Source organism: Adiantum capillus-veneris, chromosome 26 (genome assembly GCF_014529385.1).
Source record: "Adiantum capillus-veneris isolate H3 chromosome 26, ASM1452938v2, whole genome shotgun sequence".
NCBI lineage: Eukaryota > Viridiplantae > Streptophyta > Polypodiopsida > Polypodiales > Pteridaceae > Adiantum > Adiantum capillus-veneris.
The window spans coordinates 113,449,560-113,521,648 of NC_140956.1; the positions used below are offsets into that span (position 1 = coordinate 113,449,560).

A 72,089-nucleotide genomic window follows, 5' to 3' on the forward strand; every position below is an offset into this window, starting at 1 on the left:
AGTCATATACTTGGTATGCGCATTGAGAGAGACAGATCAAGGAAGTTGATTTGGTTATCTCAAACAGAGTATATTGACAAGGTTTTGCAACGTTTCAATATGGAGAAGGGAAAGGCATTGAGTGTTCCATTGCCACCATATGTGAAACTTAGCAAACAAGATTGTCCTGTGTCTGAGGAAGAACAGGCTGAAATGGATAAGATTCCATATGCGTCTGCAGTGGGTAGTTTGATGTATGCAATGATTGCTACTCTCCCAGACATTGCATTTGCAGTGGGAGTAGTAAGTCGATACATGTCAAACCCAAGCAAGAAACATTGGGAGGCAGTGAAAGGAATATTGAGATACCTGAAAGCTACAAAGAGTATGCGTATATGCTATGGGAGTCAGGAGCTAAGTGTAAAGGGTTTTACAGACTCAGATTATGCAGGTGACTTAGACAACCGAAGGTCTACGTCAGGGTATGTCTTTACATTGGCTGGTGGAGCAGTATCATGGCGTTCTAGATTACAAGATTGTGTTTCTCAGTCTACTACAGAGGCTGAATATGTTGCAGCATCAGAGGCATGCAAAGAATCAATTTGGCTTAATCGACTAGTAACAGATTTGGGAATCAAAGAAGAGATGCATGTGTTATATTGTGATAGTCAAAGTGCTATACAATTGGCTTGCAATCCAGTTTATCACTCAAAGACAAAGCATGTGGATGTGAAGTATCATTTCATCACGGAAATGCTCGAGGATAAGCAACTTCAGCTTGTCAAAGTTCACACCACAGAAAATCCTGCTGATCTACTTACAAAAGGACTTCCCTCAGAGAGCTTTGCGCATTTTCGCAAGCAAATAGGTGTAGGGTAGTACATCACTTCTCTACATCTCTTGTATATTAGCTTGTATAGTAGCTTCTCTCACACTTAAAGTACCACATTGGACTTTAAGTGGGAGGTTGTTGGGGTATAAAGCCCAATGTGGTCACCCAGGTAAGTGGGCGGGCCGCCAGGTATGTACACATATTCTTTTGTAAAAACCTAATAAGAACTCACTATGCTCTACACATTACAGTAGAGCGAGTTCACCATATCGTCGTGCTCTCCTTCTCGCACTCTCTCTCGCGTCACACTTCCGCTCGTACTCCTTCATGATATACTATGACAGCACAACTTTTATGCAAATCCAACAAGTGTGGTTTCCTTAAGATTGAAATCAATTACTTGAGGTCGGTAACTTCTTAACATAATATGGATATGTGATTCTATAAGAAGTCCTTGATTTGCTTGATCTTTTCATTGGTCAAACCCATCAAATTGGTGAACAACGTTGATAGCCGAACATTAACAAAGGGACTAAACCTCGTAGAAACATACTTAGCACTATTATAAGCAAACTCCAAGATTGAGAGGTAATCTTTCCAATCTAATTGTTTCTTACTTAAGATGATCAGCCATACTTAATTTAATACTCAACTTTTGGAATACTACTCGCTAAACATGGCTATTAAACTTACAATCACGATCACTTACTATATTGGTGGGTAAACCATAAAACTTGTAAAGGTTCTCCACAAGTAGGTTTGCTCATTCTTGAGTTTTTACATAGTGTTTATAGGAATAAACATACACAACTTAGTAAGATGGTCAACCACAACCCAAATGGAATTGTGTCCATGTATAGTGGTTGGTAGTTCTACAATAAAATCTATAGAGATACTTTCTCACTTACCATCTAAGATCTCTAAGGGTGAAACAATCCTCCTGCTTTTAATCTTTCTACCTTATTATCTTGCACTTTTGGTAGTAATTACATCATTTTGTACGTCTTTATGCATATGTGGTTAGTAGAATTGACGACGTATAAGTGATTAGGTATTTCTTAGATTAGGATGACCAGCACTAGGACTATCATGACACTCATAAAGGATTTGACCCCTGAAGTCATTGTCCGTCAATACACACACTCACCCTTTGTGGAGTATGTAACCCTTATCAATGGAAAAATGTTTTCATATATTAAGTTCATCGCTAGTTAAAGTGGAGCTTTGTGTAGAGTCATCCTAAACACTAACATAAGTGTTGGCGAGATCTCGTTTCATAACATGACTCTACACCATGGAGTAAGATTGATAATGTTCGCACTTGTCGACACTTTGATTTTTTGTAAATACAAGAGCATTTATCTCAAGCATGTCAACTACAACATCGTACTGACGTTTGTACTACCTTAACTTACAATTAATACTCTTGAAGTATTTCAGTCCAGCTGGCCTTACCCCCCTTCAAATATCTCTATTGTGCAAACCACTAATGCTCTCATGATCAAAAAACAATTTCAAACTGAGCAACACACAAATAATGTTGCCATTGTTTCAAAGCATGAATAATGGCATAAAGATCTGACTCATAAGTGAAGTAATTCTACTAGGCAGAATCAAACTTCTTACTTCAAAAAGCAACATGTCGGCCTTCTTGTAGGAGCACTACACCTTTAGCATTGTTGCTAGAACTCGTCATACAAATGGTCTGAAAGGATCAACACTACCTAAAATTGGTGTCATAGTTAAAGCTACTTTAAGCTTATCAAAACCATATTGTTGTTCGTCGTTCCATTTGAAGATCTCTCTAATTCTAGCTCATTTAAATGTTACAAGCACATGACAAGCATAAAAAGTATGTTAATGAAAAATGACCATTGATTACTTTTGAAAAAGATGATCAAGTTTTTTTGCGTGTACCGGAACATTTCAAAACTCACAAGACACGTTCAATTTCAAAATTATCTCCTCCTTACAATGGTCCATTTAGAGTCATCAAATGCACTAGCAAAGCTACCTATAAGTTGGATTTACTAGCCTCTTCAAGTGTGCATCAACAATATTCCATGTTATTTGTTTGAGGAAACATCTAACCATGGATGACAATGTCAACCTGCAAATGTTTTGGTCGATTTTATTGAACCACCAATTTGCCTCATAAACCCAAACATATTCTGGGTTCTAATGTTCTATGTACCCTTAAGGCATCATGTACGCCATCAAGTATTGGTAAAGTGGAAAGACAAGCCTAAGATAAGTTCCACCTGGGAAAACATTAGAGTGATTAAAAAACGATCTCCCACTTTTGTTTCTGAAGACAAAAATTGTTCTCCAAGGAGAGTAATGTGAGGGCAAGGGACAAGCAAGCATCCCATGCCTCCTTACCTTTTCATCTTATGAACATCCTATTATGGTGCCTCCTATATTGACGAAAAGCCAATGCATGACTCTTCTTGCTCCTTCACTTCAAAGCTTTCAAATGCGCGAGAGTTTGATTCTCACAATTCTAATGCTTCCTCGAGGTTGCATTCCTAGTAGCCTTTTCCCATCAATGAAACTAGTCAACACAACCATCCAAGTATGCCAATGAATCTCGCGCCTTTCTACAACAATGGACAGATGATTGCATACATGCAATACTTGCGCAACCTATTGAATAGCTACCTACAATTAGCTTTGTCTCACTTCTATGCAACACCCGCAATACCAATTTGATTGACCATCACTAACAATGCCTTTTAACAATCTAAAAATAGGTGCAGCATCAACAAAAGGGGCAAGAGAATGGTAAAGCTCTTCCCCATGTATCATGACAAAACACATCCCCATATGTGGTACTCAACCTTGCTGCTCATAGCTCCTTGACCTAGACCCGGCTTTCGTACAATGGAAAAATATGCCCTCTCTCTCTCTCTCTCTCTCTCTCTCTCTCTCTCTCACACACACACACACACACACACACACACACACACACACACACACACACACACAAAAGAGAATAAAAATTCCTCCTTTTTTGTCACTAAGCCAACCATCTGCAAAGGAGAGAATACAAAAAACTAGTAGAGTATATCCAAGCATTCTGTAATGTGACCATGCTAAGTGAGGGTAGTGATGCGATGATCAATATAGCTCGAGTGGCTGAGATACGAGGATGCCACATATCACCATGCCAATGGGCATGTGATAATTGGAAATGTGTATTTTGTGGACAAAGCTGTAATAATTTAGTCTCTGAAGGTGGTTGACTCACAATTCTAGCATTGAAAGGATGAAGAAAGCTCTAAGTGATGCCAAAGTACAAGGGCTAGCTTCTGCCTGCATCACATTGTTCAAGCATTGTAGGATTAACTTGCGTCTCTTCATTCAGACCATGAGGTCTTTTGTGTAGAACAGCATAACCTTCAGCATACATAAGGAGAATGCAAGGTGACAGCTCACTTTCTACCATCCCAAATCAACAAAAATGCCGAGGACTACGAACACAAAGCAAGGATAGACTCAGCATAGTCAAAGCATTGAACCATGAATACATAAAACATGTGCTACCTATGTGCAAGTAATCCCTTCAGTAGAAAGGATTTGTGCAATCGAACAAGGCTTGCCCACAGCTAAGACGCGTACCAAGGACAACAAAGACAACTCGATTGGCAAGGAATCAAGTGACTGCACATTTGAAAATGTGGAGCAAAAGACACAGTCCAACACAACTAATGGGCCTGTTGCTTTCCAATTTTCATAATTTTTCGAAATAAAGTCTCATTTCTGATTCTCACCATGGTGGATTCGTTGTCAACATGAAAAAAAATTGAAAATTGGTGGGGGCTCCTCTGTACTCTGGAAAAGGAGGAGGATTGGAGCATTCAAATCCACCATAAAAAGTGCTCCTGACATTCGCTTTGCATACATCGTCCCACAGAACCAATAGCTGGTGTGTGCTACAGCCAATCCAGAAACATTGGGAGCAAGGAAAATCCATCTGACTTCAGCCCATACATCATCACTGTTCAAAATGGAGCCCCTCCTTCTTCAGGGAAGGCAAAAACAAAACAATCTCTCCTGTTATAGCAACAAGACATGATGATCTTCTGACGTTCGTACTTGTCACCCAGAGAGCTGCTGCACATATACAGCACAGAGTTTGTGTTCGAATGCTATGTCATAAAAGCACCGCACACATAACCCGGAACCTGAGCCTTAACCAAAGCACATTCCAGAGTCTGTATCAAATCCATCAAAATTCATGTACTGAAAGATGTCATCCTCATTATCCAAAAAACTGTCACAATACCCAGTTCCCAGATCACTTGTATCCATGTTATGATCAGGTACATTCAAGCCGGAATTTGGTTGGTCCCATAAGGAAGAGACAGAGACTTGAGAATCCAAGTTTGAATTGCTTGAAAGTACAGCTAACTGATTTGTATCAGCATCCACACTGCTTGCAATCAATGGTGCTTTAAAGCAATCATAGTGTGCAGGAGCTAAGCCACCTTCCACATTTCTTAAATGGTAGCTATCTGAATGTCTCCATGGAAATATTGCTTCTTTTTCAAATCGAGTTAAAGATGGCTCCACAACGAGACATGACTCTGCATTATCAACAAACCCATCTACCATAGACTGGTTGTGAGAAGTCATAACAGTTTCACGATGCAACTCACCCTCATCAATTTCATCACATAGCTGCCTGCTGGACCTGGTAAATGCTTCATCTGCAAACCGAGATTGTTCCATATAACCAGACATTAACTCTTCTCTTGACCTACTAGACTTACATGCCCCTGCAATCTGCTCTGTACCCTTACTACTCCAATCCAAAGTTTGTGATGGCACTACCGCCGAACAGTATGCCTCCTGAACCACAATATTGTCAACTGGCATCATAGGCCCAGGTGCATCTCCGATCAGCTCTTGTTCTTTGCTACTGCAGCCCATCTCTTGTGCTGACAATTCAGCTGAACAAGGTGCCCCTTGGCACAGATTTACCGTGGCACACGACTGCTTGCCATTGGCTGAAGTGGATCTTCTCTCATTTAGGCAACTATCCACCACTTCTGACCCTGACACCTCTGGCATCGTAGGCCCATCTGCATCTTCGATTGGCCCTTGTTCTTTGGTACTGCACCTTCTCTCTTGAGCTGACACTTCAGCTGAACAATGTGCCTCCTGGACCAAATTCATCTCAGTGCATGACTGCTTGCCGTTGGCTAAAGTTGATCCGGTTGCATTTTGGCAACTATCAGCTCCTTCAAACGATAAAACCTGTTCCTCCAAATTTGCTGAATGCTGATTATTCAAAACCAGATGATTGACTGCACTGTGACCACTTACTGGATTCTTCACACTTGCAATGGCCACAGTTTCAGCTGTATCTATTTCCTTATCATGTGAGTTGTTTACATCAAAACGTTTTTCTGCCGCTACAATGCTTGGATGTGTTGGATTCATATGATGTAAACCTTGTAAAAAGCCATTGCTCACCATATAGCTGCAGCATTGCAAGAGATGGCTATTTTCCTTCTCAAGATCACGACTAAAGAGCTGAAACAACTGCCTTTTCTGTCGCTGCGCAACCAAGGCACTCCGACCCCTTCTCTGCTCTTGCCGTTTCCGCCTGAAGACAAACGCAAAGCAAGGGGCTCTGATCTTCTCTTCTTGATTTTGCTCAGTTATTTCATCACTTTTTGAAGTAGATTGGAAATTTTCTTCTTGGACGCCCTTCTCAACATCAGAGACTTGCCCTTGATATGGAGATTCAACTGGACCAGAATCCTCTATCTCCATTGGCATCTCGAAATCATTTCCACAATGATCTGGGTCATTACCAAGATTACTTGTGTGGCCTTTGCTGTCTGACTTGGCTACTTGACTTTCACCTAAGCGCTGTTCTTGGACGTCTGGTTTTTTGTCAATTTTTTGATTTTCACATCTGTAATAACTAGTAGAAAGAGCACCTTGAAAATGCTGCGAAGACAAATGATGTGATCATTTTGAGGGAACAAAATGGAAAGGTAACAAGTTAATGGTATACTCCTTGATACCCGTAAATAATTCCTTGGCTTCTTACAAATGAACTCCCCCATTTCTTCTTGCATTCTCCTCTCTTCAGCCTTGAAAATCCCGTCAGAACATAAGCATGTTAACTGCAAGTTAACACACAACCGTATGCGGCAAGGTAAGACATCTCAGACCCTGCCATACCTTCCGCTGCATGTTTGCTGGAGTTGGATACTTGGTTTTCCGTTGCTCTAGCCACCGAGTTACACCAGCCGTATTTTTCGTAAATTGCCGAGCTGGGCTCCTGACAAACAGTTGAACTGGCTTTCTTAGGAAAAAAGATACAAGAAGGCAGAAGCGCCTTCCGTACTTGGTAGCTTAAAAGATAAGACACAAGAAGCTTACATGTTGTCGGCATAACTCAATTTGCACTCCGTAGCAGTTTCTCCTTTGACAAAAGGGCAAGGTTTTATAAGAACCAGAAGAATTATAACTAAATGAATCCAGGATAGCCCAGATTCACCTTTAAAGCAAAGAATTTACCCTAACTAACAGAACTTGAACTCTCAGTACCAACAAATTGAACATTGCAGATGCCATTGCCAGCAACTGCCTCAACCCTCATCAGCTTTTCAATGAAACCTTACCCAGTAAAAGTGCTACACTCAAACATTAGTGGCTGAGGACATGCCTTAACACTACCACTTCTACTCAGAAAAGGTGGAGAAAACTTTAAAAAGAACTGTATTGCATTCAAAAGAGCACGACTATCCCCTCCTCAGAAGGACCCACCCCTAACATTGTCCCATTGGAGATCACTCCTAGTAGTGTTGAAGCAAAGAGACTTCTTGTAAAGAGCAACTCCCTTCGTTAGAAGTATTTCAAAACCCCCTCTGATGCCTCAAGTGGTACCTCCTCCTTCGACACCAGAAAGTACGAGAGCTTCCAACCGACAACCTTCTGAGCCGTCTGTTCCGATCGGGGGAGTCTTCAGGAATATGGTGCAACCATTTGACCCTGATCCAATGCAACCGCCGTTGCCCCCACCTCCACCACCACCACCGCCACTATGCTACAATGGTTGGAGCCCATATGGATACCCTTATTATCCGTACTTGGGATACGCGCCTAACCAAGCCAAAGATTTCAAGGATGGTGGCACGACAGTCAAATTTTTCACTTTTTCCGGGGTGAAAAATCGGAAGAAAGCATTGCAGTTCCTAAAGCAATTCGACAACATCTATGCTTTGGGGAACTATACAGAAGAATCCAAGATTTCTCGAGCAACGAGATTTTTTAAAGATAATGCTATGCAATGGTGGAGTTCAATTGCGACACAAACGCATGCTCCAAGAAGCTAGCAAGCTTTCAGGACAGTTTTTGCACGTAGTTACATGACTTCTATATTCGAAGTCCAAATTAGGGCAACTTGAAAATGCTTGCCACAGAGACCATGGAGGACTATAACCAAAGGTTTCTCGACGTCTATCTTTCGATGTCCTTCTTTAAGTTCATTCCCTTGAAGGACCAGTGTGAGCGCTACACCATTGGATTACCATGACCACTGCAGGAATATTGTTTGTCCAAGCAAGTCTCTACCATGCAAGAGCTTATGGACCATGCCGCGGTCGACTACAAACTGATGAAGGGAAAGCTAGAGTTTACCACAGAAGAACCTCCGGCCACTAACCACAACTCTCGCCAACAAAGAACAAATTCTCGAGATTCTCGTGAAAGTCAACCGCAAAGGCCTCGTTTGACGCCTCAACAACGAGACACCTTACTACAAGGAGGCCGATGTTTTGGATGCTTTCAAACGGGAAATAACTATTTTGGATGTCCCCAACGCACTGACAGACCAGCGAGCTGACCCCCACGCCGACGGTCGTAAAAACCAAGGACCATCTCCAGCCAAACAAGCTAAACCGGCCATTGGATTAGTACATGACATCTATGGCATACGCCTTGAAAGTACAAATGAATTGTGTCGAGTATGGCAAAGTCAACGGTTTGAAAGTCCAAGAGCTACAGAGAACTTCATCCATCCAAAATTCTTGAAGCAAATGGACTTTGATTATGATGCAGAGGGTGGAGAAATTGAAGCAAAGCTAGCCACAAGGCAAACTCAAAAAGTGGTACCGCTCATTGGTGCTCTCCCAATGACTATTTAAGATTATCATGGAAAAGTCGATTTCCACATTATGAAGTTGGGCAATTGCGACGTTCTCTTGGGCATGTCCTGGCATGACAAGAATGATGCGACTCTCCAGGTTCGGAACCGAACCATCACCGTGATGCAAAAGGGCAAGCCAATCGTCCTCAAAGTTCGGTTGTCCGACAAAACCCTGAATAAACTCTCTATTTGTTTTTATAGCTAGATCCTTTTGACCTTAGTTTGAGAAAGTATTGTTTGAAAATTTGTTCTGAATTTGTTTGAAATGAATGGTATCTGTTTTAAACCCGTCTTGGTGCCGATTTGAATTGTTTGGCTCTGGTTTTAATACTGGTTTCAATGATTGGTGATTTTACTCCCGGGTGGAGTAGTAAGAAATGATGTTTGAGAATGCTTGTTCATACTCATGGCCCGAACCCTTGTGGCTCTTTGCGGGGGGAATATTGAATGATTGAAAAGTGTAGTTTTTACTCATGGCCTGGACCTGGATAGTTATTTACGGGGTAAGTATTAAGAAATCTGAGCAGCCGTTACTCTCAGCAACTCCAAACGACGCAAGCTACGGTCTGGGGGGGACGTTCGGTTGTAAAAGGCCTCTATATCTCATGGCCCTAACCTTTTTAGGTTATTTGCGGGAGGAGTGATGAGAGAGTCGTTGAACAATTCATGGCCCGGACCGGGATGGTTATTTGTGGGGGGAATGTTCATCCGCGACTTTATGTTTATATGTCTTGTAACATGCATATGGGAGCATTTATGTTGCATTGTGATGTGCCAACCACTGAATATTCCTAATTGGATGAGATTGCTTGGGTATGTAATTTTAGTGCATCAAGACACCCGTGGAAGATCAATGCGGTGTCGTGCCGTGGCACATACATAGTGTGAAATAAAAACATTCACCTCACTCTTGACACTTCTCAATGTATGCAAATAAAAGCAATCAAGTACATATTGTGATATATGTTGAAGTTTCTACTGCGGTCATTATCATGTACATACCTATCCGGGGTGGCCTTGGATGTGGCACATTTGCATGCTTTTCCACTCGATAAGATGCTTAATTTGGTTTTACAATGTATATATTCCAAGTGTTTAATGGTGGCACACTCACCTCGCCTATAAAGACTGATGCGGACAAAAACTGCCAAAAATAGCAGCTAACAGGCGTCGTTGCAGAATTGCATGGAAAGTGACCCAAAATGATATATTGATAGAAAATGGTGCTCATCTATGCTTTTTATGCTTATGCGAGTGATCCCACAAATTTAGGGATTTTTCTGACTCCGTTTGGGATTTTTCGCATCAAAAATGGCATTTTTTGGGTCAAAAATGAGTTGAAAATGACCTAGTTTTGGTCGAGAGTGGCAAAATGGCCCAAAAATTGACACATCATCTGAAAATGCCGTGGAGAAGAGAGAGAACGGGGCTTTTTACAGAAAAAACCAGCAATTTTGCTCTAGTATGTAATTGCTTCCATGGTTGCTCAATCTATGTGTAGGGCAATCCCGCCTCTTCGAAATCTTGTATCTGAGCTAGTGAGGGAGTGAATTAGGGTTTCCCCTTATCAAAATGGTGTGTGGGCTTCACTTTTGAAGCTCTTAAATCTTTGCAAAATCAGAAAATTGTCGTCATGAAGGTGGAAGCTCGAGCATTCCTTGCAACTGTTTGATGTTACGACTATGAATTGGGGGCCAGGCTACATGATACCATGAAAGAGGTTTGGGTTTTGATTAAGATTTGTGCTTGTATGAGCATTAAGGTTTCATGGCTAAAACTTTAGTGTTTTTAAATGGTCTTGTAAAGTGAAATTGAATGTGATTTGGTGATCCTCTCATCATAATCTCGACTACGAAAACAAGCAGACTCCAAGCACAATAGGAAAGAGGGTTTGTGACTTTGCTGTCACGAACGCACTTAGATTTTCTGTCACCCTTAGAAAGAGGGCTGGTGATTCTCCACAAACGCTTTCTCGCAAAGGGTTTGTGACTCTTATCACGAACTCTCACAGCCAGAGGTTTTGCACCTTCGTAGCTAGACCGCACACTTTCCGACATTTCTGGTGAACCCGACGTGAAGCAGCTGGGGTGAGGGTTCAAATACTTGTTTTGAAAAGGTTTAATTACAAATAATTAAAGCTATGGATCAACAAAAGCAACAAGGCATGCGTTTTGATCAAGGCACAATGCAAATGTTTCAAGCATTCGCCATGTTTATGCAACAACAACAGGCTGCAGAAAGAAGGGAGGTGTCATCAACGAAAGCCCTTCAAGCTATTGTGAACAAAATGGACCAATTTGAAGAGAAAGATGTCACAAAGTTTCTTCGTGGTTATGTAAAAGAGATGGAGCTACAACGGGTTCCAGAGGTGGACATGATTCGTAGTTTTGAGCTTGTTGTGGTCCCCGAGATTAGAGACCATGTAAGGGGAATCAAGGAGGAGCATGGAGAAGGTTGGGAGCAATTCAAATTAGCCCTAAAGGAGGATTACTTCATGGAGGATTCTGAAAGGGTTACAAAAAGGACAACCTTGGAATGGGTTGCAAAGCCAAAAGAAGGACTTTCCATCATCGAACTGTTGAGAGAGTTTGAGCTCCAAGAAAAGCTAGAGCTACTCCTTGAAGACAAGAATACAAAACAGGGTCTAAAGGCTGAGTGGAAAGAGGTTGAAGACGCAGTTTCATTGCTTGCTAAGAGGCAGCGTCGTAGGGACAAGATGGTGGTGAATGGTACTACCTCTCCTCCTAGCACGTCAGAGATTCCACCAAAGCCTACTGGTGTGAGTCCAAAACGTGATAATTCAATGCTTGATGAGCTTGTTAAGGGCATGCGAGAAATGAAGTTAAAGCTAACAAGGCTTGAAGAAAAAGGACAACCTGCTGCAGGACAAAAATCCCAAAGCAAAGAAGGATTTGTGCACAGATGCATATGGTGTGATAGCAAGGACCATGGCAGAAGGGATTGTGATAGCTTTACTGATGCCTTAAAAAGAGATCTTGTGTTTTTTAAGAATGGCAAGATCCATCTGCGGGAGACAGGTATGCCATTAGGAACTAACTTTGGAAAAGGAGGTATGCGAAAGTTAGTGGAGGATATGGCGACCAATCATGCTATTTCTACAGTGGAGGCTGCTACCTATGGGGCAAAGATAGAGCTCATTCCAAAGAAAGCATTAAAGTCTACTTCATATGCTTTTGAGGAGGTTGATAGCTTGTGGCCATATGCAGTAGCCTCAGCTGAAAAAAGAAAGGTAACTAAACAGGTGTTACATGAAGCTGGTGATTGCATACGCCATACAACAGGTTGGGATGACCCTGTGGACTCTTTATCAGTGAATGTCTATCTTGCAAAATGCTATAACAATGAAGCAATTGTGGAAGAGAAGCGCAAACGTGAGAATGGAGATGCAGGTCCTTCTACTTCAAAGAGGGTTACAAGAGCTGGTGGAAGAAAGGATCCAGGATCTTCTTATGAGGCTCCACCGCATGTGCCTCCTCCTCCTGAGATTCCTATGGAGGAGGCATCTACAGGAAAGAAGAAAGAGCAAGGAAAAGCTAAAGCAAAAGGCCCTGCATACAACTACAATCTGACATTGAAGCTGCCACAAACTTCAAGCAGGTATTGGAGGAAAGGATTTTGAATAGCAAAGTTGAGTTTACCTTGGGTGAGGTTCTTGGCATTGCTAAACGCGAGTTTCATGAAGAAATTATAGATATCATAAAAAGAAAGAGACAAACTCTCACTAAGTCTATTCCTCCACAGTCTGAGGGTGAAGGGGAGTCACTTAAGGCACATGGAATACATGTCCAAGAGAGTGATTGTGATGAAAGTGTGGTAGGATGCTACCAGTCTTCTCGAAGAGATGCACATGCTAGATTTGCAGATGATGATGATGATGATGAAGCCTCCTATAAAAGCCACTACTCCAAAAGTCATCGGGCAAGAGCTTCAACAGAAACTTTAGTCAAGGTGGGTGATCTTGAGGAGCCATATGTTGCATTGATAGATCATGGCTCTGAGATCAATCTTATGTCCAAGAGCCTTACATGAAGGGTAAGTGGCCGATAGACACAGACCATGGGTGGATGATTAGAGCTGCAAACAACTCATCATGAGAGCTATATAGGGCTTGTCCAAATGTGAAAGTGACGATTGGTAATGTGAAGGATGAGCAAAATTTCTTTGTGCAGGAGATGTCTACCTATCCTCTTATCCTTGGGCAACCATACATCACAGCCGTTCGCATGGAAACAAAGGTCTTGGATGATGGTTCTGCTTATGCTAGGGTAAAGAGCAGAGATGGGAAGCGAGCTGTGCAATTTTTGACTGTGTGTGTGAATCACGAGAGGAACTGCAATAGTCTTCGTGAGTATCCTCTACCAAAAGCGAACAAAGAGTTCAAAGAGTACAGGGAGACAAGGGGTTTTGGCCATGTACCATTGTGAAGCGGGATTGCAATGGTACAAGAAGAAAAAGATTCTCGCCTGACCCAAAGCGAGAAGAAGCTTTTTCTACAGGTTTCCAAGGATTAACAGAGCATGGGTCAGTATGTTTTATCAAAGCTTGATGATATGAAAAGAAGTGTGCGACAATATGTATATAGTGTACAAAAATACATGAAAGAAAATGGTTTCATAGAGGATAGTGAATACATTTCAGGTTTCTTTGAACAAGTTTCTCATGTAGATACTATGCTTGAGCTTGAAGCTATAATGGATTCTAGCATGCAAGATGGAACCCACATTGTGGAAGTATGCTCTATGGAAATGTATGATGTGATTGAGGCTTTTGAAGATCAGAGAGATTTCAATGCTAATGAAGGACCGGAAGTGCGTGTGGAGACCAAGTACAAAACGGTGGCAAAGAAAGTGAGACCAATGGCCTTACCTTTACCATCAGATTGCAGGAAAAAGCTAGAGCAAGCTTCTTTGCAGCCGAGTCTCAGGGATCCAAAAAGAACTAGACACAAGTTCACAATGGAATCCCTAAAAGAGATAAAAGTTGGCTGTGAAGAGTTTTTAACAGAAGAAGAGAAGAAGAGTTTCAAAGAAATGCTTTCAAGACATGGTAAGGCTTTTGCTTTCCAGCCACATGAGATAGGGTGTGTTGATCCTAATGTTGTTGTACCTATGGTGATCTTCACTATCCCTCACGTACCTTGGAATCTACGCCCAATTCCGGTTCCAAAAGCACATTTGTCAGAGTTAATAGAACTACTCAATGAAAAGATTAGCATGGGTATCTTGGAGCCTTCTTGTGCGCCATATTCAAACTCGTGGTTCATTGTGTCTAAGAAGAATGGAGCTTTGCGGTTCATACAAGATATGCAACCTGTAAACAAGGTTACCATCAGGAATGTGGGTACAAGACCTGTAGTGGATGTACAGAGGCGTTTGCAAGAAGGTCAATTTACTCAAAGGGAGATCTCTATTCAAGGTACGATCAATTTCAGCTAGATGTTGAGAGTAGAGATCTGACAACTATGAAAACACCTTTGGGACTGGTAAGGATGTGTACCTTACCTCAAGGAGCAAAAAATTCAGTTGCACATATGATGAATGGGATGAACAAGGTTCTACGTGACTTCATACCTCAAATCACAATGCCATTTCTTGATGATGTGCCCATCAAAGGATGTGAAGACAAAGATAAAGATGAAGCTATGGATTCAAGGAGGTGTCGTAAGTTTGTTGCAGACCATATCAAAGATTGTGAGAAGATTTTGTCAAAGCTGGAAGAAGTTAATCTTACCCTGTCATGGCAAAAATCTGTATTTGGTGTCAATGAAGTATTGATTGTGGGACATATGTGTGTTCCTTATGGTAGAAGGCCTTGTCCAAAAAAGATGGATGCAATCAAAAACATGAAAGAAACATGTACAACTATAACTGAAGTTCGAAGATTTCTTGGTGCTTGTGTCTTCTATCTTATTTGGATACCACATTATGCACATATAGCAGATCCCCTTTATAAGTTATTGAGAAAGAATCAAAAGTTTCGATGGGAAGAAGAGCACACAAAAGCCATAAGAAAGCTAAAGAAGCTACTTCTTTCATCGCCAACCTTGAGAAAGGTAGACTATGCATGTGAGAGACCTGTCATTGTGACAGTGGACAGGAGTCCTGCAGGGATAGGATGGGCAGTAGGGCAAGATGATGAAGGAAAAAGGTATGTGGTGAGATTTAGAGCCTAGATTTTGAGTTCTCACCAACGCGATTATGAACAAGTAAAAAGGGAACTATGGGGGGTGGTTACAACATTGAGGTGTGACAAGGAGTACTTGATAGGGGCATCAGTGGTGGTGGAAACTGATTGTTTGCCTCTTCTTGGAATGATAACAAACTAGTCAACTCTTGATATTGCAATGCTGCAATGGATAGCCTACATAAAGTCCTTGAATCCCGAGTTCAAGCATATTGCAGGGAAAGACAATTCAATGGCAGATATGCTATCTAGGGCAAGGTATAAAGATGAACAGGACATGATTATTGAGGGAGATGATGTTGGCACAAAGTTTTACACTATCGATCATTCAAAGAGTAGTCATGCATGTTTTGTGTCTTCACTTGAGTCCTTTTCAGAGGAACTATATGAGGATGAATGGCTCTTGATAGGTCGCTACTTAAGTACTCTGCAGAAGCAGGATGATTGGACTGAGCAAGAATTTAAGAGGATAAGAAGAAAAGCATATGGATACTTCTTGAGGGATAGCTACCTATGGAAGCATCCTAAACGAAGAGATGGAACACCATTGCGCGTAGTATGCGGTAAGGTTACTCGGCAACAAATCATCAAGGAGTTCCATGAAAGTTTATGAGCAGGACATCGAGGTGTATGGGCAACATTTGCCAAGGTAAAAGAAAGGTATTGGTGGAAAGGGATGTATAAGGATGTGGCTCAGTTTGTGGAGTCTTGTGTGACATGCCAAATGTATTCAAATGTACGGCATCGTGATGGACTACATCCTACTTATCCATTAGCCATGCATTACAAATGGGTTGTGGATTTGGTTACAATGCCTTTGGGACTTTGGCAAATGAGGTATTTGGTGCTTGCAAGAGAAGATTTGTCTAATCAAGTTGAAGGGCGTGCATTGAGGACAAAGAGTACACAAGTTGTATGTAAATTTCTTCTTGAAGATGTGATCTGTCGCTATGGGTGTGTGGGAAAGATAACTGCAGATAGAGGAGAATTGGATGTTGATGAAGCAAGGGAATTCTTCTCTAGAATAGGCATCAAACTAGCTTTAACTTGTGCTTATATACCAGAGGGAAATGGCAAAAGTGAAAGAGGACATCCTCCAATAATCAAAGCTTTAGCTAAGGCTTGTGAAGGTAAGCTTGGAGAGTGGCCAAGGTTACTGCCATTTGCATTGTGGGTTGACCGTACAACACATAGTTCAGTCACTGGCTATATGCCTGTTGAATTGATGTATGGTCAAAAACTTGTGATGCCAATTGAAGATGTAGTTCTTACATGGAATGTATTGCCATGGGAAGATGGAATGAGTAGAGAAGACCTTCTTGCATTGGCATATGACAACTAGAGAGAAGGCCTGAAGACATTGAGCTTGCAAAAGCTCGACTAAAGAATGCAAGGTTGAAAAACAAAGACAAATTTGACGAGATGCATAGGCTCAAACCGAAAGACATTGAAGAAGGTGATTGGGTGTTGGTGTACGATAGTAGCCTTGAAAACCAGCACTCTACAATAAGGAAGCTTGCAAAGAGATGGTTTGGTCCTTATGTTGTCAAACATGTGCATGGAAATGCAACTTACACCTTGCGTGAACTGGATGGGACAAAACTGGAAATTCCCATTGCAGGAAAAAGAATTAAATTATTCAAAAGAAGAGGGGATTCTGATCCATTTGATGCACAACCAAGTGAAGAGGATAATGAAGCCAACTATATGCAAACTGAGGATGAAGGTGAGAATATGGCGTCTGACCATGAGTTTTAATGCTCTACAAATGTTGTTGTGGCACATACCGGAGGATGTGCAGGTTCAGAGGGGGTGGATGTCGTGCCGTGGCACGTACATAGTGTGAAATAAAAACATTCACCTCACTCTTGACACTTCTCAATGTATGCAAATAAAAGCAATCAAGTACATATTGTGATATATGTTGAAGCGTCTATTGCGGTCATTATGATGTACATACCTATCCGGGGTGGCCCTGGATGTGGCACATTTGCATGCTTTTCCACTTGATAAGATGCTTAATTTGGTTTTACAATGTATATATTCCAAGTGTTTCATGGTGGCACACTCATCTCGCCTATAAAGACTGATGCGGACAAAAACTGCCAAAAATTGCTAACAGACTTCGTTGCAGAATTGCATGGAAAGTGACCCAAAATGGTATACTGATGGAAAATGATGCTCATCTATGCTTTTTATGCTTATGTGAGTGATCCCACAAATTTATGGATTTTTCTGACTCCGTTTGGGATTTTTCGCATCAAAAATGGCATTCTTTTGGGGTCAGAAATGAGCTAAAAATGACCTAGTTTTGGTCCAAAGTGGCAAAATGGCCCAAAAATTGACACATCATCTGAAAATGCCGTGGAGAAGAGAGAGAACGGGGCTTTTTACAGAAAAAACCAGCAATTTTGCTAGTGTGTAATTCCTTCCATGGTTGCTCAATCTATGTGTAGGGCAGTCTCGCCTCTTCGAAATCTTGTATATGAGCTAGTGAGGGAGTGAATTAGGGTTTCCCCTTATCAAAATGGTGTGTGGGCTTCACTTTTGAAGCTCTTAAATCTCTGCAAAATCAGAAAATTGTCGTCGTGAAGGTGGAAGCTCGAGCATTCCTTTCAACTGTTTGATGTTACGACTATGTAATTGGGGGCGAGGCTACATGATACCATAAAAGAGGTTTGGGTTTTGATTAAGATTTGTGCTTGTATGAGCATTAAGGTTTCATGGCTGAAACTTTAGTGTTTTTAAATGGTCTTGTAAAGTGAAATTAAATGTGATTTGGTGATCCTCTCATCATAATCTCGACTACGAAAACAAGCAGACTCCAAGCACAATAGGAAAGAGGGTTTGTGACTTTGCTATCACGAACGCTCTTAGATTTTCTGTCACCCTTAGAAAGAGGGTTGGTGATTCTCCACAAACGCTTTCTCGCAAAGGGTTTGTGACTCTCATCACGAACTCTCACAGCTAGAGGTTCTGCACCTTCCCAGCTAGACCGCACACTTTCCGACAGCGGTATGGGTATGATGGCTAATTTTACTACACCAGAATATCGAGTTCCGATATAGACAAAAGGAGAAGACAAGTTCTTAACAAAAGAGCCGACAAAAGAAGCCAACTCCTTAACAAAAAAAGAGCAAATTGATTGTCCCTCGGAATGTCTCTCAGAAATTTTTGAGCTAACTTGAGTTGCTTTGCAGATATGCTGTAATCACGGACAATTACTCTCTTTCAAGAAGGGGGGATGTCAGAAACTGCTGACAAGTCAAGCCACTGAAGAACGTAGCCACTGTGCAGATCACCGGCCAAGGGGCCTAAGCCCTACGAAGTAGAAGCAATAGAAGAAGATGACGGGGCAAACTACAGGGAACTCCGGATTTCGCGATGGCTTGCTGACGTGGCGGAATGAACAAAATCCCACGTTTCATGCTGACTGTTGGCGTGGCGGATTGTAAGAAATCCCGCGTTTCACGCTGACTACTAACGTGGCAGACTGTACAGATTTCCGTGATTTGCGCTGATTGGTGCTGACATGGCACTGTACGGATTTTCGTAATTTGCACTGGCAACTTTTGGACAAGATACCATATGCTTTTGAGTTTAAGGCTTTTCATGTAAACTGCTTTGGGGTATAGGGCCTTTGAATATGAGGCCATGGGCTCATTCTCTGGCATGCTTCCTAGAGAAGGTGCAGAGTCTGGGGTACCGACGTTGTACAGAGTTCAAAGAATATAAAGAAATACCGAAAGGGGCACCAAGGTTTGGAGACAATACTCTCTGGGGTGAAATTCCGCCACTCCGTGTTGCGTGTGCTCTCTCTTTGAGTTCCGTAATTATTGAAGTGCTAAAAGTCTGTTCAATGTGTTCTTTTCTATTGGCAAATGGTGCCCGTCTTGTGACAAAGATACAAGTGGGACGAATTCGCCCTTCATCTTTACATCAAGTACAATGTCTCGACCCTTCTCATTCTTCAAAGTCGCTTTCCTGGCCCTATAATCAACCACAACGCTCTTCTTGTGGAACCAAGGGATTCCTAGGAGGACGTCACACCCTTCCAAAGGCATGATGTAAAAGTCCGTGTCCCTAAATACCCCTGACTACGCAAATGCAGTTTGCCAATGACAAGTTTAATGGCAACATCCCATTCGGGTGCTGCTAGAACAACCTCAGACTGTGCCCCATTTCCTCGGGCGTAATTCCAAGTCGAGCTACCAATTCGGGTGAAATGAAGTTGGCCTTGGCTCCTCCGTCAAAGAAGATTAGGGCTTCTTGGTCTCGCACTTTGCCCCAGTTGAATTTTTCGTATGCATTTCATCCACAGCCTGATGGACAAACTGAAATTTACAATCAATTGGCATTTGATATTCTCAACTCGTATGTGCATGATAAGCAATTTAAGTGGGAGCAATATTTGCCATTAGTTCAAGTTGTCCTCAATGACTCTTTTTCTAGAGCTATTGGTCGCACTCCATATGAGGCTGCATTTGGCCGACCTTTTCAATCATTGTTGACTAGGTCTATTTCCAAGGTTAATGATGCTAATTGTGTTAGTCAGACCTATGCGGAGGTACTCGAGAGTGTTAAGCTTTGACTTAGCAAGGCTCAAGAGTCCTATTCTAGGCATGCTAATAAGCATCGACAGGATGTCTCATTTAAGGAAGGTGATTGGGTGTATTTACAAATCATGAAGCAACGTCTCAAGCAAGTTGGTAAGAGGTGTCATAAACTCTCTTTTCGTATGTATGGTCCGTTTCCAACCGTCAAAAAGGTAAATGATATTTCCATGCAATTACGTTTGCCATCTTCTTGGACAATGCATAGTGTTTTCCATGTTTCTTGGCTTAAATTGTTTCAGGGTGATCCTCCAAGGAGCGTTCCTGACGAGGACCAACCGGAGATTGTTGATGAAGCTGAGGTGATGGAGCCCGAGCAGATCCTTTTGCATCGATTCAAGCACGGCAAGAAGAAGCAAGCACAACAATATTTCCTCAAATTCAAGGATCGAGGGACACATGAAGCGGCGTGGGTAGACAAGGAATTCTTCACCAATTACCCAGATTTGCTAGCCTCATACAAGGAGGCCATGCAGATCGGTACCCATACCTCACCTTAAGCAGGAGGGCATGTCACGTGCACATGGCTCTGTGTGCCACGTGGACATACTTCATCGACTTCCAGAGCTAGTTTTCCCCTTCTTCCTAGATAGGAATGTCTAGAATCCTAGGAGGATTAGTACCGGCAATTTTGTGAGCTTGTTCGCAGGACTTGCATGTCCGGACAAGTCCATTAGATTAGGTTTTCCAGTTTGGAACCCTCTTGCATAAATGGTTTGTATACGCGTTTTGACAGATGTTATTACACTACAGTGGGCATCTGGCATGACGAGCATGTAGTTTTAGGTTAGAGGAATCCGACGTGCCAGACCGCGCGTCAATCGGATTCCCAGATGGGCGGATGTGCGACAATTGCACCCAGATTTGAATCCCATGGACCTATTTTTAATAAATCATTTTTTTAATTTATTTGTTGGAAATCCTGGTGGACAATTGCCCTACCTAGGCCTTAATAATTACTTAAGGCCCATTCCCGTGATTTACGCTGGCAACATTTTGGCATTGCTTTTGGACTAGAAGCTTTTGAGTTTGAAGGCTTTTCACGTAAACTACTTTTGGGGCCTATGGCCATTAAATATGAGGCCATGGGCTCATTCTCTGGCATGCTTCCTGGAGAAGGTGCAGAGTCTGGAGTACCGGCTTGTACTGTGTAGATGTAATATAAAGAAATACCGAAAGGGACGTCAAGGTTTGGGGCCAATACTCTCTGGGGTGGAATTTTGCCACTTCGTGTCACGTGTCGTCTCTCTCTCTCTCTCTCTCTCTCTCTCTCTCTCTCTCTCTCTCTCTCTCTCTCAGTTCAGTTGTTATTGAAGTGCTAATAATCTGTTAAGTCTGTTCTTTTTATTGGCACGTGGTGCCCGTCTTGTGACAATTGTTGATGAGAAGCGTAAACTTCTCCCAATTGATAATGGGCTTAAACATGCGAAACCGCTTGATGCCCAAAATAATATCACATCCTGCAAGTTTAGAGACTACAAAACGACGAGTAAATTGAGTTTGTTGAATGACTAACTTGACATCAATAACTTCTTGAGAAAGCGTGTCACGATTGTGACATATTCTGTCTTTGTATTACCTTCTTCACTTAATTCTTTTGCAGATACGAAGATGCACCAGATTCGAGACCCCAGTTCTCCAAAGGATGCGTCTCTTCACCCAAGAGTCACACCTGTTCGGCGAATAGCCATGCCTCTTTAGCAAATGGTTGCACCTTTACGCCGAAGGGTCACAACTCTACAGCAGAGGGACACGACTATTGGCCTAGAGTCATGTCTTTTGACCTATGGTCATGTCTCTTCATCGTGTCTCTTCAGTTTCTATACAAGAACACCCTTGTAACAAATTTCAATCAATCAATCAAACACAGAGTCTTGTAAGTCTTATCTCAGAGTCAAGTTCAAGTTTCTTAAGTCTTAATCATGAGTTTAAGTACTTACTTAAGGATTAGTTCCTAGAATCTTCACAGTGGTATTAGAACAAAATTTTTCCCCAGACGCGACGATTGTGAGCCTCTCACCCTCGCCGCTACACGCTCACTCTTCTCGGCGTTGTATGGAAGCAGAAGAAAGATGGAATACAATTTTTCTCCTGATGGTATGAGATAACATTGGTATTTGTTTCTTACCTACTAATAACTATAATGTACCAGTGATGTGTGTGCATGGCGTACCCGGAGAATCTCGTGCACCCTTTCATCGGGTTGCATCTTTTCACCCCTTTGTACTTGCACCCTTCATGCGAGAGGGTACTCAACCAGCAAGCGGCCACCCCCTTCCCAAGGTTCGCACCGGCACCCCTTCCTCTCCCCATGTGCTAGCCGTTGCACTCGACATCATAGTCACAAGGGACGCGTCCCGAGGAGTGGGGACGGGGAACGGGGCTCAAATGGATTTTTAGCATAAAAAAGAGAGCGGGACGACAAGTGGGGACGGGAAGCCCAAAAATGGGCATCCCCTATGACTATGCTCGACATGTGGGCTGCTTTGCTGAGGTTTCATGCAAAGAAGCTGGCTGCCACCTCTTCCAGTGCTCGCACCTCTTTCCCAAGGGATACCCCTTTGCGTACTTTTTGCCCAATCGCTGCGCTGAAATTGCTTGGGCTGCCCTTTCGTTGAATCATTGAACGCTGGGCTGAAACGCTGCAATTAAATCGCTGAAGAATTTTTTTACGTAAAAGAAAGCAACGCAATGCTTAAAACACAAATTTTTTAATGTCTCAAGTGGCCGGCCACACTTGACCGGCCTGCCCCATAATTTTTAACCCATGTGACAGCACGTTAAAAAAAAAAAAACCATGACAACCAGCCACAATCCTCATGTCTCTCCCTCTAGCACTGGCTTGGTGTGCACACAGTGCGCGCAGGACACTTCGTCGTCATGGCCGACGAATTCTTCAAGGTGCAGATTCTTTTCCTCTCATGCATAGACAAAGTTCCAAAGGAGCCTTGCCCGCGAACCCCTTCCTGTCCACGAGATGATTGTTATTTCCAACACTCCGACGATGGACACAGAACCGTCCCGGTTTTGAAATTAATTCTTGAGCCGAAGTACATACCAGTTCCCAAGTCGGAATATATTCTTATTACAAATTCTCCTGTCACGAGGTGATCACTATTTCTCCTACCCCAGAGTTGGAACTTGTTCCAGAGGTGGTACTTGTGCCACATTTACCCATTTCCGAAGTATCAATTCCTGCTCTCGAAATATCAGAAACGGTTACTTTCGCTAAACAATCAGCATGGTTGGATCAAAAGGTGGCGATGACCATATTTTACCCGAGGACCCGATAGCAGTTCTCAAAAAGCAAATGGCAGCAATTTCAACAAGCCTCGCATCGATTCACACTCGCTTGGATCAAATGCAGATGCAAACCTCTTCTCGGAGTCACCCAATGCTTCTCAGACTATACATGCTACTCCTCTACCATCTTCTTTTGAAGCTTCAATGGTCGACCAGGAAGAACCACTCAAACCAAAGGCTTCAGAAGTCAAATTTTCTCACCCAGAGCATGGTTTCTCATAGACAACTAGACACAAAGTACCTTCGTGCAAGCAACAAATGTCAACATGAATATTCTTGGAAATGTTATACTTCTAAGCACCCTACTTCTTATTGGAATCATCAGCAACAAAAGCAGGAATATGAAGCTTCCAAAGGATCATTAGCGATATTAGGATGGGCTTACTTAGTGGCACATATATCCGACCATAGTCGAGTACTCGGTCGTGAATGCGGCGCTGGACAAGTTCCCCCTCGCGAGCCATGCTTTACATTTAAGTCTTTCTTATCTGATGGTGGTGAAGTTGAAGATTTATTGATCCTTTCCTTGTGCAAAAGGATTCTTCAGAGGTCTAAGAGGCAACAACTCCCTCAACCTCCCCCTCCTCAATTGAAAGCCTTAATACCCACTGAAACAACTGAGATTCAAAAGATTTTGGTTCTTGTGTGACAACCAATAAGCACATAACCCCTTCTTTGGCCGTGATCTAGGCAGAAAAATTCGCCTCGTCATCGCCCTTGCAGAATTAAGTCTTTGTCTCTCAACAGATACCAAATGCAGTGGTGAATGATAATTTTTCAAACTTGAAGACTCTAGTCCTTACCTTCAGCAGTGCAAAGGACAAAAAAGATGCAGACTCTTGCAGCACGACTTTAGTCGCTGCAATTGAATCTTTGGACACAACTTGTTCCAATGATAAACCTTTACAGATGAATGTACCTCTAAATACGACTCTGTCTCAGTCTACGACATCCTTTCAGGAGGATTTTACTATTCAAGACAAACCAATGGAATACCTTGCAAATTTCCAACCAATTGTCATCACTCCACAGAAAACTCAAGTCAGTTTACCCCCCCAATAGTTTCACTTGAAGCAAATAAAGATTTAATCTTTTCTTGGACAAAGCTCGAAGTTACAAATGACTTTCACAAAAGCACTAATCAAGTTGCAGATGTGATACTCATACTTTTGGCAAAGATGAGACAAGTTGCAGATATGATCAATTTTCAATTTGGCAAATAGTTATGGTCAATAACAGTGCCATGACATGGGACTTAATAAAAAGAGCTTTGGATGCAGAAGCACTACAACAATACATTTCCTTCTCCCAAAATTTCTACCACCACTCTGGGTTTTATTTTAAATGGGAGGAAATATCACGATTGTGACATATTCTTTGTCTTTGTATTACCTTCTTCACTTGATTCTTTTGCAGATACGAAGATGCACCAGATCCGAGACCTTGATTCTCCAAACGATGCATTTCTTCACCCAAGAGTCGCACCAGTTCGACGAAAAGCCATGTCCCTTCAGTGAATGGCTACACCTTTACGTCGAAGGCTCACGACTCTACAGCAGAGGCACACAACTATTGGCTTAGAGTCATGTCTTTTGACCTATGGTCATGTCTCTCCATCGTGTCTCTTCAGTTTCTATATAAGAACACCCTTGTAATAAATTTCAATCAATCAATCAAACACAAAGTCTTCTAAGTCTTATCTCAGAGTCAAGTTCAAGTTTCTTAAGTCTTAATCATGAGTTTAAGTACTTAATTAAGTATTAGTTCCTAGAATCCTCGTAAAACGAAACGTCCATGCCTTCAGAAAACCCCTGCACCGAAAGGGTGAAGATGGAGGAAGCCTAAAGACGTGCACGTTTCACAGGAGATTCACTTATGACATCATGAGAACTTCCCGAATCAAATAACACAACAATTGTTCGACTATTCTCATTTCCATTACATTTGATGAGTTCATCCTCTTTGAAAGTCCCCTTCTACTTAGCTTCTGGCTCTACCCTACTCACAATATTCACTCAAGGGGTAGAGTCAAAAGTTGACGCAGTAGAAGTTTCCTTTTTAGATTCTTTCTTAGGACGTTTCTTTTTCATGTGACCTACGACTGAACAATGGAAGCACCTACGTTCCTTTGCATACGATGCTTGTTCTTCTCTACTTAATTGATGAGCAATCTTTCTATCAGGTGTGAGTTGAGGTTTATCAGATTTTTCTTTACCCTTATCCTTAGATTTATCGCTCTTTGATTGAGATTGAGATGGACAATTAATTTGAGAAGAACTGAGAGAGATCTTTTTATGGTTATCATTTCCATTAGAATTCTTGTCCTTGGACGAATCATGAGAGAAAGAGTTACCATTCCTTAAGGCCGTCTTGAGCTTACCCTTGTTGTGCTTCATCTCTTGGAGTTGAGCCAAGCGTATAGCATCTTGCAATGTCTTTGGATCATCGGCTTCCATATCAAACTTGATCGAGTGGTCCAAACCAAAGAGAAAGGCCTCTAATCTTTTCCCATCCGATTTCCGCAATTGTCCACCTAATTGCGACACAGTTAGCATACAACATCACTGGTTTACCTTGAGACAAAGCCCGAAAATCCTCTTTCAATCGCTTCAGGTACTATGGAGGTAAGAAGCGAGTCTTTAGATCCTCCTCGAACTCCTCCCAACTAAGCTTGAGAGGGGGAACGAGAAGAGACTCGGAATAGGCAGCCTTGTGGGCCTCTTCCTTCTCCATTAACTCATCCTTCCAAGTGATGGCATCACCCGTGAGATGCATGGAAGCCAAGAGAACTTTGTTATTATCTTACTTTTTAACAACCACAAAATAGGATGTAAATTGATAACCAAGAATAAATGACAATAGCATCCATCTTACTGTCATACTTACTGAACGTGATCTTCTTGGGAATGGTTCATTGGTCGTCCGTGTAGCAATGGTCGCCTCCGTGGTGGTCTTGGCAAGCTTTTCGTAATCGGGCTCCAAAGAAGAGGTATCGAATCGCACCGCCAAAGTGGTGATGAGATCACGCATGATTTGCCTTTCTTGTCTATGCGCCTCGACCTCAGCCTCATGCTCCGGTCTACAAGACAAGCATCTACCTCACGCTCTCGTCTACGAGTCTCGACTACAGCCGTCAATCAACGTTCCTCTTGCACTGCCACTTCCGCACGCTCTAATCAATGTGTCTCCTCCACTTCCAAATGCTCTTGTTGTCGAGCTTCGTCTTGCCGCATCATCATCATGCGCATCATAGTATCCATAGGATTTGGTGGCAAAGAGGGAGGGATAGGGGGAGGGCTCATGGGAGGATTCGTAGGTGAAACTTGCTCGCCTTCTTGATTGGTGGAGGTCTCCATATCGCTAGGAGTCTTGACCATGCAAGGATTTCTCCTCTTGGTTCAAGGAAGGTCGCAGACTAATCTTCGGAAGACTTATCTACCCCCTCGTCGACGTGCCCCGCATGCAACACCCGGTATACAATTGGTTGCTATTTCTGACACTCAAGGCACTTAGCTCTACATGCAATGGCAGGCCTGTTGTTCCAAGAGTGGGAGGAGTATACACCGAAGGGCTGCCAACACAACCAAAAACACGAGAGAAAAATCAATTTTGGGGATTAGCGAATTAGCGCAAAATCTTCAAAGCTCTGATCCCAATGTCAGCTGCAACGGAATTGAAATGGTGAAGACCTAGTTTTACACTTGCACAAATCCTTCAACTTCTTTCCTTGCGTTAGTGATTCCTTTTAGCTTCAATGATTGTTCCTTTTACTTTCTCCTGAAGAGAGGGGTTGAGAGAATGCAGTAGAGAGGTATAGAGGGAGAGAGAAAGAGAGAGAAGAGGAGAGCAACACCCGATGGGGTCCCAACCAACCCTCTCAAGGGCCCCCACACCGTTGCCGATGTAAATATTTGCTTTAGATTGCGTAAATGGAATGTACACACAATGCAATACCTCAATACAGACTCTTACTGACTCGAATGATGACAATCACCGTGGTAACTCCTCAGGAAGAGGCACCTCCAGGGCTGATTCGATGCACCTTTGGATCCTTCTCGATGTGGGATTGCGGATGGCCACCAAGGGGTTGATCTGCACTCCCAATGCGAGAGGAATGATGTCACAAGACGGGCACCACGTGCCAATAGAAAAGAGCAGACTGAACAGTCTTTTAGCACTTCAATAACAAGTGTAGAGAGAGAGAGAGAGACGACATGCGACACGGAGTGGCGGAATTCCACCCCAGAGAGTATTGGCCCCAAACCTTGGCGTCCCTTTCGGTATTTCTTTATATTGCATCAACACAGTACAAGCCGGTACTCCAGACTCTGCACCTTCTCCAAGAAGCATGCCAGAGAATGAGCCCTAACATCATATTTAAAGGCCCTTGGCCTGAAAAGCAGTTTACATGAAAAGCCTTCAAACTCAAAAGCTTCTGGTCCAAAAAGCAATGCCAAAAGTTACCTGCATAATTTACAGAAATCCGTATAGCTGCCACGTCATCAGCCAGTGCAAAACGCGAAAATCCGTACAACCTGCGACATCATCATGTCAACGCAATTTTCGAAAACTGCCACGTCACCAGCTGCGCGTCCTGCTTAATTTTAATCTTTATGTCACTTGGGGCCCCATCGGACGGGGTCCCCATAAGTTGGTAGGACTTCTTCTATTACTTGCTCTTCTTAGGGTTTGGGCCCCTCTTGGCTCCTTTCTTTAGGCTTTGACACGTCAGCAGTTTGTTACAAATGAAGGGCTGAAAACGCAAATCTCGACGAGGCCGATGATGGACAGCAATAGAGCACTCAATCCCGACGAGGGAATGGCCGAGGGGAGGCTCGATGGGCTGTCGAAGTACCAAACTGCAACAGAGTGCTGGCCTGATGACCTGCTACTATCTGTTGACTTGTCACAGGGAATGGGCTGAAAACTGAAAACGTTGGCCTGACTTGATAGTATCTGCTAGCGCTAAGGCTGAAGACTTCAAACACTGGCTTATCCGCCCAAAAACGTTGGTTGCCTTGCAGATTGAAAACGTTGGCTGAATTGGAGCACAAATGCAAGAGGCTCTTTGCTCTGCAACAAACGCTAGTGCATCTGATGATTAAACTCTACCAGATGCCTGTCTCTATGAGTATTGATAAGGGCTTATTAATGATTTTCGGCTGAGGTAGGGCAACTGTCCACACCAGGTCACCCAACAAATAAATCATAAAAATGATTTATTAAAGTTGAGCCAACGGGTGTCCGTTTGGGTGAAATTGTCGCACAACCGCCCACCCGGGGATCCAATCGACGTGGGGAATGGCTTGTTGGATTCCTCTAACCTAGAACTACATGCACGTCATGCCAGATGCCCACCGTACTATAATAACATCTGTCAAAACGCGTGTAAAAACCATTTATGCAAGAGGGTTCCAAAACTAAAAAACCTTATCTAATGGATTTGTCCGAACATGCAGGTCCTACGGACAGGCTCACAAAATTGCCAGTACTAATCCTCCTAGGATTCTAGACATCCCTATCTAGGAAGGGGAAAATGTTAGGTGCAACGGAATGAATGTTTGCGCTTTGCTCAAGATGAGTGCTCCAAATTGTGCTCAAGGTTACTTTTGTTCTTATGGAAGGTAGAGCCTTCCGTTCTTAATGAGAGAATGCTATGATCACAGACAAAGTGAATGGACATTGTGCGTGCAAGTGTATGAGACTGAGAGATAGAGAGTGAAGAGAATAATACGACACCAGAGACGTTGTAAAACACTCCTCGGAAGGCCCCATTCGTTGGCGAGAGTGGTCTACTTATGATTGCACAAACTGGTACAAATGGTATGCATGAGACTGATGCAAGTCTAGGCTATGTCGACGACGACGACGACGATGGGGATGACGAGGCCGACACTAGGGCTGAAATCTGCAATCTTGTATCTGCTGTCCAAAAACGCTATGGGCTAAAATCTGCGGCTAGTCCAAAAACACTAATTTTGGGGGCTGTTTCTATGGGTCTTTGTCGCTGAAAATCTGCAGGTTTAGAGCTGAAAACTGAGGTTTCTTTAGGCTGAAAACTGATGGTCTTTCCGGGCTAAATCTGCTACTTCTTTAGGGGCTGAACTTGTAGTTTCTTCATTGCTAAAAACGCTGCCTAAAACTGTCCAAGGCTGAAATCTGCAAGCGCTAGGAATGTTCAAAAATGCTAGGGCTACAATTTCCAGAAAACGCTAGGATCTGGGGTCTTCTGGCGGCGGCAAGGCTGATGCAAAACGCTAGGATCTGGGGTCTTCTGGCAATGGCAAGACTGATGCAAAACGCTAGGCGAGGGTGCTTGATGGAGAAAACGCTAGCGGAGGTTCTTGCTTGGAGGGAAGTACAGCCAAGTTCTTGTTGGAGAAGTTGCATATTGAGCTTCGCTCTTGTTGCCTCTTCTGCCAAATAGTGCTAACTCTAGTTTGCTTATATACAAACTTAGCAAAATTGCCCTACCTAGTTTCCAACAAAAGTTACTTAAACATAATAAGTGAAAAATATCAAAAATAGGTAAAATAGGCTAAATGCATTGGAAAATTCTCCTGATGGATTCTGATGGGAATGCTTATCATCATGCTGTGTGCAACCAGAGGATATGCATCTACACTAAGTGACTGGGCATGCACGGTCTACGAATAGACTCACAAAAGTGCCAGATCACTTCTAATCTAGACTAACTGGAACCTGATCATGCTGTAGCTTGTCCACGGACACATAGGGTTGGATGTGTCACGTGACATCCCCTCCTTTTTAAAGTGAGGTATTGGTACCGAACTGTATGGCGTCGAGGGAGATCGCCAATAGCATCCGGAATCCTGGAAGGGACTCTTCGCCGGCCCACTCTGATGTGTGGGTCGTACGGTACTTGAACTTCATAAAGGTTTGAAACGCTTGCTTCTTTGGGCCGCGCCGAAAGCGACACAGTCTTCTATGGCTCCTTCAATGCTTCAACTTCGTCAAGAGTCATACTTCTTTCTTCTTCAAGAATCTCCATGGCTGAAAATTCCTGAAACCATTTCCAACACAAAACCATGAACATACCTATTCCATGTAAAGTGAGTGGGAAAAATCTTGTCTTCTCTAAAGATTGTGTATACAAGGTAGATGAACATAGAGACGGAGTGACAAACCGTTCATCAAACACATGCAAACAATGAGATCGAATCTTTCTCTTTTGATCTAGAGCAATCAACTGTGGCAATTCACGACGGAAATGCCCCTGCTTGGTGCTCATACTTTCATGTGCTCGTTCAACGAATGTAAGGTGCAGCGGAATGAATGTTGTTCTTTCTCAAGATGAGTGATCCATATTTGCTTAAGGTTTCTTTTAGTTCTTATGGAAGGGAGAGCCTTCCGTTCTTAATGGAGAGTGCTATGATCACGAACAAAGTGAGTGGACACTGTGCATGCAAGTGTATGAGACTGAGAGATAGAGAGAAGAGAGATACGACACCAGAGACGTTGTAAAACCCTCCTCCGAAGGCCCCACTCTCGTCGGCGAGAGTGGTCTACTTATGATTGCACAAATGCGTACAATGATGATGCATGGACTGACGCAACTCGATGCTATGTCGGTGACGACGACGAGGATGGCGACACTGACCTAAGGGCTGAAATCTGCAAGCTTCTGTCTGCTGTCAAAAACGGTATCTGCTGAAAATCTGGGGCTGTTTTGGACTGCTGAAAAACGCAGGTTTGGCTGCGTTTTTGGGAGGCTGAAATTGCTTGTCAAAACGCTGATGTCTGCAGTGGTTTAGGGTTGAAAAACGCTGCTTATCTGATGTTGAAAACGCTGCTGTATCTGATGTCGTTAGGGCTGAAACGCTAGTAGTTGCAAACCAAAAACACTGGAGATGCTAGTCTTTCCAAAACGCTAGGGAATGGGACTGCTGGCGATGATGCTTGGGAGTGGAAACGCTAGATGCAAGGGAGCTACTGCGGTCCAGAATTGCTGAAAACGCCAAGGCAATATGGGGGCTGGCGATGAGCAAAACGCTAGGGCTGATGGGGTCTTGAGGGTTCTTGCTGAGAAGGTGCCTGTTGAGCGTGGAGCTCCTACTACCTCTTCTGCCATTTAGTACTAACTTTGGTTTGCTTAAATATTTTCTTACCCAAATTACCCTACCTACTTTTGTTGAAAAGTCACTTAAATTAATAAGTGAAAAATGTCAAAAATAGGAAAAATAGGCTAAAATCACTGGAAAATTCCCCTAACTGATTCTAATGGATTCTGATGGACATACTGATGATCATGCTGTGTGCAACCAGAGGATATGCATCTATACTAAGTGACTGGGCATGCACGGTCTACGAATAGACTCACAAAAGTGCCAGATCACTTCTAATCTAGACTGACTGGACTGATTGAACCTTGATAATGCTGTAACTTGTCCACGGACACATAGGGTTGGATGTGTCACGTGACATCCCCTCCTTTTCAAAGTGAGGTACTGGTACCGAACTGTATGGCATCGAGGGAGATCGCCAACAATTTCCAAAATCCTAGAAGGGACTCTTCGTCGGCCCACTCTGATGTGTGGGTCGTGCGGTACTTGAACTTCATAAAGGTCTGCAACGCTTGCTTCTTTGGGCCGCGCCGAAAGCGACACAAAGTCTTTTGTGGCTCCTTCGATGCTTCAACTTCGTCTAGAGTCGTGCTTCTTCCTTCTTCAAGAATCTCCATGGCTGAAAATTCCTGAAACCATTTCCAACAAAAAAACATAAACATACCCATTCCATGTAAAGTGAGTGAAAAAAATCTTGTCTTCTCTAAAGATTGTGTATGCAATGTAGATGAACATAGAGACGGAGTGCCAAACGACAATGGGAGCACGAGGCCACCACATATGTCACAAGGGACTGCTCTCAAGCTTCCATGGAGGGCTCCAATGCGTAGGGCATACTCACAATAGGGGGGGTAGAAGCAGTGCCAACACTGAAAATGGGGGAGTAGGGCCTCCTAAATAGCCATCAGGGAGAGGGGGCGCTAGGAAGAGAGAGAGGGTGAGTGAGTGAGAGTGAGAGAGTTAGTTTGCATTGGTAAGTGTGCCACTTGGCACACTTACTTAATAACTTTAAAAACCCTTCAACTTTCACTTTTAAAAATCCCTAGGCTATTAATGAAATGTGCAAATTAACTCAACTGCACACACAGATGCTACTAATGAAATTGTTAGCTGCTCCCCAGCGCAATGCCGTACCGACACTGCTCTTGCATTACCTGTTCGCACTTGTCCGGTCATTTGGTCCGGCATAGACAATTTAAAAATACCTTAACTGACTTATCCTAAGGTCGTAAAATGATTCAGACCTTAGGGTGGACCCCATCTCATTCCTGTGCTTGCACTAGCACGCGTAATTTTCTGAGCCTGAAATCTGAGGCTACTATCTACCCCTTCATTGAAGACCCGATTTCCCAATCGCTAGGGCTTCAAGGTATTTTCTGCTAGGGTCTCCCTGAGGTGCACTGGCCCAAACTTGGGCACACCTGAGGCCCCAAAACTGCTAAATCTTTTCTGATGTGCACACAACTAATTAGATAATTCTTTTCACGTAAATAAATTAATTATTTACAAAGTCTGACTTAGTTACATCCTGGGGAGCAGCTAACAATTTCATTAGTAGCATCTGTGTGTGCAGTTGTGAGTTAATTTGCACATTTCATTAATAGCCTAGGGATTTTCAAAAGTGAAAGTTGAAGGGTTTTTTAAGTTATTAAGTAAGTGTGCCAAGTGGCACACTTACCAATGCAAACTAACTCTCCCTCTCACTCTCACCCTCTCTCTCTTCCTAGCGTCTCCTCTCCCTGATGGCTATTTAGGAGGCCCTACTCCCCCATTTTCAGTGTTGGCAGTGCTCCTACCCCCCCTATTGTGAGTATGCCCTACGCATTGGAGCCCTCCATGGAAGCTTGAGAGCAACCCCTTGTGACATAATTATTCCTACAACAAAAACAAGGGAGAAGCACGCAAAATGCACACACACATGCTTGCTGTAATTTTCTGCACATAACCTGAAAATGTTACCTGAGCACCTTCCAGAGCCGAAAAAGAGACCTTTTCCGCGATGGAATTGCACGAAACTTGGTGTACGCGTAGTGTAGGTAGAGAAGAACTAGATTCTATATGTATTTTGCTGAAATTCAACCTAAAGGAGGTGATTAAGGGCTGAAAATAGAGAATTTACAGCCACCGCACTCTACGAAGAGAGTGCCTGTTGCAACTTCTCGCGATGAAACCTCACCAAAAGCTGGCTATGGCTATGAGAGCCCTTGTTCTAGACAATGGGAGCACGAGGCCACCACATATGTCACAAGGGGCTGCTCTCAAGCTTCCATGGAGGGCTCCAATGCGTAGGGCATACTCACAATAGGGGGGGTAGGAGCACTGCCAACACTGAAAATGGGGGAGTAGGGCCTCCTAAATAGCCATCAGGGAGAGGGGGCGCTAGGAAGAGAGAGAGGGTGAGAGTGAGTGAGAGTGAGAGAGAGTTAGTTTGGATTGGTAAGTGTGCCACTTGGCACACTTACTTAATAACTTTAAAAACCCTTCAACTTTCACTTTTAAAAATCCCTAGGCTATTAATGAAATGTGCAAATTAACTCACAACTGCACACACAGATGCTACTAATGAAATTGTTAGCTACTCCCCAGCGCAATGCCGTACCGACACTGCTCTTGCATTACCTGTTCGCACTTGTTTGGTCATTTGGTCCAACATAGACAATTTAAAAATACCTTAACTGACTTATCCTAAGGCCGTAAAATGATTCAGGCCTTAGGGTTATTATTCTAAGGACCCCATCTCATTCCTGTGCTTGCACTAGCGCGCGTAATTTTCTGAGCCTGAAATCTGAGGCTACTATCTACCCCTTCATTGAAGACCCGATTTCCCAATCGCTAGGGCTTCAAGGTATTTTCTGCTAGGGTCTCCCTGAGGTGCATTGGCCCAAACTTGGACACACCTGAGGCCCCAAAACTGCTAAATCTTTTCTTATGTGCACACAACTAATTAGATAATTCTTTTCACGTAAATAAATTAATTATTTACAAAGTCTGACTTAGTTACATTAGGCACAAGGCCGTTCCTTCCCGTAAGGGACTTGGGCGCGAAGCCGTACTTTCCCGTAAGGGACTTAGGCGCGAAGCCGTACTTTCCCGCAAGGGACTTGGGCGTGAAGCCGTACTTTCCCGTAAGGGACTTAGGCGCGAAGCCGTACTTTCCCGTAAGGGACTTAGACGCGAAGCCGTACTTCCCGTGAAGGGCCTTCCCGTAAGACGGGAGATTCCTACAAAACAAACCACACAAAGCAACAATTCTCAATGCGTATCAACACCTTATACCTGTCGCTCCTTGCTCGGAGAATCGACCTCCGTACTCAATCGTCACACGAACACTTGCAGTTTCCGTCGCCAACCTCTGCTCCAGAATCCCAGCGCTAGCACTCTCTGCTGCTTCCGGCATGCTGGAAACTGGAAAGCTGGCTGTCCTTTTATAGGCCTTGGCACCTGGCAGGAATAGGGCCACAAAAGCAGGGCCCTGGCGCCCTAGAGAGAGGAGAGAGAAGGATCGCTGCAGCTGGCGCTTTTTAGAGACAGGAGAGAGAAAGATCACAGCTTTCAGCCCCCTGCGTAGCTATTAGCGCTGGCTTTTTAGAGACTTGCTTTATTTTATTAATAAAGGCCTGGTCACTTAAAAGTGACTGGCCACTTTAATAAAATAAAGTGTGAACCTGTTCAAACTTTAAAAACTCACTTAGTTAATGGAAACAATGCTACACGGACACATTCCAGGCGTCCCCGAGTGCAGGACACGACACAGATGCAATGCAGACACAGACTCCTCGCAAAAAACATCTGTCCTCCCATGACTGTTCCTGCTTTTCGTAAAAAGCTTCATTGAACCCATCTTTATTCTTGTGTTTGCGTTCTTACGCGTATTTTCTTACTCAGTTCGGATTTCCTCCTTAGCCTACGGAATGCCCCCTTACTGATACACACGTCACCCATCATGTGACGCATCAGGGACACTCGTAACCCGGCCCTTTCCACCGAACTTACGGAAACTCCTTCGCGATGTTTACCGTCACCCATCAAATGACACATCAGAGTTTGTCCGTTCTTGATGGCAGTTCCTGTAGCTACAATCTTTTAACAGTTCTTAGTGCACATAATAAAATATCCTTAAAAAAAGAGATTAATCATTAAAAATAAGAAAATAGTCCAATTAGCAACACTATTTGTAGACCGTGCATGCCCTGTCACTTAACATAGATGCATATCCTCTGGTTGCACACTGCATGATCATCAATATTCCCTTCAAAATCCATCAGATTCAGTCAGGGGAATTTTCCAGTGTATTTAGCCTATTTTCCCTATTTTTGATATTTTTCACTTATTATTTTTAAGTGACTTCCCAACAAAAGTAGGTAGGGCAATTTTGCTAAGTTAATATATAAGCAAACCCAAGTTAGCACTTTCTGTCAGAAGAGGCAGCAGGAGCTCCCCGCTCAACAGGCACCTTCTCAACAGAACCCCAACAGTACCCCTAGCGTTTTTTATCTCCATCACCGTCTCCCTCTAGCCCTTGGCGTTTTCAGCTTGCATCATCGCCAACAGTCCTCCAAGCCCTGGCGTTTGCAGATCGCTAGCAGCAGTACCAAATCCCCTAGCGTTTTCCAGTTTGCCATCGCCGGAACTTCCCAGACAGCCTAGAGTTTTTGCTAGCGTTTTTCACTTGCAGCAGCGTTTTGGTTTTCAGCCATAATTGCAGCAGATGTTCAGCGTTTTTCAGCAGTCCACACGACAGCAGTTTCAGCCCTAGTTGGATGCAAAAGATCCCCCATTTTCAGCATCAAAAAACGCAGCCAAAACAGTCATTTTCAGCCACCGAAACAGTCCCGAAATTCAGCAATTAGAAGACCACAGATTTCAGCCCTGAAGTCGTCGTCGTCACCACCGTCGTCGTCGTCGACATAGTCCCAAGTTGCATCAGTCCATTGCATCCGCATTGTACCACTTTGTGCAATCAATAAGTAGACCACTCTCGCCGACGAGAGTGGGGCCTTCGGAGGAGGGTTTTACGTCTCTGGTGTCGTATCTCTCTTCTCTCTCTATCTCTCAGTCTCATTCACTTGCACGCACGGTGTCCATTCACTTTGTTTGTGATCATAGCACTTTCCATTAAGAACAGAAGGCTCTCCCTTCCATAAGAACTAAAAGGAACCTTGAGCACAGTTCGGAGCACTCATCTTGAGCAAAGCGCAAACAATCATTCCACTACACCTTACATTGGTATCAGAGCTTTGGCAGTGTTCTGTATCACTCAAGGAAAGAACCACAAGAACCACAAGATTTTTTTTTGCTTGTTGAGGTCCCACGAACCCAAGTTCGCTTGGGCGTGTCGATTCCTAATCGTGTTTTATTGAAGAGTGACAGAAATCCCAAGAAAGAAGGGCTTGTCCAACCTCCCCTTGTGTCTCTTTTCACTCATTGAGAGCAGACTATGCACTTAGCGGCCGGCCAATCGACGTGAGGTGGGAAAAAGCAACCTTGGTGTGAGCGCAAGGCCGCCAAGGGGTGCGCCCGCGGAAAGGAGTAGAACTCGGGTGAAGAGAAGATCCTTCTTAAACGCGATTTTCATGCGAAAGAAAACCTCAAGAACCTCAAGACCCTCAAGAACCCAAGAACCTCGTGAACTTAAGAACCAAATATCATAGTGCATGGTCGTCACCCGAAGCGGAATGGATACTTCGCATACAGGTGATGAGCATGAGAGAGGCGACGAAGGATTCTCCCCACCAAGAGATTTTTCCAACCCTCCCCCTTCGCCATCTACGCCACGAGTTGTACTAACTCCTATGGAGATGATGGTCAAGTCAATGATGGACATGATGCTGGCACAATAAGAAGCGACTCGCATTACAATGGAATGAAATGAAAGAAACGCAATACAACAACAAGAAGCAAATCGAGCTGCGTTGGCACAACAAGAAACCAATCGCCTTGCTTTCGATGGCGAGCGCGATGAAAGAAATGACCGAAAAGCAGAAAGGGAGGCCGAGCGTGCCGCTCAAAGAGATCTACGCACTCAAGAATTGCTTCGACAAGTGCTAGCCTCGAAGACCGAACCACCCAAAGATCGTGGGAGTTCCTCAAGTGGTGCAAGCCACGATGCAGATTCCAACCATCCAGTCACAAAGAAGTTGACTTTCAGTAAGTATGACAGTAAGATGGATGCTACGGTTATTCATTCTTGGTTGCATCAATTTAATGCTTATTTTGCGACAACTAAGAAGACAGGAAATAGCAAAGTTTTGACGGCAGCTACGTACCTTGCCGGTGATGCCATCAATTGGTACCACGCATGGCAAGAGGCACAGCTAGCCGAGCACCTAGAGGAAGCCGACGGATTCACGTCCCTTTCCTTCAATTGGGCTGATTTCCAAGACAAGCTCAAGGCACGGTGTCACGTGACACATCCCAACCCTATGTGTCCGTGGACAAGCTACACCACAACAGGGTTCAGTCAGTCCGATCAGTTTAGAGTAGCAGTGATCTGGCACTTTTGTGAGTCTATTCGTAGACCGTGCATGCCCAGTCACTTAGCATGGATGCATATCCTCCGGTTGCACACAGCATGATCATCGGAATTCCCATCAAAATCCATTAGCATCAGTTAGGGGAATTTTCCAGTGCATTTAGCCTATTTTCCTATTTATTGGTTATTTTCACTTATTATTTTTAAGTGACTTTCCAACAAAAGTAGGTAGGGCAATTTTGCTAAGTTAATATATAAGCAAACCCAAGTTAGCACTTTTTGGCAGAAGAGGCAGCAGGAGCACCTTGCTCAACAGGCAACTTCTCAACAAGACCAACCCCCGCGACTACTCTGGCGTTTTCTCCACAGAAGACCTAGCGTTTTTGCATCAGATCAGCCTTGGCGATTTGTGCACAGCAGATCAGCCCCGACGTCATCACGACACAACAGATCGGCCTAGCGTTTTTGCATTCGCAGAACCCCGGCGACAAAAGGACAATTTCAGCCCCTTGCGTTTTTGGATTTCAGCAGCAAATTAAGACCGGCATTATTCACCTAAAGTGTAGCAGATTCAGCCCGTAAAGACCATCAAATTTCAGCCCTAAGAAACCTCATTTTTCGGCCAAGAAAACGCAGCCAAAACAGTCATTTTCAGCCACCGAAACAGTCCCGAAATTCAGCGATTAGAAGCTCTCATATTTCAGCCATCGTCATCGTCGTCGTCGTCGTCGTCGGCATAGACCAAGTTGCATAGTCCATTGCATACGCATTGTACACCTTTGTGCAATCAAAGAATAGACCATTCTCGCCGACGAGAGTGGGGCCTTCAGAAGAGGGTTTTACAACCCCTCGGTGTCGTATCTCTTCTCTCTCCTTCTCTCAGTCTCATTCACTTGCACGCACAATATCCACTCACTTTGTTCGTGACCACAGTACTCTACAAGACGGAAAGCTCTCTCTTTCCCCCAAAGAACTAAAAGGAACCTTGAGCAATAAAGATCACTAATCTTGAGAAAATACAACATTCATTCCGCAGCACCTAACAATGGTATCAGAGCTTTGGAAGTGTTCTGCATTACTCAAGGAAAGAACCACAAGAATTTTTTTGCTTCTTGTGATCGCACGAACCCAAGTTTACTTGGGCGTGACGATTCCTAGTCGTGTTTTGTTGAAGAGTGATAGGAATCCCAAGAAAGAAGGGCTTGTCCAGCCTGCCCTTGTGTCTCTTTTTACTCATTGAGAGCGGACCGTGCACTTAGCGGCCGGCCAATCGACATGAGGTGGGAAAAAGCAACCTTGGTGTGAGCGCAAGGCCGCCAAGGGGTGCGCCCGCAGAAAAGGGTAGAACTCGGGTGAAGAGAAGATCCTTCTCCGACGCGATTTGCAAGCGAAAGAACACCTCAAGAACCTCAAGAACCCTAGATTCTCATGAATCAAGGACCTCAAGAACCCAAGTTCCCCGTGGACTTAAAACCCAAGACCCCAAGAACCCACAAGAACCCACGATTGCAGAATAGTCATCACTCGAAGCGGAATGGATACTTCGCTTGGAGGTGATGAGCATGAGAGAGGCGAAGAAGAATTTTCCCCACCATGAGGTTTTTCCGACCCTCCCCCTTCACCATCTACGACAAAGATTGCACTAACTCTTATGGAGGAGTTGGCCCAAGAAAGAGAAGCAGAAAGAAAAGCCTACGAAGAAGACATGGCAGCCATAGAGCGCAAGTACCAAGAACGAAGGGCAGCCATAGATCGAGAGAACAAAGCAAGTCAAGCAGAATTTGATCGAGAGAACAAAGAAAGTCAAGCAAGATTTGATCGCGAGAACAAAGCAATACGGCAAGAGATGTTGCGACTCTTTTCTCAAATGCAAGCACAGATACGACAGGATCGGGAAAAGGAGACTCTCTCAGTCTCTTCTTCTCCCAAGCATGACACACAGAATTTGCATGATTGTGTGAAGCATGATGATGATGATTTGATTGATAATGATTTGCATGATGATGAGAAGCATGATGAATTGAATGATTATGAGAAGCATGATGAATTGAATGACAATGATTTGCATGATGATTTGAATGACAAGCATGATGATTTGGAGGACAAAGATAAGCATGATGATTTGAAGCACAATGATAAGCATGATGATTTGGATGCCAATGATTTGCATAATGATTTGGATGACAATGACAAACATGATGATTTGCATGATCAAGAAGTGATTTCTCACTAGCATGATGATTTGCATCATCAAGATGTGATTTCTCACAAGCATGATGAGTTGCATGAAGACGATGTGATTGTTCACAAGGATGATGTGTTAGTGGATGCTTTTCCTAGCGAAACTAACCTCGTTGTAGATTCGATCAATCACGAAGATCCAATCTTGGCTTTCGAGTCGAGGCCTAATGAACCTCCACAAGAAGATTCAATAGATTCCGAAGAAGCCATCTTGGCTCTCGAGCCTTGGTCCAAAGAACCCTCACAAGAAGTATTATGTGTTCGCATGATTGATACGCACGCATTGTTCGAGTGTTTCATTCGTGAGGGTTTCCTGTATTTTAGTCAGCATCGTTATGTCATCCCTTTTCCTAGGCATGACATATTGTATGTTGAGCACGTTTCTCTCATGGATGAGCACGGATGTATACGGATTGTTCATGAAAAGTTGAAAAGTTTGTATGTTAGGAAGGCGCATTACATGTCCCTTCCTTAGCATGACACAGTTTCCGAAAGATCACATGATAGTATGAGCACCAAGCATGGGCATTTCCATTGTGATTTGCCACAGTTGATTGATTTCGATCAAACAGGAAAGATTCGACCGCATTGTTTGCATGTGTTTGATGAACGGATTGTCACTCCGTCTCTATGTTCGTCTACATTGCATACACAGTCTTTAGCAAAGACAAGATTTTTTTCCTTCACTTAACATGGAATGGGTATGTTCATGGTTTTGTGTTGGAGATGGTTTCAGGAATTTTCAGCCATGGAGATTCTTGAAGACGAAAGAAGCAGAACTCTAGACGAAGTTGAAGCATCACAGGAGCCAAAGAAGACTTTCAGTCGCTTTCGGCGCGGCCCAAAGAAGCAAGCGTTGCAGATCTTTATGAAGTTCAAGTACCGCACGACCCACACCTCAGAGTGGGCCGGCGAAGAGTCCCTTCCAGGATTCCGAATGCTGTTGGCGATCTCCCTCGACGCCATACAGTTCGGTACCAATACCTCACTTTGAAAAGGAGGGGATGTTATGTGACACATCCCAACCCTATGTGTCCGTGGACAAGCTACACCACAGCAAGGTTCAGTCAGTCCGATCAGTTTAGAATAGCAATGATCTGGCACTTTTGTGAGTCTATTCGTAGACCGTGCATGCCCAGTCACTTAGCATAGATGCATATCCTCCGGTTGCACACAGCATGATCATCGGAATTCCCATCAGAATCCATTAGCATCAGTTAGGGGAATTTTCCAGTGCATTTAGCCTATTTTCCTATTTATTGGTTATTTTCACTTATTATTTTTAAGTGACTTTCCAACAAAAGTAGGTAGGGCAATTTTGCTAAGTTAATATATAAGCAAACCCAAGTTAGCACTTTCTGGCAGAAGAGGCAGCAGGAGCACCTTGCTCAAAAGGCAACTTCTCAACAAGACCAACCCCCGCGACTACTCTGGCGTTTTCTCCACAGAAGACCTAGTGTTTTTGCATCAGATCAGCCTTGGCGATTTGTGCACAGCAGATCAGCCCCGGCGTCATCACGACACAGCAGATCGGCCTAGCGTTTTTGCATTCGCAGAACCCCGGCGACAGAAGGACAATTTCAGCCCCTTGCGTTTTTGGATTTCAGCAGCAAATTAAGACCGGCATTATTCACCTAAAGTGTAGCAGATTCAGCCCGTAAAGACCATCAGTTTTCAGCCCTAAGAAACCTCATTTTTCAGCCAAGAAAACGCAGCCAAAACACTCATTTTCAGCCACCGAAACAGTCCCGAAATTCAGCGATTAGAAGCTCTCAGATTTCAGCCATCGTCGTCGTCGTCGTCGTCGTCGTCGTCGGCATAGACCAAGTTGCATAGTCCATTGCATACGCATTGTACACCTTTGTGCAATCAAAGAATAGACCACTCTCGCCGACGAGTGGAGCCTTCGGAAGAGGGTTTTACAACCCCTCGGTGTCGTATCTCTTCTCTCTCCTTCTCTCAGTCTCATTCACTTGCACGCACAATATCCACTCACTTTGTTCGTGACCACAGTACTCCACAAGACGGAAAGCTCTCTCTTTCCCCAAAGAACTAAAAGGAACCTTGAGCAATAAAGATCACTAATCTTGAGAAAATACAACATTCATTCCGCTACACCTAACACACGGTTTATGCCACCTCAGTACCTCGCACGCTTGAAGGACAATTGGCGCTCTCTCAAGCAAAACGGTATGCTAGTCATGTCTTTTTCTAATCGTGTTTTGCAGCTAGGCACTCAATTACGAAAATCGGATGATGAGCGCAAAGAGGCTTTTCTCTTTGGATTGGATGAGTATATCAAGTACGATGTCGAGGTACTCGATCCAATCGGTCTCAACAAGGCGGTAGCGATTGCTCTCGCACAAGAGATGAAGCACGACAAGGGAAAGCCTAAGGAGAACAAGACTTCCAGAAGTACCTCGCAGACCTCTCAGAACGGTAAGAACCGTAAGAATGGTTACTCTTCTAACCAATCTTCCAACAGTCTCTCAGAAAGAAAATCTTCCAATGAATCTAAGGGTAAGGCTAACACGATTGCTAAACCTAAGCTTACTCCATATGAAAAGGTAGCACAAGGAATTGTAGGAGGACACATCACGTCGGAAGAGCAAAGCACTTATTCTAAGAAAGGTCGTTGTTTTCATTGTCACATTAAGGGTCGCATAAAAAGAACATGTCCTAAGCTTGAATCGAATGAATCTAAAGAATCCACAGAACCCACTTCATCTGTCAATGCAATTAATGATAACACGAGTGTGCCCCAAGTTTCTCAGGACCCTCCCATTGATGATTCTCTCATTAAATGTTATGGTCGTACGTCGGGACACCGTTTTGTCATATTGTTTGACCCAGGTAGTATGCGTGATGTGATCAGTTCCTCTCTTGTTGAGAGAGCCCGCCTCGAAGTTAGTCCGAGATCACCTATCAAGGTCTCTGGCTTTCTTCCCGGTATGGACGCTATCATCACGGAAAAGTGCCTTGATGTGTTGTTTGCGATTCAACAAACTGCCTTCACTAAAAGATTTGTTGTCTTTCCTCTCTTAGGATGTGATATGATTTTGGGCATTCCATGGTTTCGTGATAATGACGCTCTCATGAAATTTGCGGCTAACACTATAACTCTCAATGCCGACAGTGATTCTCCTATTGTCATTCATGGAGAGGACATTGCTCATTCTCCATCTCTCATTGCTAATATGCAAGACAAGATTGAAAGGATTCAGGAAAAGGAGACTCTCTCAATCTCTTCTTCTCCAAAGCATGATACACAGGATTTGCATGATTGTGTGAAGCATGATGATGATTTGAATGGCAATGATAAGCATGATGATTTGAATGATATTGCTAAGCATGATCATTTGGATGCCAATGACAAGCATAATGATTTGCATGATCAAGATGTGATTTCTCACAAGCATAATGATTTGCATGATCAAGATGTGATTTCTCACAAGCATAATGAGTTGCATAAAGAGGATATGATTGTGCACAAGGATGATGTGTTAGTGGATGCTTTTTCTAGCCAAGCTAACCTTGTTGTAGATTCGATCAATCACGAAGAACCGATCTTGGCTTTCGAGTCGAGGTCCAAAGAACCCCCTCAGGACGATTCAACCACTCAAGATGAACCGATCTTGGCTCTCAAGCCTAGGTCCAGAGAACCCTCACAGGAAGTATTATGTGTTAGCATGCTTGATACGCACGCATTGTTTGAGTGTTTCATTCGTGATCGTTTCTTGTATTTTAGTCAACATCGTTATGTGATCCCTTTTCCTAGGCATGACATATTGTATGTTGAGTACGTTTCTCTCATAGATGAGCACAAATGTATGCGAATTTTTCATGAAAAGCTGAAAAGTTTGTATGTCAGGAAGTCACATTCCATGTCTCTTCCTAGGCATGACACAGTTTCCGAAAGAGCACATGAAAGTATGAGCACCAAGCATGGGCATTTCCGTTGTGAATTGCCACAGTTGATTGCTCTAGATCATAAGCAAAAGATTCGATCTCATTGTTTGCATGTGTTTGATGAACGGGTTCTCACTCCGTCGATGTTCATCTACATTGCATACACAGTCTTTAGAGAAGACAAGATTTTTTCCACTCACTTTACATGGAATAGGTATGTTCATGGTTTTGTGTTGGAAGTGGTTTCTGGAATTTTCAACCATGGAGATTCTTGAAGAAAGAAGCATGACTCTAGATGAAGTTGAAGCATCGAAGGAGCCACAAAAGACTTTGTGTCGCTTTCGGCGCGGCCCAAAGAAGCAAGCGTTGCAGACCTTTATGAAGTTCAAGGACCGCACGACCCAAACATCAAAGTGGGCCGAAGAAGAGTCCCTTCCAAGATTCCGGATGCTATTGGCAATCTCCCTCAACGCCATACAGTTCGGTACCAGTACCTCACTTTGAAAAGGAGGGGATGTCACGTGACACATCCAACCCTATGTGTGCGTGGACAAGCTACAGCATGATCAAGGTTCAATCAGTCCAGTCAGTCTAGATTAGAAGTGATTTGGCACTTTTTGTGAGTCTATTCGTAGACAGTGCATGCACTGTCACTTAACATAGATGCATATCCTCTGGTAGCACACAGCATGATCATCAGTATTCCCTTCAAAATCCATCAGATTCAGTCAGGGGAATTTTCCGGTGCATTTAGCCTATTTTTCGTATTTTTGGTATTTTTCACTTATTATTTTTAAGTGACTTCCCAACAAAAGTAGGTAGGGCAATTTTGCTAAGTTAATATATAAGCAAACCCAAGTTAGCACTTTCTAGCAGATAAGGCAGGAGAAGCTCCCCGCTCAACAAGCACCTACTCAGCAGAACCCAAGCAGTACCCCTAGCGTTTTTTATCTCCATCACCATCTCCCTCTAGCCCTTGGCGTTTTCAGCTTGCATCATCACCAACAGTCCTCCAAGCCCTTGCGTTTGCAGATCGCTAGCAGCAGTACCAAATCCCCTAGCGTTTTCCAGTTTGCCATCGCCGGAACTTCCCAGACAGCCTAGCATTTTTGCTAGCGTTTTTCACTTGCAGTAGCGTTTTGGTTTTCAGCCATAATTGCAGCAAATGTTCAGCGTTTTTCAGCAGTCCACACGACAACAGCTTCAGCCCTAGTTGGTTGCAGAAGATCCCCCATTTTCAGCCTCGAAAAACGCAGCCAAAACAGTCATTTTCAGCCACCGAAACAGTCCCGAAATTCAGTAGTTAGAAGACCACAGATTTCAGCCCTAAAGTCGTCGTCATCGTCGGCATAGTCCCAAGTTGCATCAGTCCTAAAGTCGTCGTCATCATCGGCATAGTCCGAAGTTGCATCAGTCCATTGCATCCGCATTGTACCACTTTGTGCAATCAATAAATAGACTACTCTCGCCGACGAGAGTGGGGCCTTCGGAGGATGGTTTTACGACGTCTCTGGCGTCGTATCTCTCTTCTCTCTCTATCTCTCAGTCTCATTCACTTGCACGCAATGTGTCCATTCACTTTGTTTGTGATCATAGCACTTTCCATTAAGAACGGAAGGCTCTCCCTTCCATAAGAACTAAAAGGAACCTTGAGCACAGTTCGGAGCACTCATCTTGAGCAAAGCGCAAACAATCATTCCGTTGCACCTTACATCGAGATTCTACCACGACACCACAAGAAAATACTGCAAAACAGTTCACAATTCACAGTTCACGATTGATTCGACACTGGCCCGGCGGATTCCGTGCCTAGAGATATTGGCCCCAAAGACCGGCGCCCCTTTCGGTATTTCTTTTTGTATTAATCTGCAACTCAAAGTACAAGTGAGTGTGAGGCTCTCACTCTCACACTCTGCGTCCACAAGCTCTGAGAAGTGGGAGGCCTACCCACTTATTTAAAGATTACAAGGGATGCTAAAAGCAGAGCCCCAAAAGCTGCCCCTTAATTTGCGTAAGATTTCAACCTTATCATGCGTAGCCAAAAGCAAAAGTTCCGTACGTTGCTGCCATGTAAGCATTCCGCTTTTCCCGCCGCTTTTTGCGGGCCTGTCCGCACTCTACAGCCACGTCAACAGTTCGGTCAACAGTAGCCACATCAGCAATCAGCATTTGCGGGGGTTCCAATAGGGCAGCAACTTCATCACTGTCCTTGCCAAAGGGTGTGTGTGTATATTGGGCAGCCACATCACCAGTTTGTGACAAAATCGCTAAGTGATCTGCTGAAAACGCCAGGCTGATTGCTCTCTTCTTCTAGCGCTAGACCAATTTGCCAGAAAATGCTAGCCTAAGTGCTCCCTTAATAGGGCTGAATTATGGGTTGTAAATCTCCTTAGGCTTAGGTAGGGCAAACCGTCCACCAAACCCAACAAATAAGTCATAGGAATGATTATTAATAAGTTTGGCCAGGAGGTCAGTTTCTAGGTGAAGTTGTCGCACATCTGCCCACCCGGAAATTTGATCGACACGGGGAATGGCTCAAGGGATTAGAACTACATGCACGTCATGCCAGATGCCCACCGTAGTGTAAGAACATCTGTCAAACATGCTCACAAAACTGCCAATACTAATCCTCCTAGGATTCTAGACAATCCTATCTAGGAAGAAGGGGAAACTGGCTCTAAAAGTCGATGAAACATGTCCGCGTAGCACACAGAGCCATGTGCACGTGAAATGGTGCATTCAAGCAGTACTTATAGGGCGAAAGTTTGTCTAGAGTAAAGCCATGCAACTCAAACCAAGCTGACGTATGTGGCAGTGCCATAGTTACCCAAAACGAGAAATCGGCACAAGAGACGGGAACGGCAACAGGCATGAAATGCCATTCCTTGTTACAGATACTCAAGTTCGAAACACGGAACAGGGATTCGGAACGGGAACTTGGAATGGGAACGGAGAACGGAGACCTCAAAATAGCCATTCCGTGTTACTATGGTATGTGCATACCAACATCTAGAGTCTTTCCCCCATGGCTAGTTGTCGAGATGATCTAGTGTAACGATGACCTGGAAGCTCCAACAAGCCAAGTATGGAAGATATCTAGCTCCCAATTACGCTATCACGACCTCACGTGGCACTACGGCCTTACATCATATCATATGTGCATACCATCATCTAGAATCTCCCCCCCATGGCTAGTTGTTGAGATGATCTAGTGTAACGATGTCCTGGAAGCTCCCACAAGCTAAGTATGTAAGATATCTAGCTCCCAATTACGCTATAACGACCTCACGTGGCACTACGGCCTTACATCGTATCATCCTAGAAATAATAGTGACTATTGGTCTCTCCATATCCATCCATCACGCATCCAACCAGAACAACTATGATGGTCAAGACTAGGTCCCCAAATCTGACTCCCATACAAACAATGCGGATGTCACCAATGTATCAACAAATCGTAGCTTAATGTTGTGCTCCCGAAACTATACCAATGAGCACATCCTCTCTAGCCATCCAAGGGCTGCATATCCTCGAGTCAATCTCGAAGCTAGTGCCTCTCTCATATAGAAAAAGGGTCCTATAAAATCGACTCCCAGATATGTATAAGACTCTACATACTCCACCTATTCTCGATCATAAGTAAACATTAGTGATGATGCCCTCACCCACAATGCTGTTGTGTTAAATATCATCACCAAGAGGCACAGGCAAATCTCTGTTCTGTGCATACCTCCGTAATGCATCCAACTATCTTTGTACCGCTCTGGCTAGTCAGCAATAAGAACAATACCGTCCGCATAAAGCAACAAGAGTGTCCAAGTACCTGATAGTTGTGCACATCTATTGCTCTCTCTATGTTCAATATACTATGATAACTCATCGATATACAAACCAAAACTGTAGGAGAGAGCGGACATCCTTGCTTCACTCCAACGGGGAGTGAACTAAAGAACACACACACACAGAAATGAAATGAAATGAAATGTATATTAACGTTTTCAAAAGGCCAAAGTGACCTATGAGACCAGAAAGTTACAATGTGGTGGATCTGATACAAAGTTAGAGTAACAAAATAACAACATAACAAAACAAAAAATATTGTGGGATCCTAGACTGGGCGACGTGAACTAAGCAAAATGGGCGGTTGGCTGGGATAGCTAAATCACAGGAGATCTAGCATCAGTCGTTGGCGGATCTCATCAATTTCCTCCATGGTCAGTAGTCTGACCGAGCGTCGTGCATGCTTGGCTAGAGTGCTCCGAATCTTCTGATGAATCCTCCGTCTCGATGTTGTGTAATCCTCCGCAGTTGTGGGCGCCTAGATTTCCCCAGCTCAATCACTCGGTCGATCAGTGTGCCTCTGGTGTGAGACGAAAGTGAGCTCTGCTATGGGAGTAGCTCCTGCAGCTATCCAATGTCTGCTCTATAGAAATATGTGATCCGTCTCTGAGACTAGCTAGCCTCTCCACTCATCAGGCTATCTCTGTGTCTGCGCAACTCGAGCAAGAACAAACCCAGGTATCTCTGATCCTCGTATCCCATGACTCAAGACTGGTCCAAAACCCTCTCTGAACAAGCAATGGAAGCGGCCTCGTATCTCGTAGTAGACAGGGCAGTGGCATGTGTAGTTAAACTCTGTCTCAAGCTCCATGTCACACAAGGGGCATGTCCTTGCCTCTGCTGGTACTCCACTGTATCTCCGAGTCTCAATCCGCAGCTGGTGAGAAGATGTAACTGGCCAATAGCACATCGTATCCCATGAGACAAGTGGGTGTCCATGTATCTGGGTCTCGTCACAAAACCATCCTTCGTAAGCCGGAGAATATTCTCTCTGTAGAAAGCCATCTTCGTGCCCAGCTCTTGTGCTGGCTGTATCCATGTCCTCCTGGTGTCTAGCTGGGTCAGGTCTTGGCGGATGAGCCTGGTGATCTCGGACTGTGTAAGAGTGAGAGATGATGCATCCAATGAGTATTGGAAGGGTGGCAACCTGTCTATGCTGAACCCATGCGCCTGAAACCATGATGTCATCTCTCCATACCAGCATGTTGTATCTCCCTGCATGGCTAACTGTCGAGAGGACTCAAGTGCAATGCGAGCATATCTGTCTCTAGGAAGTTCATGCGGTGTATGAAGGAGACTGATCTGAGCGCCTCAACCACTAGTGGGGGGGCCGCTAGCTCTGCTCGGATAATGGACGTGGTACTGATGCCTTGGCTCTAATGAGCCGCAAGATCATACAGACGAGAGAGAGACCGCCGCATGCAAACGAGAGCGAAGGGTAGGAGTCCCATTTCGTTTTGATGGGGCACAGAGGAGAATCTGCATTGATTCTCCCCGATATCCCATTCAGAATAAACTGGATGGCACCTATACAATGGACACAAAACTTGAAAAAGAGGAAAACAAAACACAAAAACATCTACCTGGAATTTCAGGTGAAAGCTCTTCTTGTTTAGACTTGACAAGAGAATTCAGTTGAGCCTCTGAACATGCCAAAGCCAGAGAAGACGCTTCGTGTGAATCAAACTCGAGTGACCTTTGATCTGATCTGAGACAAGCAATTGCTTCTTTTTTTATAAAGAAAAGATAACAACAGCAAAATAACAAATTGATGGAAGGCACAGTTTAGAAAAAGCATTGGTGCGAGAAAAAGGTTCAAAAGAATCATGAAGTGGCTCACCTTTTATCAATGTCTTCGCAGTAAGAGGTTGGGATGGAGGCAGATGAAGCCTTTATGTTGGGAATCTGAGTAGACTCAGAATGGCTGGGCTTTTTCTCTACAGAGGCACTGGACTCATGAAACAAGTCTCTTTGATGCGAATAATGGCTTTGATGCCCATTTCTATGTGTGTATGCCAACTGCTTCTGATCTGGCTTCTCAAAGCTCAATTTATTGGCATTAGGTACATACTTACGGCCCATATTGGCTCTTGAATATTTGCGACCAAATATAGCACGATTTGCCTGACGGGCTGGAGGCTGCCAGCCACACTGTTGTGGCCTCCCTTCCTCTGTTTGGCTTTCACAGTTTGACACGCTTCTTTGAAAGTATTTTGTGAGATGGTAAATGCTTTTACTAGACTGAAAAAATCCATGTTGACCAACAATTTCATGTAAGAAAGGCAGTAGATTTAGCCATTTGATTGAAAAGCTAATATCTGCTTTAAAACTTTCACATATTCTAAACTATACCTAGTAAAGTTAGAAGACCTTACTACCTGTTGCCTGGGATATGATGACTCGGGGTGTAATTTTTGTACAGGTTGCTGATGATGCTGAATATCCGGGGGTGCCAGATTATTTGCACCCAAGAAGACAGGAGTACCCATCACTGGCACTCCAAGAACTGTTCCACTGGCATCATGGTTCTGGATTATTGAGGAATTTGAAACCTGTTCAGCAGGGTGTGGCATATGTGTCTGGCAAGCCATTTGAATGGCAGGGTAAGCCAACTGAGATGATTGATGTTGATGTTGGTGTAGATATGGTGGCTGCATTTGTGGAATTTGTTGCTGATTCTGCTGTTGCGAATCAAAAGTTGTATGTGATTCTGAATGTGGATGGGGATGTGCATGTGCATGTGCATGGGCATGTGGATGAAAAGTTTGTGATTGTGATACTGGCTGTGAGCATGGATCGTATGATAGTGGGTGTGGCTGTGGCTGTGGCTGTGACTGTGACTGTGGTTGTTGCTGTGCATATGGCTGTGGATGAAGATGTGCATTTAAGACTGCGGCATTCCCTGGGGCAGCAGTCATGGCAGCACAATTTGTAATTTCATGTTTGGGTTCAAAGCCAGGAGGATAAGCTGGGGGGGGCGGGGACACGCTGCGAGTTGAAAATTGTCCCTGCCATGTGCAGCCCTCAGTCGGCAATACGTACTCGGATCCAGACAAGTGTACAAAATTACCATGAAGATGATGAGCACTGATGAGTTGAGCGCAGGAAGAAGAAACCGAGGCCGGGCCGTCCACATAGGCAACTTGATCAGTGGGGTAGGCATAGGAGGAGGATTCAAAAGAAGCAGGGGAAGCCGATTGCCCATAAGGCACATGTGGGTGCTGGGGAAACTGGAGAGGCGGGGTTTGGTAGGGAGGAGGGGCGGCGGGCGTGTAGTAGACGGGGTGCCCCTGCAGCACCATGTCAGAGAGTAAAGGTCACTCACTGAGAGTTATGCAGAAGAGCTAAGCAGGATGAAAAAAGCCTGAGACTGCGCCAATGGAGCTCCTTCTTCCTCCTGCTCTACCGCCGATAGTTGCCTCGATCCCGCCATGTCCTTTAAAATGTGTCACTGCCAAGGTTTTGGGTTTACTGACTGCCACCCTAAAGCTCGTGCGTAGGAAAGGACCTTTCACCGATTGAAATCTTTTCGTTGTGCTAGAGGCAGGCTTAGGCCCGGTTCACATCAGCTTGGTGGAAGAAAGCTGAGGTGGAGCTGCTGCTTCTACGCGGAAGACATTGCAATTTGCAAGCTGCTCCGTTGGTGAAAAACAGCTTGCGTGGAGGGTGGGGCAGGGTTTCTTTTTTCCTTTTCTTTTTTTTTTTTTGGGGGGGGGGGGTTTCCAATCACCTTACATAAATCAAGAGGAAGAAAGTCTAAAACATTGATTGGTTGAAGGCTTGGGACTCTGGGAGTTGTGCGTTTCGTCAAGCTATGCCAACTCAGCCTTAATGGGTTAGAGCCGAGTCACACCTAGGGTTAGCAATGGCAATGCGAGTATATTTGTCTTTTAAGGTGTCAATAAGCTAAAACCTCTATTGCAAGAGAGGGACTTGCATGTATTGTATGGGAGAAGGGACGCCACCTTCAGGGAGTCTAAGGGTCACTCAAGTAGGAGCTACCTTGCAAGGAAGGCATGATAGGTCGAGAGCTCAAGGAAAGGAGGCTCACTCTTGTGTAGAAAAAATGATGTCATTCTTGTTTTCAGAATGTCATTTATGTATTTAAGACCGATTTGCGACTGTCTTTTCAAAATTAAAATGCTTTTGAGTCTATTTGGTGATGTCTATCTGTGAGAGAGGGTAAAACTAATGCAACAATACAAGAGAGGACTTGAGAGTGATTTTGTGCACACATAGATAGACTACGCACGTCCGATTTAGGGACTTAGTCGTTTAGCAAATGCACCGACTGAGAGAACCTGTGTCGTGCGCACATGCAAAGAAAGTGCGGCGATTGAGGATGGCGAGATCAATAGCCTTGAGATCAAGGGACAATGTGTGACTGAAGTTGTAGTTCACATAATGAACGCCTACAATCAGTGTGGGGGCTCGAGTTACTTTTTAATAGCTGTGATGTTTTTGAGGTTTGAATCTTTCAGGAGGGCGATTAAGAAAGGCGAGAACCATAGCCCCGAGATCATGGAACGATGTGTGGCTAGGGTTGCAGTTCACGCAATGAACGCTTGCAACCAGCAATGAATGGTGTGGGGGCTCAAGTCACTTTTCATTAGCTGTGATGGTTCTGAGGTTTGAACCCTTGAGAATAAAGACAAGCTAGAGGTGGGACACCCCTAGAATCTTCACTTGCCGATCAGCTCTAAGGGTTGCATGTGTGCAACGAGAGAGAGAGAGAGAGAGAGAGAGAGAGAGAGAGAGAGAGAGAGAGAGATCATGTATGGAACTACGAAAGAGAGTATGTCTCAATTGTGCCTGAAGCCGATGGATAGAGAGATGGAGTATCATGCAAGATGTGTTATGGGTGTTGGTAGAGAGAAAGGGTTAAAGTGCATTGCCTTTGAATCCATATTCAGGGCCATTCTAGAGTCAAAAATCCTACCATGCACAATTAACTAGTGAAAGGATGTGCGGGTGTATTAAGTTCTATCCACTTCTCTATGTGATTTGTTCACTTCTCTTAACAATGTCCCTAATGGGAATACTATCATGTGTGCCAACAAAGCCTCTTATTTAGTTAAGGAAATTGGAAACACTGTGCTTACTACTACAAGTGGCAACTCTTTCATAGTTTTGGATGCTTTGTATGTACCTCGATCAAGTTTTAAAGGTTGTTTCAGATGCAAAACTTTGACATGCACAATATGGTCATTGTAAGACCAAAGGGTCAACTGGCATACCGTTCTCCTCCCAACCTCCCTACTCATAGCCCTTGGCCCTTGCAAGTAGGACCCTTTAACTTATGCATGGCCCTCGGCTCCTAGCCGCACTAAGCCATTCAGTCCCTGGCCTTTGGCCTACTGCCCGGTTCAATTAGAAAGCATGTATTGCTCTAGCTGGAGTTTGTTTACCATAAGTTAAAGCATGTTTGCGACTAGGTTTATTCTCTTCATGTATAATTCAGGTTCTCAACCTTGAACACTAGTTATGGTGGGGTTGTTTACTAATGACAAGTTGTCATAATAATCAATATCTAATTCTCCTAAATGATTTTCTCATATTAAACTAATCATTTAATGTGGGGAAGTGCTAGGGGAGAAAAAGCTAGAATATTGGTTAAGCTAGCAGACCGGCCACAGTAGGGATCCAAAGGAGGGAAAATAGGGATCCAAAGGGGGGGGCCATCTGCAAAAGAGCCATGTGCAACAATGGGTTAAAAAGACCCTAAGGTTCAGCCCATTAAGACTTCCAAAATGCTAAGGTTCCAAAATTCAAAGGTTGTGTCCAAAGGTCAACCCTAGGGGAAATTGGATGCTTTGTGTAACTAAAAAGTCTTTGCATATCCCTACATGGGAGGGGGCGAGCCCTTTTCCCAGGGGATGAGAGAGAAAGTTACACACACACACAGGCTCCCTTTACACAAAGGGAATTAGGGACACATGTCAGCTCCTTAGTCCAGATGCCCACAAGGTGTGCCCAATTCCTATTGGATGGCCTTGGAGGTGGACCAATGACAATTAGGCTAGAGTAAATCTAGTTTAATTAATTTAAAAAACACTTAATAAAAGAACCAATGAGAATTAAGTCTCCTAGAAGACTATTGGACAGTCTCCTAAGGGGTCCAATGAGCATTCAGGAGCCCAATGGCTTGCCTGATTCCTATTGGCCAGGAGGCAAAGGGGTCCAATGAGAGTTTAGTTTAATTATTAAATTACTTAAGACTCTCACAAAAGGGGAAAGGGGGACACATGTCAAGAGGCTCTCACTTATGCTGCTTAATGGTCATTGACTTGACTTGGGGAGGGCCAATAAGGCTGGAGCAAGAGCAAATAGTAAGGGGGCTCGCCCAAGAGAGAGAGGGGGCTGATTTTTGCAAGGCATATCACACACACACTCACACAATCTCATGTGTGAAGAAAGAGAAGACTATCTCTTCCCAAGCTTTAATGGAGAGCTCATCACCTACTCCAAGCTTGTGAGATAGAAGCCTACATCGACACACTCTTGGCTTGTGGATGCAAATCCAACCAAGAGCCAAGCTTCAATGCATGCTCATCTCCTCTATCAAGCTAATTACTAAGCTAAAGCTATGCTAATATGAGTGATTATGTGAGGAGATGTACATCTTTCTCGTAAGATACTCCTTCTTCCTCTCAATCTACTCTCATACCCTGCTAGCTCTCACCATCTTCGAAGGTGTGTGAGGTCTTGGGTCTGAGAACGGGGATAATTCAAGTTGTGTTTGCTAAGTGTTTTGCTTAGTGCATGAAGCTTTCATCTTCATTGCACTAGCTAGTCTTGAAGGAACACAAAGAATTGTATTGTACAATGTCTCTCTTGATGGAAGAAACCATAATACAAAGCCTTTTGGAGGGGGGACCGGCTCCATGCAAATCCGGTCCTCAACTGTTGTCAATAGCTTAATTTCTCTCTCTTTTGAAAGTATTGTTGATGCTATCTAACTAGGTGTTATGCTTTTTGTTGCTCTCTCCACCCAATCACTCTTGTAATTCTCATTAGGAATCTATTCTAATGAAATGCCCACTATGTTCATGCTAATTTCTGCTACACATAAGTTTTTAGACCATTAAATGTTACACAAGTGATAACAAGTCAGGGACTTATATTTTACTGATAAGTTACGTCACCCAGTTGCTTTCATGGAAAGTGAAAAGAGGTACTCTTTCAGGCACATCTTAGTTGTGATAACTCGTTTAGCATTGAGTGGCATAAAATGGTAACCATCTTTTTGCAACATTTTTCAGCCTACTCAACGTCCTCTTCTTCATATGTGTATATATTTTTCTACGCTATTAAGTTATCTAGAGTAAACTCCCCTTCTTCGTTTAACCTTTGTGGCGACACATACATTGTACTCTTCCCAAAAATGTCACCTTAGTCATATATTTTTATTACCACCCTTTTCTTTTTTGCTTTGTAAATAAAAGTAAGCATACAATAACCAACTATCTACCCCCAAATTTTCTTACCTCTTGTGAATTAGTAGTAGAAAAATAATATATCCATCTTCCATCCCATATAGATAAATTACCATGGAAATCAGCTCTCCACTTGTCTTTACCAAAGATTATGGTCCATCTCTACAAGTCTTCTATGCCCCCTACATAGGTGGCCCAATATCTCTTAAGAATATACATATAGTTTTTCTCCTTTCAAAAAGACTCCAATTGTATATTCTTTTCACAAGAAAATAATATTGGGCCCTCCTCTATTTGTTTAAGCATCATAGCCTTTTGAAAAAGCATGATTCTCCTTGGATGCATACAAGCAAAGGGCCCATACAAGAAGACTTGGAAGCAAAAGGTTCCTTAGCCTAGTGTGGACCTTCCAAACCGAATTCCTTGGTGCATGGGCGTGAAGAATAGTCCAAATTCATATCAAACATGTTGAGAAGGTCAAATTTGCCTTTTGAAGCATGTCATTCCGAGCTACAGGTAAAAAGTTATGGTCAAAATAGTGTAAATCTGTCAGATTCGCAGCAAAAGGGAACTGTAAATCAAGTAAATCAAGAGGGTGAGATCTTATTTTTCCCCTACTCATCTTCTAGAAGAGCAATGAGTGTTCAAGGTCACTTGCATGTGATGGGACCAACCTAAAGATGCTTTCTAAATGCCAAGACAGACAAGTTGAGATACCCCGCAAGAGCCATCCGTAGGGCCTCATGGTGGGGCCCACCTACATTATGCACCCCTATGGAGCCTTCACGGTCTAAAATGATATTTTTGGTGAATAAATAGTCCCTTTTATGTCCAATATTCAATGAGTGGTCAAAGGACACTTAATTATGGCTAATCACTTACCCTAATTAAGTGTAGCATAATCCCACTCCTACACAACTATAAATAGCCCCCCTTAGAGAGACTCAAGGACACACACCTATATTTTCAACTTCATGTTGTTTCTTGATCAATAGTAGAGAAAACCCCAACTCTCTCTCTTTCACATCCTCCCTCCTAACCCTCCTCTTTGGAGGAAGTGCAACTCTATCCTCCACTCTTTCTATTCTACAATCTCTTACTCCATTAACCCAATAAATCATTTGTAGCCCCTCAATAACTTGTAAATACATCATGATCTCTCTCATGGTTATGTTAATGATCATTAAATCATCTTCAAAACTTTCAAGTGTCGCAATTCGTGATGGTTAGCCAGCGTCTGTCCTCCCCTTAAAAGGTGTGCAAGAAATCAAGTAAGTGTTCTATTCTCAATTTACCATTGGTTTGTTTCTCCACACTTATTTAATTGGTCTAAAGAAAATTCTCACTCCAACTCTCTTTTACTTCATTACATATGCATGTGGCTACCTCTCATGGTGATTTTATTTGTCACGGCATTGCATAGATGGAGATGAGCTCTCTATGCAAAGTGTGTTAGTTCGATGTAGGTGATTCTCTTGTGTGTTTTTGAGAGGCAGGTCTTGTGTGCATGATTTTTTTATGAGTGCTTGAGAGAGGAGAAGTTTGGATGTATCACGGGTATTCTTATGGGGAGAAGGTGAATGCTATTCCACAAATTACATATTTACATTTGATGCACGGCATTGGGTTGCATAATCGTTGATGGTGTCAAGTGTCCAAAGTGTATATAGAGTAAGGGTTCTCAAAGTGTGTTGCTTGAGTGGGTGAGTGCAAATGTTATTTTTGATTGGTTTCCTTCTCCACTCCCAAAAGAAGGTGGTGCCCCAAGTAGTGTGCGTACCTCTTTACGAACATTTTGTGAGGGTAGGCCCATTGGTTTGGGTTTAGAGGCCCCATTTCAAAAAGCTCGCCCTCATAAAGTGGTGCCCCCACTGAGGAACATATTTCCAAGTTACCTTCAAATTTTTTAGTGATAAACAATGGAGTTCCCATCTATCCATTTCATTTTGCACAACACATTAGAGTAAATGTTCACATAGATAGAAAAGTATTTTTCCAGCAACGCATTGTTTTTATGTTTGGTGCAGAAAGACTTAGAGAAATACTGGCATCACCCAATCCAATTATACTTCCAATTATCAATTATGAAACTTCTTTTGATGTTCACATTTTCATTTTGTTTTAAAGGCAGGAACAAGGAGTGGTGAAGGGGTGCTCAAGGGCCATATGAAGGAACGAGGTCTTCAAACCAACAACGAGGAGTAGCACATGAATCACGATCAAAACAATGAACCTTTTAGGCCTATTGCTCGGCAATCCATTCATATAATCATTGCAACTAAGTTTAGGTTTCAATCTATCATAAGGAGGATATTTGGATCCACTCGCCTCAATGAAATCAATGCTTCAATTAATCCATTTATTCTACCTATGATAAAGTACGAATTAACAATGGATGTGTACATCTTCATTTTAATGTAATCAGATTTATAGTGTCAACAATCTTGTGCGGCCCGTAAGAGAAAAGTTTCGTTTAAAAAAAGAAATTTCAAAAAGTCTAAACAAAATGTCAAGTTCTTTTCCCACGTTCTATGCAAGAAGTGGGGAAGATGCGCAAGAGTTTCTTGACAACTTGGAGATGGCACATCTCATATCCGGGAGAGATGAAGAGGAAGTAAAGCTACGAGCCTTCCCATTGGTTCTAAAAGCAGAAGCTAAAGCATGGTATGAGACCTTGCAACCCCAAATCAAGTCCAACTGGGAGAGACTGCGAGCAAGCTTCCTCTCCAAGTTCGGGCAAGGTGATACTTCTGAAGGACTATGGAAATGTCTTATTGGACATAAGCAGGTATCACTTGAAGACTATCCCTCTTATGAAGCAACCTTTGTCAATCTATGGGGTAGGTGGGAGGCTACATTAGAAAATCATGGTGGTGCACCTAACTTTCTAAAAAAAGAGAGATTCATGGTTGGCTTGTATCCACTTTTAAAGGCTAAAGTAGAGCTAAAATTCCCATCCACCTTCGAAGAAGCACGTGAGGTAGCCATCATCAAGTTTAGAAAACTACACTTCCAAGCACATAGAGCAAGGGGTTTGAATGAAGTGAGTGAGAGGGAGTCTTCACAAACCATGGAAGCACCAATTAGGGCCCCTCTTGCACAATCTTCACAAATAGGAGATAACTCTCAACAAGAGGTTTTACAAAGGCTAACTCACCAGCTTGAGAACCTCACTCTGAATCTAGTACAGGGCCTACCTCAACAACGACAACCAAGAGAAGGGAATCGCAATCAACGAAGACAAGCTCAAGAGTTATGATGTTGGAATTGCAATGAAATGGGCCATGGCATGTACAATTGCCCACATCCAAGGCGACTTCCGGGAGACATATATCCCCCCACACCGCCTCCTCTCACTGTGCAGCAAGAACTAGCTCAAGGCCCACAAATCCTTCGTCGACCACCACCACCAGCAAATATACCTCCCGTCCCACATGAGGAGGAAGAAAGAGGAGTCAACATCATCAAGCTAGAAGAGGTAATAGATGAGCATACTCTAAACTTTGATGTTATGTCGACAGAAAAACGCACAAGAGCACATGATAAAGATGAAGACATGAGAAGTGAAGGAACAAATTCAGCCAGAAGGGACAAGAAGAAGAAGTCAAAGATGGAAGAAGCTGAAAGTAGCAGGAAGAAAAGATCAAGGCGAAGGAAAATTGGTATCAACGACTTCCCATTGGGAAAGGAGCTAGAGCCCTACAACATCCTGGAGGATTTACAAACCCAAAAGCCAAACATTTCATGGCCTCAACTTCTACAGCTATCAGCCAAAGTAAGAAGGCAATGGCCAAAGTTGGTAAGTACAAGAATTCCAAAAAAGAAAGCAAATCTTTCCATTAAGGTTGTGGCCTCAAAGCTACAAAAAGATGTGGAACCCATTGTGGATGCTTACATAAGGGGTAAAAATGTGTCTAATGTATATGTTGATGGTGGAGCTCAAATGTGTGTGATCACGGAAAAATCAATGAACAGGTTAGGGCTTGAAATTACAAAGTCCTCTAATTGTCAAGCTAGGCTAGCCAACAACTCAAGTGTGAAGTGTTTGGGGATCATTGAAAATGTAAAAGTCTCTGTATGTAACATAGATGCACGAGTGGATATGTATGTCATGCTAGCTAAGGGGGAGGGCTATCCCATCATCCTAGGGAGGCCTTGGCTCATTGCTGTGAATGCAGATCAAAAATGGGGAAGTGGTCGTTTGATTCTTAAGAAGGGTCAACCGGTGGTGTATGATTGGCGAGAAGGAAAGCAACTAGATATCAACTATGAAACCACGGCAGATGAAGAGAGCGAGGAGGAGAGTCCTTACTCAAGTGATGAGGAAGCATCAACCAGTGCATCAACTAGTGAAGAGGAGTCTTCTTTGGAGGTAATGGGAATTGTATTCAACGCCAACACCCAAGATGTTTCTGTAGAAGAAAATCCAACAGACAATCACACACGAGGGAAACCAAGATACACTTTTTTGTGGATGATACAACTTGTAATCTTTGCTTTCAGCACTATAACCAACAAAAATACGTTTGACAGCCTTATCATCCAATTTTATGCACTACAATTGTGGCACCAAAGCATATGCCAAACAACCAAAAACACGCATGTACTCAATAGAAGGCTTTCTATCGTGCCATGCTTCATATGGAGCCATAGACTGCAAAGCTTTTGTAGGACACCTGTTAAGTACATAAGTGGCACACATAATAGCTTCAAGCCAAAATGAATGTGGTAAATTTTGACTTTTGACCATACACCTTGCCATTTTCTAAGAGACATGTTTTTCCTTTTAGCAACACCATTTTGCTGAGGTGTATACGGAAATGTACATTGGTGTTTTATCCCACGACTATCCAGAAATGCATTAAATTCATGAGACATATACTCCCCACCCTCGATCAAAATGGAGGGTGCCCATAGTACATTTCGATACATTTTCAGCCATAGCCAGAAATTGCATGAAGCACAAAAACACTTCGAACTTTGCCTTAAGCGGATACACCCATAGCATACCTGGAGTAATCATCAATAAAAGTCGCAAAGTAAAGGTAATTGCCCAAGGATGGAGTTTGCATGGGCCCACAAACATCACTATGCACAAGCAGCAACTTGCATGTGGCCCTAACTGAACATCCTTTGGAAACTTCAAACGCTGCATCTTATTCAAAATACAGCCTTCACAAACATGTTTGACAAGTGCTTCAAAAGGCGGCAAAGAAGCAACCGTATCAGATTTCTGCAAATGCATTGAAAACGTAGCAAACTGGCAAAATTCAGATGCCCAAAACCTGCATGCCAAAGTTTTGCGTATGAAATAGCCTTAGAATCCACAACTGTATTTGCAAAATTCTACCCACACTTGTTGTACAAAGTGAGCTTATACATCCTATGGCATAAAATGCTAGATGCAACAATTTCATCACCAAAATTTAGAATATTTACTATACATCTGTCATCCAAAAACTTGACTACAGGACCAAGTCTAGCAAGTGCAGATACAAACAAAAGATTCTTTTTTATCCCAGGTACGTGAGAGGTACATACAATGCATCAACAAGTGTGCCATTTGTAGCAGTAAGCACAATCTTTTCAACTCCCTAAACCGGATAAGATGCATTGTTGGCACAAGTAATTGAATTCCCATGAGGGACATACTCAAGAGAGGTAAAAAAATCACTATGTGAGGTAATGTGTTGTGTCGCACCACTGCCAAAATACCATACATGTGAATCTGCAGCAGCTGGCATGCATGCATCATGGACATGCGCACTCTGCACTAAAATCCCATTATGCATCAACATTAGCATCATTGTCTCTTTTCACATAAGACTCAACAATAACTGCATTTTTTTTCTTCTTAGCCTCTTTGGCCTTCAACTTAGGACACTGCTTGATTGAGTGATCATTAGCTTTATAATAATGGCAATGTATCTTCTTTTTTCTCTTTTCACCATAATTCCTATACGAATTGCTGCCAGCAGAAGCATTAGGAACATGTGATTTTCCACTCAAAGAAGAACCATGAGAAGTGGCTACATTGCTATTACCACCTTATCTTTGAGTAGCAATAAAGGCATGTTCAATTGCACATTGTCTAGTCCTATTTCTTTGGAAAGTGGCTCTTGCAACAACAATGTGCATAATGCATCAAACTTGACAACTTCTGGATTTCCTTGGGTCGTAAATCTCATAGTACTAGCAAAAGTCTGTAAGAATCTGGCAAAGCATCAAGAACAGTATGCACAAGGGAACTATCAGAAATGACTTTGCCTGCAGAAATAAGTTGCTCATTGAAATCCTTGACACCAGCAACGAAAGTGTCCATACCATCTTCCTCATGCATAATCTTCGACTCCAGCTCTTTACGCAACAATGCCATTTTTGCCTCATTACGCCTTGCATAAAGACCAGCTATAATATCCCAAGCATGTTTGCAGATTTCATTGAACGAATGTGAGGAGTAATAGTGCGCTTCACAGACAACGCAATCAGTGCATGAGCATGCGCATCTTTTACATCCTAGTAAGCTTGCTCAACCATAGGCAAAATAGCTATGGCAGTAGCAATCCTGCCACCAAAACCTGCAACATCCTCAACATCGCCTACATCCTCAGAACCAGGATGTACATCAATGCCTTGCACAATATTCCATACACCCTTTGACACAAGGACATGTTGCATCATATAAGCCCACATAGGGTAATTTTCCTCATCCAATCTATCCTCAACAACAAACATCTTGAACACATCTGTGTTGTTGTCAGCCATGGAAAATGTTGCATTTGATCTGAAAACTGCCCGAAAAGAGGAGAAACGAAGCAGGAACAACATGTGCTATATAGCACAAACCGTAGAAGACTATAAGGAACCTGTTATGCAAAAAATGGCATCGACAGAGATTTTGCACAAAATGACAAAATAGCCTGCGCAATACTGTCTGTAGTGGAAACGGAGACCGAAATGAGCCGGAGTCAAAAATATGAGCATATCAAGTTCTATGAGCTTGCTTGAAGTATTTGTCAACCTACCAACACTCACCAAAGCTCACAAAAATCGAAGAAAGTGAGCAGGCATGTGTTGGAGTTGTTGGCGACTAAGCTCGGGAGGATGCAACCTACTCTGATACCAATTGTTGGAATTAGGGTTGCAGGAAAACATACACATCTTGGATAAGACAAACGAAGCTCAAGGCACACAACAAAGATTATATTACTTAGTGTGCAATGGAAAGATAGATAGCCCTAGAGTGATGGACATATATAAAATGCACGGGGGGGAGGGGGAACCTCCTACTGAGGGAAAAAATGCTGTTAAGGCGGTTACGCCGCTAGCGGAAGCTAAATAGCGAGAACTCAACCAACAACAGAATTTGTCAGACGAGGACGGAGCTTGACCCGCAGGCGCATGGAAACAACTAGGTGGGTGTCAAATCACCTACTCGACCTTCTAATGACAATCACTACCAAGGAAATCAAATCTAAGTTCTAAAATACGCAAATGACTGAAATCCGTACTACGAACGAATGCTATACGAAACAGGATCTAGAATCATCGAATCGATCTCAAACTCAAGGGGAAGTCTATACACTAGGTAAGAACAACACCCTAAAGACTTGAACTGCAAAATCAACCTATAACCACTCCGTGCGGTAAACGCGTATGAAGACAGGCCGAAAATTACAGGTGACCGAAACTTGACCCCGATGGTACCAATGTGTAGCTCTACTCGCTGTGGTTCTATAGATATGCTACACGCTCTATTCCGACACACGAGTTGGAAGAAAACTCACACCGAAGCTCGTAGGAACTTACCACACATAGAAGCCGATAGCGCGCACTCTTGGTATCTGTGCGTAGCTCTCACCGTTGCTAACACAATGGTGGTGTCGCTTCTCCAATGGCGGCTCCGTAGCTCGCGTAGCAAGGAGATAAGACTCTCTCTCTCTCTCACTCTCTCAGACACAGTCACGGCGCTCAAAAACTCTCTTTGATTAATAATTGAATCTCTTTTCGGTTACAAAACGTTGGCTTATATACCTCAGCCTTGGAGGTGAGAACATCTCTAATTATTTACATCAGCAGGTGAAATTACGTCGGGATTACAAGCTGGAAACTCAATTGAGTCCCGTTACTTAATGAATGGCTCAAATCAAAATTAATGTCGGAAAGACATTTATTACAATCAACGGTTACAAAATGATGGGTGTGAGCAAAAATGCGGGTGTGATCCTCTGCTGGCTCAACACTCCCCCCCCTCCGCGTTCATGTCGTCCTTGACATGACTTTTAGGCTTGGTCAATAGAGTCCTGTCGTCTTGAGCATCTGCAAATGTGATTCGTAGCGTAGGTTGCCGATGGTCAAGGTTGGGCCGAATATTTTGCTTTCGTGAGTGAAAAAGCCGGTGTAGAAAGCTTCTTCGAATGTTTGCATGTGGAAGCTAGGCAAAAACATAATTCTTTGGTATAAGAGATGTAACACCTTTGGTGATGGCTGCAAAGAAAGATCATACATCATATCCGTCACTGTGTCGGCCGTCGATAGTAGACTCGAGGTCGTGGCTTTGTCTGGCGTGAACACTTCAATGCATGCTAAGAGAGTCCTGCAGATTTTCTTTAGCATCTGACACGAAAGGTCAGGAGATCCAGTAAAGAGTTTGATGGTGCCCGTTAGGGTTTCACCATGTAGGCTTTACCTATTCTCTCTCCTTCCTTTGGTCCTGGCATCCTTGGGTAATTAAGCCAATTTGGCTTCTTTTCTGCCATCCTGCCATGGTCTTTCCAGCTTCTGACTCTTGGCACCGGGCAGAAGGTTGCATCCTCCCGAATCTCCTTTGGAGCCTCTACCAAGTAGATGAGGTAGGCTGGGTATTTGTTCAGCCAACCTTTCCTCCATCTAGGTTGAGAATCTACAATCTTCTTTGATTGTTCCTCTTTTGTGATGTCGCCTTCGTAAAGAGCGACATACTGCTCCTCCTCTATTCTCTTTTTCGTCTTTATCACTTCAAATTTCATCAGAGGGAAAGGCAGGCTTGGTTGCATCCACTCTTCATGGAGCACTTTTGTGTCTAAACCTTGAAGTCTAATGGAGATGAGGAGTCTCCTTTCCCATTCCATTTCCGCCTTGGCACTTTCCTCTGTTGACTTTTCTATTTGGTCTTGGAGCTTTTGTTCTTCTTCTTCAGAGATTCCTGAAGTTGAGGCCACTTCTTGAACTGGGGCTGGATCTTCAATTGTGGTTGCCTCTCCAGTTTCTAGTAGCTCTATGGCTGCTCCCCCTGCTTCTTCTTGTGGTGTCTCTGTTTCTCTTCTTTGTTGCTCTTGGAGGTCTTGGAGCTGTTTGCGGAGGGCCTCATTTTCTGTCCTTAGTGTTTGGTTTTCTGATGTGAGCCTCTCCTCTGCAGCCAATGATCCCTCCGCCATGTGCAATCTTTGTACTTGCTCTAACCTCAGCTCTCTTTGCAAACTTCTGATCTGCTCTTCCAGAGCTGGTACGAGGGCTCCCTCTTGTTCTGTTCCTGCTCTGCTAGCTCTAGGGGTGGTCCTGAGTCTCATGATTGTCCTTTCTTGAAGTTCGACTCTTTCCCTTAGCTCAATGAGCTCATCCTTGGCTGCCTCCAGCTCATCTTCTATTCGCTCCTTTGCTTCCTCTGAACTTGTTACCTCTCTTGAAGCTTCGGCTAGTTGGAGTATGAAGCCGTCTCTCTCGTTTTCTGCGTCGTAGAGTGATGCTTTATGACTTTCAGATTCAGTCATAGCATTCTCTAACTTCTTCTGCAACTCTGCTTCCTTTTGTTTTGCTGTCTCAAGTGCTACTTCCTTTGCTCTGGATCTTTCTTTAATCTTGCTGAGCAGTTCATGCACCATGTGCATGTCTTTTTCATCTTCATCTGTCAACTTGACAGCTCTTTCTGCCACCACCTCCAATGGCTTCGGCTCGTCCATTTTTTCTTCACTCTCCATTGTACCCTTTGTCTTTTCTTTCGTCCCTTTCCGATCATCTTGCTTCCGTAGGGATATCCCATAAACTGCCTCCAGGGCCTCTTCTTCACTGTATCCGATAGCGACCAGATCCTCATAATCATCTTTCTTTTGCTGAACTGGATCTATCTCCTTTTCCTTGGTCCCGGCCTCCGGCTTTTCCATGACTTCTGTTTCTATTTCTATTGGGGTTTCCTCCACAATAATTTCCATCTTCTTCGGGCTTGGTACAACAGTAAAAGAGGGCTGATTGTCCTCAGTCATCTTGGCTTTCCCTTTGTTTTCTTGCCCGTCTTTCTTTTGAGGTTCAGTAGACTCATCTACTTTCTTCTTCCCCTTCTCGTCCTTTTGCAGCTCAGCTTTTAAAAGCTGTACTTCCTCTTCAGTATAAGGCTCGACAGGTTGTTGCTCCAGTATGGCCTCCGACTCCTCATAAGCTCTAATATATTGATCATATTGATCAACATGTGGCCTGGCTGAGCTGGTTCCGACTTTACTGGGGTCTGGCACCCACATTTCTTCGAAGTCCCCCTTTAGAGCTCTTTCCGCTCTAAACTGCTCCACCAGCCTTTCCATTCTTGCGGCTTTTTGACTTTTGGTTTGCTTGGGATCGTCCTTCTTCTTCACTTTCTTCTTGAGCGGCTCGTCCACGGCCTCCTCAGGTTCTGAAACTATTTCTAGTTTTCGGCGTGCTCTTGTGGACGCCCTCTTGGATACTTCTTGCTGTTCTTCCTCCTCATCGGCTTCCCTAAGCCACTCATTCTGGGAGGGAATCTGGGGCCCTTGATCTCTGGCTCCAATAGCTTCATAAGCTATTCTTGTCAGAACTTCAGCTCCTCCTATATACTTTGGCTTCTGGTTGTGCATGGCGATTACTTGCTCGTGGATGTATTGAGCATAATTCACTTCTTTTGGCATGTTGCTTTTCAATGCCCATGTGATGGTTGTCGCAATGGCATGGGGTGGTGTAGTATACTTCTGCGGTCTTTTATTGCACACATGGAAAAACTGGTTGTATAATCGGCAAAGGGTTGCCGCTCGTTGATCTGCCATATCTCCGTAGGTTGTATTTTGTTTCTTTGATCCATAGACCTCTATGGCTTCCCTTCTTTCTCTGACAGAACTCCCTTTGTTGTGCAGCTTCAATGCATCTGCAATGAGCTGTGGAGTGATCTGTACTTCAACTGTTTCTCCATCCATGGCTGTCAACGTGGCTTTCCCATCCTTCTGAATGGATGTTGCCAACTCATACACTCTTCTTGTGTCTACACCTGATGGTCTCGAGGTGAAGAACCTGTGTAAGTCAGCCTTTTCCAGGTATCTGCTTATGTTCTCTGTTCTGCTATAATCCACTAATTCTCGTGGGATCATAGGTACATCGACCGATTGCCCTTGAGGATCTCTGAAAGTCCCCTGGTAGATCTTTATTTCCTCTTTTTCTAGTACTGCTTCCTCCATCCAAGTCTTGGTTGGCTTGAGGGTTTCTGTTGGAATATCAAAAGGTTCTGCTTCTGCAAGAGCATCCTTGATGGTTGGTCTTTTTCTCTTAGTTGCCGATGACTTAGCGGAATCCATGGATCCTGTAACTCCAATTACAGAAGTTAGCGTCTTTTTAGTACTGAAAGCCGAAATGAAGCTTTTAACTATTCAAATGACTTGAAAATTGAAACATGAGCTATTCAGGGCCTAAGGATGCAATGTAGGTGAAAAAAATATGCACACTGGGCTCAAAAACATGCTTGAGACATCATACGCGTATGATGTCTTTTGTGTCAGAATGACTTCATATTGGTTGTGCTTGTAGCTGATAGTGTATACATGAGTGTCATATGCTTGGATTTGAGTTTGGATCCCATTTGGTCAAGTTTTGGCCAGTTTAGTCCAGTTCAGGCTCTTGGCAAAATTTTGAAAGGGAAATGGATTTTATGATCCAAATTGGGTAAAACTTGGTGGATTACTTTCAAATGGCATGTAGAACACTTCTGTTTTGTGGTTGAAGCCCTGAGGTGCCAAAATCACATAGTGAGACATCATACGCGTATGATGTCTTTTAGTGCATTTTTGGACCAAATTTCTCTATAAGCTTGGTTTTGGCTTTAGATAGGCTTATTCAGTGGATTTATCAAGTTTGGATAGAATTTGGGCTAAAAATGGCTCTAGAGACATCATACGCGTATGATGTCTTTTTCATCAATTTTTCATGGGATTGGTTCTGTGGACTCTCCATGTGCTAGTGAAGGACTGTTTATACTCAAATCTTGGTTTGGACTTGAATATGTTGGATTTGGGACAAAAAATAGGCTTTGTATGAAGGATTTTCTCTTAATTGGGCTAATGGGGTGATCCACTTGACCAAATGGTTCCAAACTTCATATGTAGCATGTATTAGATATATATAATGGATGTATGATGTCAAATGAGCATTTTTGGCTCTGTAAGTGCAAATAGACATCATACGCGTATGATGTCTTTTGTGTCAAAATAGTGCTTTTTGGTTCCAGATAGGTTGTATGTGTGTTAACCAACAATCCTACAAAGTTTCAATGAGTTTGGAGTTATTTTGACAACATTAGGACCAAAAAATCAATTTTATGGCCTACTTTGCGTCTTTTTGGTTTTCCTTGGGTTTTCTAACTCCAATTCTCATGATACTTGGTTCATAGGATGTGATTAACATGTGGAATGAGGCTATGCACTCAAATGTTGAAATGGATGTGAAAATCATGCTGTGAGACATCATACGCGTATGATGTCTTTTCTTGAAATGTTGGTCTTTTTGTGCAAAGAATGCTTTGTGCTAGTGCCCTAAGCCCTGCTAACTAGTTTTCAACTTAAAAAGTCATCAGTTTAGCTAAAAAGCCCCCTTATAGGCATTCCAGTCTCCGAAGTTGTCTTTTTGCCTTGGAGTTGAATTTCTTCAACTTTTCTTCTTGAGAGTTGCATTTCCAGCTCATTGGATATGTTGTGAAGCCACCTATTCGGTTGAACTCGACTTTGGCTCCCCGTTCTCCATCTTTCTCCATTCGGTTGCCTGAAAGCGTCTTTTTCACCATCGGTAAGTGAATCAGCTTTCTTTTGGGTTTTGCTTGCAAACATAAGTCATCCATGTATAGTTGAAGCTGCTTGTGAAGTTTCATGTCATTTGGTCGTCAATTTTAGCCGTTATGCCAAAATGACGCTTTGTGTGTCCACAGCCGAATCGGTTGTTCCGACCTACTTTTGGTGGTCCAAACCTGGAGATACTCCATGGTTGCATTGCCCTCGATGTTGTTAAGCTTTTTGAGAAGTTTTGTGTCATTCCGACAACTTTTTTCTGTTTGCCTCTTGCAGGCTCTGTTGACCTAGGGTTTTTCCAGTCGTTCTTTCTTGAGCTTTGAGTGCTAGAAACTCATCTCCTATACTAGGGTAACCCACCTCTAAGTTCTTGTAAGGTTTGGTTAGGCGGTTGTGCCCCTACCTAGAGTTCTTCCCCATTCCCCATCTGCTCTTGTTTCTTGGTTTTGGTGAGTTTTCGCGACAAAAGTTAATGATAAGCATCAAAAGCTTATGGCAACGAGTCTACCTCTCATGTCTGGTGTCCTCTGAGCTCTCGTAGCAGTCGTAGAAGGCGGTAGAAGGTCGGATGCTCCTTTGTGCTCTTTGCTCTCTCCAAGAAGATAATAGTGAAAATGAGCTTGATACTGAAGTGAAAAATACTTATATTCGGGCTTCCCGGATCACTTGTTACCAAATTTGACATGTGCTCCTATCCCGTCGTGAAATGCACTTTAGGATTTGAAATTTCTCAATTTGGACTCCATTTGACCTGCTTCTGAGAAATCTGTCCACTTTGCCAAAATTCTGTCATTTCGGGCTTTCCGCAACTTTTTCAGAATTGTACCCCATTTTTACCATGGGTTGCCCTTGTCATTAGGATCATCACCGTCTATTCTTTTCTTTTTTCCGATCTCATTTCACCTGCTTTTTTATTTTTCTTTTATTTTTATTAAGAAAATCATAAAAAATAAAGGAAAATAGCAAATTGAAGCCAAAAAATTCCAAACATACACCACAAATAGCTGGTAATCCTGCGTATATGAATATACACTTCTTTGTGATTTCTGGACTTGGATTACCACTTTTTTTCACTTTTTTGCTCCAAAAACACTCTTATTTAGTGATATTTACACATATAGAGACCCAAATTCATCATTTGATCTCTTCTTGTTGCAAAACAAGGTATATAAGGGCATAAATATTATCAATATCCGCAATCAAACATAAAAAATTGCAAAATCATGTAAGACACTGCCCTTGTAATATAATTTTTGTTTTTCTTTGTTTTTTCCGCTTGTAGCTGCTTTGTAGCTCCTGTATACCTCCCCCCCTCCTAGTCTGAGTCCTCCCGGACGACTATGAAGTGTCTGTGGGTGAAGCATTGTAGTTGTTTTGGTCATAAGTTTCCAATGCAATTGTAGAGCGACGATACAACATTCTTTCCAATAAAGCTGCTCTTTGTTTGATTGAAGGATTGGTGGTCGGATTTTGGGTTGGTTTTGGCACTTCGGTAGTAGAACCAGTAGATGGATTCTTCATTACCTTGTTGTCTTTTTTCACAATCCAAATCTGCTTCCGCTTTGCGTGTGCTTGCCACAAACTCTTTGTGACCCAAACCTGCTTTGTTCTGTGTGTTGATTTCCTCGCCTTGAAATACCTAGGAGTTTCCGTTGATTGTATTGAAGGGAGTTCCTGTTTACAAATCTTTGGGATCCAAATTTGCTTGCTGTAGCTTTGTGCCGTCATGAACTTCTTTGGAATCCAAATCTGTTTCACTGTCCTTGATTGTCTAGAATCACTCCGTTGTCTGGTATTGAAGACTCGGTTTTCCACCTTTGTGTTCTTTGGCACAGCCATTTTTGGCCTCCATACCAACTTTGACTCCGTTTTTTTCCAAGGTTTAGCTGTTATATTATTGCTTGTCTTCCTTATCCACTGTTGAGAATTCCTCGTCGAAGAGTAATCCGGTTGTATAGAAACTTTTGGTTGCCATTGCTTCTTCTTTCTCTCTATTTGTTGTTTGCCCTTGTTCGTGGATTCTTCCTTTGGAGTTGGCTCTGCTCCTTTGGTGAACTTGACTGATTGACTTTCACCTTCGTATTTGATAAGCACTGATTTAGAACTCCAGTCAATCATTGCATTGTATTGCTTCTGCCATGGTTGTCCTAGCAATAATGGATGTTGTGTAGCTGGGTCTTCAACCACGTAAAACATATGAGGATACACATATTGGTTAATCTGTATATGTAAAACTGTGCATCCGACAGTTTTGATTGAATTCTCAGAGTAACTTTTTAACTCTTGCTTGGCAGTTTGTAGTTTAGTGTCCTTTGTCAATTGTCTATACAAACTGAGTGAAAGTAGGTTAGCTTGAGCTCCTGAATCCAATAGTGCTCTGGCTTTGATTTGGTTGGTCCTTACTTTGCATTCAATGATGGGTTCTTCTTTGTCATTCCCCATTTCTGTTATACTGACTGCGTTTATTCGTATTGCTCCTTCATTGCGCTGTTTCTGACGCAGTAGTCTTCTTTTCTCCATTCTTTCCTTCGCCTCGGCTTGCGCTTCCTCCACAAATATTTTCTTTTTCTGGACGCGCAGCTTTTCTTGATGTATTTTGAAAAGCATGTCTTGTGTTAGCGGCAACAGATACTTTTTCACTCTGCATCCACTAATCCAATTGGGCATTTCTTCTCCGTCTAATGTAGCAAGCTTGACGGCTCCACTTGGTGATAGATCTTTAATCACCAGAGGTCCCATCCCTCGCTTTTTAAGCTTCTTAGCATGCTGTTTCAGAGTGTAAACTATGACATAGTCCCCAACTTTAAACTCTTTAGTCCGCACATGCTTATCAAAAAATTCCTTTTGTCGCCTTTTTTGAGCGTAGATGGAAGCTACTGCTTTTAGGCGAAGCTCATCTAGCTTTTCCAGGTTATCTATTCTATCAGAGAGCTCGTGCCCTGTCCACTCTAGATCCTTAGCCACTCTTAAGGTTGAAATCAAGAATTCTATTGGTAAGATAGCATTTAGCCCAAAAACCATGTTATATGGGGTCGTTCCTATGGATGTTTTATATGCTACCCTATATGCCCATAATGTTGAATGCAACTTCTGGTCCCAGTCAGTTCTCGACTTAGATACAATCTTCGTAAGGACCGTACATATGGTTTTGTTTGTTGCTTCAGCTTGTCCGTTTGCTTGTGGATGATACGGGGCTGATTTCCTATGGATTACCATGAATTCATCTAGAAGGATCTCTATCACTTCATTTATGAAATGTGTGCCTCGATCACTCACAATTTCTATTGGCAATCCATATCGTACAAAGACGTATTCATATAGAAATTGTGCCGTGGTCCTGGCATCTGCTTTTTGAGTTGCCTTTGCTTCGACCCACTTTGTTAGATAGTCTGTAGCCACAATGATGTATTGTGCATGAGTCTTATATGCAGGAGGTGAAATGGGTCCGACATAATCAATCCCCCATTTTGCAAAAGCTCTTGCCCCCATCATTGGTCTAAGCGGCATATCATCTCTTTTAAGTGGTACTTTGGTCCGCTGACAGTCATCACATCGTTTAACGTATTCCTCAGCGTCCATATGTAATGTTGGCCACCATATTCCTGCGGCTAAGACAAGTTTTGCTGTCTTATCACCTGAGAAATGGCCTCCACCTACTCCTCCATGAGCTTGCTCTAGGATTATCACATACTCAGACTCTGATGCGCAAATCCTAAGCTGGTTGTCTTTACCTCTCTTATAGAGTTGATCTCCTATTAAAGCGTAATCTCTAGCTTCTGTCTCTACAGATTTCTGACGAGCTTTTGACGTTCCTTCTGGGAAAGTTCTATTTGTGAGATATTCAACAATATACTGACTCCATTCTGGAGCGATCATTATCTGATATAATGTCGAATACTCGGCTGGCGGTTTTGATGAACATACAATACATACAGTGACATATTCATGTACGCTTTCTTTCATTCCTGGCCAATAGAC

The 72,089-nt window shown here is 43.3% G+C and overlaps 1 protein-coding gene and 1 pseudogene across 1 annotated transcript; one reads left to right on the top strand and one right to left on the bottom strand.

The window, feature by feature from the left end:
- Window positions 1-4,511: 4,511 nt before the first annotated feature.
- LOC147424015 (uncharacterized) lies at window positions 4,512-51,266 on the bottom strand. Its single transcript, XM_086502296.1, has 7 exons — window positions 50,026-51,266; window positions 49,488-49,888; window positions 49,231-49,355; window positions 7,214-7,256; window positions 7,013-7,112; window positions 6,853-6,921; window positions 4,512-6,775 (listed from the first exon to the last, which is right to left on the bottom strand). The coding sequence occupies exons 1-7, from the start codon at window positions 50,947-50,949 to the stop codon at window positions 5,006-5,008; spliced, it is 3,432 nt and encodes a 1,143-aa protein (XP_086358422.1). The 5' UTR covers window positions 50,950-51,266; the 3' UTR covers window positions 4,512-5,005.
- On the top strand, window positions 39,192-42,955 carry LOC147424016 (uncharacterized; annotated as a pseudogene).
- Window positions 51,267-72,089: the final 20,823 nt, after the last annotated feature.

Coding starts and splice junctions, on each gene's coding strand:
- LOC147424015 (XM_086502296.1), bottom strand. CDS start 50,949: ATGGTGCTGCAGGGGCACCCCGTCTACTACACGCCCGCCGCCCCTCCT. Junction 6,922..7,012: donor CAGCAAACATGCAGCGGAAG/GTATGGCAGGGT, acceptor GGGATTTTCAAG/GCTGAAGAGAGGAGAATGCA. Junction 6,776..6,852: donor AGCCAAGGAATTATTTACGG/GTATCAAGGAGT, acceptor TTGTCTTCGCAG/CATTTTCAAGGTGCTCTTTC.